General features: G+C 35.6%; 1 protein-coding gene across 1 annotated transcript; it reads left to right on the forward strand.

Moving 5' to 3' along the window:
• The first annotated feature begins 23,918 nt into the window (after positions 1 to 23,918).
• Positions 23,919 to 46,043, forward strand: LOC118631477 (solute carrier family 22 member 12-like). The gene is made up of 9 exons (XM_036263845.1): positions 23,919 to 24,317; positions 30,214 to 30,317; positions 31,816 to 31,970; positions 32,066 to 32,234; positions 33,446 to 33,569; positions 38,424 to 38,577; positions 40,075 to 40,183; positions 42,374 to 42,577; positions 45,971 to 46,043. Exons 1-9 carry the CDS (start codon positions 23,919 to 23,921, stop codon positions 46,041 to 46,043), a joined length of 1,491 nt encoding a protein of 496 aa, XP_036119738.1.
• Positions 46,044 to 72,089: the final 26,046 nt, after the last annotated feature.

Raw genomic sequence — 72,089 nt, forward strand, 5'->3', positions numbered from 1 at the left:
CATAAACAAAAAAAAATTAACTCCATAAGAATTAAACACCAAAGGCCAATATAAATAGAAATGAATGATTGCTAGTTTTTGTTTATTGAAAGAAATTAAACAGAATTCCATGAACATTAACCATAAGAAAATTTAATTAAATTTGATTTTATTAAAATCTAACACTTCCACTCATCAAAACATCACCTTAATATTGAAAAGACAAGTTATGTAGGAGAAAATATTTGCAACATGTAGAACTGAGAAAAGATTAATATTTATTACATATAATTTCCTATAAACCACATAGAAGCAATATAGTAGAAATATGAAAAACCATATATGAATTGCCATTTTCCAGTACATTGACATTATGACTAATGTTAATATCTGGCTAATGAAGAATTCTTCAACCCTATTAATGATCAGAAAAATACCTATCAGCACCATAGTAAGATATAAAGGCAAAATTTAATACATACCAATTGGTAAACATAGTAGCATGAATGAATCCCACTATTTTACATGACCACCAACAATGGTTGATAGTCCAAGTTGCTCTACTTTCTGCCTATGTTTGGTGTGGTCAATCTTTTTGATTTCAGCTTTCCTAGCGGTGTGTCACTGTGGCTGAAATTTCAATCCCCTAATACAGAATGATATTGGGTTCCCTTTCATGTACTTAATGACACTCAAATATCCTCTTTTGCAAATGATCTTTCACATCTTCCCCCCATTTTGTAGCTGAAATCTTTGTTTTTTATTATTGAGCTAAAGAAGAAGTTCACAAAATCTGGATACAAGTCCTTTGTCAGTCATATGATTCTAAAGTCTTTTCTCCAATCTAGGGTTTGCCTATTTATTTCACTGTGTCTTGCTGAGCAGAAATTTAAAATTTTGATGAATGTTCAATTTATCATTTTTTTATTCACTTACCTTTATTAACCTATCAATGTTACACTTTATATATACTATCTAGTTGTCTTTTCAAAGAGATCTACTTTTAGTACATCATGTTAATAGTAAAAAGTCAATTAAGATGGCTAAACTTCAATCTAGCATTTTAATAACCTCTGCACAAGGCAAGCTAGGAAGTCAAGCACTTGACACACACATAAGAGTCTAAGAGTCATGCTCCAGAAATCACTAGGTAGCTGCTACACTTTTAAGGGGGGGGGACCTTCATTTTGGTCTTTTCTTGTGTTCTAGCAAATTATACTTCCAATTAACAGCAATAATGATATCATAAAAATGCTCTGCTTTTGAAATTTCTGAACCTCAATTCAAATTAAAATAAAATAGTAGTAAAGTCTTTGGGGAGCAAAAAGCTAGCAGTTACACTCATCAGCAGAGCTGAGCCTCTTTGTCGATACCCACGTCCAGGGTGGGTATACCCGTTTTTAAAATTGACAGTATTTTTTATAGTCTGTCAGAAAGAGTGGCTTAATTAATGGAATCAATTTGGTCATGCCCTTTCGTTTTGAAAACTGCAGATCTGCTCACCAACAGGATGCTAGTAATCCGCGACAACAGAATTGACCAAGCTATAATATTTACGTTAGCATAGACAAGTAAATAAAGCATCTAAATCCAACTAGAGTTTGAGCTCACTGGAAAACTGATAATCTAGACCTTTCAAGACATTCACAGAATCAGCTCCGCCTTTATGTCTTAACCTCCAGGAGTCCCAAGGGAAATCCTAGGTGAAGACGAGGGGTTTCCTCGTAGTCATGTGCTGAAAATCAATTTCATTCTCCAGCCCCAGGAGGTGTTCAGAGCTTTCGCTCTGTAGCTTCTTGGCTGCTGCTTTCTACTTAACCCAATAGTTCTATTTTAGAATCTGCAAATTCCTTGGAGGGAAAGCCACATTAAATTTACAGCTTCCTCTCTGGGCTTTAGTTTTTGTACCATCACTGCTTTTGGATTACTCAATGCCTACCTCAATCTATCAGAAACAATACATTATAAAACCTAGGTCCTTTTTTCCTTGTTACAGGTATGCGCGCACACACACACACACACACACACACACACACACACTTATTACTGCCAGAAGAATAACTAAGAGGTACTATGTTTATCATAGAAAACAAAACAAAACAGTGGCTGTTATTGAGAAATGATCTTAATTTGAATGAAATATAATCTTCTAGGAACATGGTTTTTATGGTGGGCATATTATGAGATTTTTAACATATGAGCTATGAGCAAATGACAGCACTAAATTCTAAATTGTAAAAGAAGTTAGAGGAACAGCATCTTTGTTATTAAGAAATTTTTGTTGCCCTGGCAGGTTTGGCTCAGTAGTTGGAGCATTGGCCTGCGGACCAGAGAGTCCCAGGTTCAGCTCCCACTAGGGGCATGCACCAAAAAAAAAAAAAAAAAAAAAGAATTCTTTTGTTGTTAAAAAGGCAGAAATGGTGTTTCAGATCTGAAAATAAAACTGGAAAGGGAAATATCCATACATTAGGGATAAAGAGGAAAAAAATTCCTCTGAATTTATTCCCAAAGTATTCCTTCTGAATCTCTAGAAAAATACCTAACACTACTGAGAGGAATTGGAATCTCTTACATTCTAATCCTGGTGTGGGCCTGCCTTCCGACCTCACGTTAATACCCTGCCTCTATTCAGACAGGAGGCCTTCCGAGACTTCCCACTAGCTGATTGCATCTGGAAAACTGCAAAAAGCATTAGAAACACTGAAGAATACAGCCAAAGTCAGTGGGAGAAAAGATGCTGTAGAGAGTTTACACATTACATAAAAATAAATAAATAAATGGCTATGTCTTGATATTGATTTTCTACACATACAGTCAATAAACAGACTTTACCAGCACAAAATAAGTATATAAAAGTCACAATAACCCAAAGTATCAAACCAAAATATGGTCAATAACATTGAGGTTTTTGACCATGTAATTAATCCTATCAGTAAAGAATGAAAAGGTTATGCTATTAAGACACCGCTTGACACAATCTGCGTCGGAAGGAATTTAATGAGATAAGAAGCACTCACAGTAACTCAATTTAAGAATGATAATATTACAGATGATACTCATCAGTTTAAGAAAGTTCCCTCTGTCGTTAGATTTTGGTACTGGTATTATTTACCCTAAAATCTCTTTATTATTTTCTAGTCAAATCTAAACACAACTTAAACAATTCTGTGCTTTAAAAAGACAAAACAAAATCTAGCCGACATGGCTGCCCTGCAGTGTTACTTAGCCATCGGTGATAGAAAGAGACCTGCTGGTGGTTTTCAAGAAAGGATTAATGATGGAATAACCATGGTTCTAAGAGCTAAGGGCCTACATTCCCAGCTAAGCCATAGTGAGTACACGACATGTATAAGTCATAGGCAATCTCCATAGCAAAGGTCTGTTGTTACCTTTGTGTGACAGCGGGCTTGGGCCCATCATATCAAGTTTGTCAGGTGAAGAAGATGGCAGGAACCTGGAGAAGAGCAGCACTTTCTGCAGCCCCTACCAGTGTTCCTGAGGTACGGCAGTCGTGGGAAAAGAGTCAACTCAAAGAAATCAATGACCTCATATTTGGAAACATAAAGAAATACGCCTTCGACGTAAACCTCGTGCCAGGTACCAAGTGGAAGTGTGATGAGAGAGCAAGATATGACCAATGCTGGTCCAAGACTCGAATACCCGAGAAAATTAGTACAAGAGGCCTGATATGAAAGTAGCTATGTGAGTATATAAGATAGGATTTCTTTCAGAGGGTCAGTGACAGATTTATTGTATAATTGGGACTAACCTAATTTTCTGTGAGTATTTAAGCTTGCTGAAGGTTACAGTCCAAATTGTAAAGTGGGAATGATCTCAATAACTCCAGTGAATACATCACAGAATGTATACCCAACTAAAAGGAGATAAAAAGTGTGCAAACACTTTCTAAGTCTTTGTTGTCCAATAGAAATATATGAGAACCACGTATTTTCTACTTCTAGTGGTCATATTAAATCATGTAAAAATACACAGGTGATATAAACTGAAATATATTTTGTTTAGTCTAGTATATCTAAAATGTTATCAATTGACATATAATTAATATAAAACATTTACAATCTGTTTTTCATATGAAGTGCTTGAAATCCAGTATATATTTCATACTTATATCTCAATTCAAACAAGCCATAGTTCAAGCACTCCATGGGCACATGTTATTAGTGGCTACCCTGGTGGTCACTACAGCTCTAATGTGCAAAGAGTCACAAAAGGGCCCAAGAGTAATATCAATATGAATTTAGAGAGAAAATCATAGCAGAGCTGGTCCTCAAGTAGAGATGTGAAATGATGTGGAGAGATCAAAAAATGATCATAGTTAATAAACTCAGAACAGTTTTTTTTCCCTTTCCTTTCTTCCCCCCATTCTTGGCCCATACCTAAATGTAGCATCATAAGTGTGCTCCTATTTCTTTTTTCTTTGAAGATTATGCAATCCACAATGAAGAAGAATTTACTTATGTCAAACATAGTTCCAAGAAAACAGAGATCATTGCCAATCCTAACATGTGTGAGATAATCTGTTGCTTTTGTTTTCTGAGGTTTGTTATCTCTCTTAATTCTTTAACTTTTAGAGAACTCTACCAACACAATGAGTTTAGACTTTTATTCTAAGATGAAGCAGATGTGCAATTAAAAATAATAATAAAATCAAGAGCTAGTATTTGAGAGGAAATATGTTTTGTAGACCTTTGAGGAGGCTGGAGCTCAAAAATTATTAGGGGGGGGGGGAGGGTTCATGGAAGACTTTGGGGCAATGTTTTAATAAAAAGGGAGCTGATGGTAGCACATTTCAGACAGGAAGTTCAACTCTAATTACATTAAGAAGTAATATTTTATTGTGGCTAAGAGTGCCATGTTTCAAAGCACAAGACTATATTAGAATTTTAGCTAACTTACTAACACTGTGACATTGGGTGAGTTGCTTAGCCTCTTCAATTATAAAAATATAAAAATAATATATAACTCAAAAAAGTCGCTTCTAACTTTAATAAATATTTAACACTTCTGTCCATTACCCTTCTAGGCAGTATAAATGCAGAAGTGAATGACATAAAGTCCCTCTTCCCATGAGCATGCCTTCTAGAAAGAGAAGACAGAGAATACTTGCATGTTTCAGGGGCAAATGTCATGACAAAAAATAAAGACTGCTAAGGAAATAAAGAGGAAGGAGTTTGTTAGACAAGATGGTCATGAAATGCCTCTCTGTAAAGACAGAAGGACTGGAGACAGGCCATTATGTTATGAGTGGCACTGGTATGAACGCCTTGAGTTTCATGCCCTGAACAGAAATTCCCTGCAGGTGAACATTGGTTCTGCCAATTACTGGCTGTGCCAACTGAGGGAGATTCTAACTTCTCCATCTTTTCATTTCCTGTTTAAGAAACATAGATAATAATTTTATCTATCTCCTTATCTTGTTCTGAGGATTAAATGTTTGATTATGAGAAAATCACTTGCAAAATCTCTCTCCCAGAGGAATAGCTCTCAAAGGATGTTATATAAATGAAATCATACCATATGTAACCTTTTGAACTCCCCCTTTCTCTCTTCAGCAGAGTGCCCGTGAGATCAATTCAAATTGTCATATATATCAAGATTTTGTTTCTTTTAAGGCAGGGTAGTATTCCACTGTATGTATGTACATGTTTTTTGTAGCTTTATTGAGGTATATTTGACAAATAGATATTGTGCATATTTAAGATATATATATATATACACACACACATTTAAGTGATTAGCATAATCAAACTAATTAATGTATCCATTACCTCAGATAGTTTCTGTATGTAAACAATTAAGATATACTCTCTTAGCAAGTTTCAAGTGAAAAATACAGTGTGTTGCTCTAGGTACCATGCTCTACATTATTTTTCCAGAACGTACTCATCCTGCATAATTGAATCTTTGAAGCTTTTGATCAGCATTTCCCCACATCCTTCACCCTCCAGCCTCTGGTAACCCCCAGTCTACTCTCTGGTTCTGAGAATGACACTTTCAGATTTCACGTATAAATGAGATCATGCAGCATGTGTCTTTCTGTGTCTGGCTTATTTCACTTAGCATAATGTCCTCCAGGTTTATCCATGTTGCTGCAAATGACAGGATTTCCTTTCTTTTAAAGGCAGAACAACATTCCATTTTGTGTGTGTATGTATCTATTATATATGTGTACATTATATATATATTATATATAATATCTTCTTTATCCATTCATCTGCCAACAGGCACTTGGATTATCTTGATATTTTGACTATTGTGAATAATGTAGCAATGAATATGGGAGTGCAGATATCTCTGTGAAACACTGATTTAATTTCCTTTGGATATATATCCAGAAACAGAATTGCTGCATCATATAGAAGTTCTTTTTAATTTTATGGAACCCCCATACTGTGTTCCATCGTGGCCGCACCAATTTACAATCCCAACAACCGTGCACAAGGGTTCCCTTTTCCCACATCCTTACCAAATTAATCTTTTGTCTTTTTGATAACAGAGTAACAAGGACATGGTGGTATCTCATTGTGGTTGTAATTTGCATTTCCCTGATAATTAGTGTACAGAGTCTTTTCACTCAATCACCATCTGAAGGACATTTACATTGTTTCCAGGTTTCGACTATTGAAAACAACGATGCTATTAAATATTCTTGTATGGGTATTGGCATGAGGGAGTTTTCATTTCTCTAAGACTAATATCCAGGAAAATTTCTGAGCCAGTTGTTAAGTAAGTACTTAATTTTATAAAGAGTGCCAAACTGTTTCCAGATTGGTTGTAATTGCATTGCATTCCCACCAGTACTGTAGGAAAGATCTGGTTGCCCCACATCCTTTGCAGAACTTGGCATTGTCTATATATTCTTCATGTTTTCCATTAGGTTTGGAGTGGCATCTCCTAATGGCTTTATCTACATTTTCATAATGACTAATGATGTCCATCACTGTTACATGAGCTTTGAACCATTCATTTATCTCTTTGGTAAAGTGTCATTTTCTGTTTGAATTATTTGCCTTTTTTACTCTTGGGTTTAGAGTTTTCATCATAAACTCTGGATGCAAATCTTTTAAGAGATAAGCAATTGGAAAATATTTTCTTCTAGTCTAGGGCTTGCATTTTAATCTTCTTCATAGGGACATTTACAAAGCAAGAGTGTTTTCTTTTAATAAAATTTGGTTTATTGTGGGTTTGTTTTTTTTTTCTGGCTATGCCTTTGTTATCTTGTTAGAACTCATTTTTGCCTAACTCTAGATGAAAACTATGTTATAGTATGTTTTCTTCTAAAATTATAGCTTGGAGATTTACATTTATATGTGTAGTCCATTTTCAGTTAATTTTGCATAAAGTGTAAAGTTGAGTACAGTAGAGTCTTGAGCTGGCAAATCAATACTTTGGAAAAGTTTGGGCGATCAGAAAAGTACACCAGAAATCCATCTGTGGGGTCCAGAACTAAGCTATGGGCAGAGTGTGGTGTAAGAAATATTTAGTTCATCAGGTTGGCAAACTAGAACTGAGCACCCAGCACTTTGCAATATTCAGAGGAAGAACTATACTGAAATAATTAAAAACTTCTGTACTGAATAATCCTGAAACAAGTGGATATTGATGGAAATAAAATAAAATAAAGAAGAGACAGGAGAAATACAACTGTGAGTATCCGAAGAAATCATAATTCTCATTCAGGTTCAATTCTACCCTTTGCACATCTGCTGGAATCAAGCATGGTGATAAGACTTCAAACAATTTAGTGTCGGATGTCTTCTTATCTGGAATTTGAATGCATTCAAACCAGTGGCTCTGTTAGCAGAGTTCCTTTTCTGTCAACTAGATGAATGATCAAAGGAGTGCATTCTTTCAGTAGTATTCAGCTCTCCTGATCAGATGTGTTCCCGTGTTCCTCATGAAATAAAATTCACCCCCATCACAAATCAGAGGAAACTATATGGTCATTTGTTATTCATTTTTTCTCACCCAGAATCTAAACCTTTTCTATCGGAAGGGAAGAATTCCCACATGGTATATACATACACAAGAAGCAAAGAACCCTGCCTGTTCCATCTCTACTGGCAGAATAACAGCACAGGTACTTCTTTTCACGGAACTAGTTCCAAGGTTCAAGAACAAAACCTTCAGTCAAATCCTGAAAGAAGGCAGATTTGTGAGAATGGAATGAGAGTGTTCTTGATCGGTGGAGATGGAAAGTAACTTCACATGGACATGAAAATTTTGATATAGGAAGAGTTGATACTTGATTAAATGTAAGAGCTTTAATAGCTAGGACGGATTGTAATTATTTTCCTTGGTCAATTTGTTTTTATAATGTATGTAATTGTGGTGTTATAACAAAAACAATCCTCAGGATTACCAGAATTGACCCTTCAATCAAATTGCTGTGTGTCTGTGAACAACTCAATCCTTGATAGTTAAGACAATGAATTCTCCTCTCCATTGCAGTAACAAATCGAATCTTTATTTGGCAAATATGAAGATCCCCCAAATATACCACCCATTTACTGAAACCTGTAAGTGCATGCATTGAATAATTAGCAACCTTCAAAGATCCTGCAAGAAAATCTATTCTGCGATAATGCCAACTGCATCGCTTTTGACCATTTAGCATCTTCCACAATAGACTTCAGTCATTCCTATTGAGATCTAAGAGCCCAATTCATCTAAGCCCGATTCAATAAAACCATTATACCTTAATTAGAAAATTAATGAGTCTACTTTAGTGATTTTCAGAATTGCTTGCATTTTACTTACCTATGCAATTATTAATAATTGATAAAGGAATTGTCCTTTGAACATTTTCAGGGTACATGGTAAAAAAATGGGATTCAGGACACATACTATCAATCAACTCCAACATATCCCCTTACATATTAGATTATTTTGTATACAGCCTAAAAATAACTTTTGCTGTCTTAAATTTATGTGCGGTAGATTACTGTTGAGGCTGGTTTTCTAATGGTCACTGAATAAAACAACATTTTCAGCTCTACTGACTCTAGCACATTAATACTAAAATCTCTGGTTAGAGCAACTATATCCATACATTCACTATGATTACAATCTTTTCTTCTAGGATACATACCTCTTACTGCATTCTCACATGTATTCCCAAACATCGTTTAACAAACTTGTGCAATTTTTTGCAATGTATGACTTCCCTCCTGGGACAGACGTGTGTGCAACTCTAAGGTTTGCTGGGATCTGACTCTAGAAAATGGTCTGTAGCTCATGTGGGATGATATTAGATATAAAAAAAAATTATTGTTATTGTAATTTGAAATTTCAGTATTTTTATGATATTTCCCAACTTTAAAAAATATTTAATACTGTTTTAAGCAAAGTAACAGGTATTTCTGTAGAAATTGGTAAGCAGGTAATATTTACATAGAAATACAAATAACCTAAAATAGCCACAGCAATCTTAAGTATAGGGCAGGGGGATGAAAGATTTACATGACTTACATCCCTCAGGATTCACTCATAGAATAATCTAGAACAAGTAAGGTTAGATTTGGGACTCAGGGAAGTTTTTTCTCCTTGTCAGATGGAACTATCTCTTTCTTGCAGAAAAGTAATTTACTAGTTATACCTAAGGTAGCTCTTTTTTGTGAGTGTTGTAGACTGAATGTTTGGGCTTCCACAAAATTTATGTTACAATTCTAACCTCTAATGTGATGCTTAAAGGAGGTGGAACCTTTGGAAGCGAAGAAGTCATGAGGGTGGAATGCCCCTAAATTGGTTTAGTGTCCTTATAAAAGAGACCCTGAAAAGATATTGTGTTTCTTTCCACCATGTGAGGACACTTTGAGAAGATAACTTGAACCAGACACTGAATCAGCTGTGGTCTTGATCCTGGATTTAACAGCCTTCAGATTGTGAGAAATGTTTGTTAAATCACTCAGTCTATGGTATTTCTTGTACTAACAGTCCAAACAGAAGAAGACAATAAGGAATTACAAGTAATTTTCTGCCACCATGGTCATTTAAGCTAAGCTTCCCACTGAGAACTGGCATCAATTACCAGCAGTGTGAATGAACAGCAATAGATAAAATAATTCTATATTTTGTGTTTAATGTGCTAAGTGGTTAAATTCTTTTAAAAATGTTTTGCCGCATGGATATAAAAATAGAATTGATTTTGCTGTTCACTTTTTACTTTGACTTGACCAAATTCTTTTAATTGTTCTGGTGATTTTGTTGATTGATTTTGAGTGTGTTTTTGATTTCTTTGGATGTTCTATGTTAATAATCATGTTTTTTCCCCTTTCAACCTTGATGCCATTTTTTTGGTCAAAATTGCCAAGCACAATGTCGAATATTAGTGAGAAAGAGCATCCTTATTTATTTCTTATATTAGAGGAAAAGCATTCAATCCCTCAACATCAGATATAAAGTTAGGTATAACGTTTTCAAAGATGTTATTTATCAGGTTGAGGAATATACCTTATGTGCCTTGTTTGCTAAGATACTAGGATCTTATTTGAATAGATACTGAGGTTTCTACATCTGGGGAAATACATGTATTTTCTCTTTTATTCTGTTAGTATAATGAATTGATTTATTTCTGGAATGTGCAACTAACCTGTATTTCAGACATTAACATTGTCCTTTTGTGATATAGCACTACTTTATACAATGCTAAAATTAATTTGTTGATTTTTTTGAGAATTTTTTTAATGTTTTTATCTATCCTTTCTTGAAATATTTTTGTCCAGTTTTGGTATCAGGTATAAGAAAATCTTATAAATTAAGTCGTAAATTATTTCCTCTATTTTCTCAAACATTTTAAAAAATAAGGTTGGCAATAATTCTTAAAATGTTTAATAAAATGCCTCCTAAGAGCCTCATCTGGATTAGAATTTTTTTTTTTTAGTACAAAGGATTTTAATTATAAATTCAATTACTTTTCTGATATAGAATATTCTTAATATTTATCTCTGTCGCTTGTAAACTTTATCTATTTAGAAATGAGTCTATTTCATTTACATTATTGGAGTTACTAACACAAAGGTGTTCATAATATTATCGTATTGTGTTTTTAGGGACTAAAGAATAAGTAGTGATGTTTCGTTCATCTGAACTATTGGTTGTTTAGCATTGTGTTACTTAATTTCCATATATTTATGAACCTTGCAAATGTCCTTGTTATTGATTTCTAATTTAATTTTATTGTGTTCAGAAAACACACTTTGAACATTTCATTTCTTTTGAATTTATTAAAGTTGTTTTATGGCCAAAATATGGTTTAGATTGGAGAAAGTTCAATGTGCACTTCAGGAGAGTGTATTTGCTGTTGTGGGTAGACAGGTCTACAGATGTCTGATCATGCTTTTATTCATTTAACCCAGTTTTCCCATGTGTTTTGTTTGGTGTTTTAATCCATTTATATTTAATGTAATTACTTACAAGTTAGGATTTATGTGTACCTTATTCCTATTTGATTTCTATTATTTCCTATGTAATTTTTTTCACTAGTCCTCCATTACTGCCTTCTTTTTTGTGAAATAGATATATTCTTCCAAACCATTTTAATTCACTTGTTATTTATGGTATTTTTTGTTTTCTTCTTAACATTTTAACAGTTGCCCTAATTTATAAAAAGTCAATCTTTATAAATTAATTTCTTACTTTATAAAAATTTAGCTTTAATTAATACCATAGTATTAATGGCACATAAAAAGTTGTTACTACACATCTTTATCTATTGTCCCTTCTATGTATTATTGACAAATAAATTACACCTTTATTCATTATATATCCAGCAATACAAAATTACATTTATTATGTAGTCTTTTAAATCAGATAGAAAAAAGTAATAAGCAAAAACTTATATTTACCTATGTAGTTATCATTATTATTGCTCTTTTTCTCTTTATGTAAATTTGAGTTATTTGTAGTACTTTTAATTTCAACTTGAAGGATTTTCTGAGTATTTCTTATAGGGAAGCTTTGCTACTGATAATTTCTCTCAGTTTCTGTTTATCTAGGAAGTTCTAATGTTTCCCTAATTTTTGAAGGATAGTTTTGCTGAATATAGAATCACTGGTTGACAGTCTTTTATTTTAAATTCTATAGGCTTCCAACTTTTATGGTTTCTGAATAGAAATTAACTGTTAATATTACTTTTTCCCTTTCTATATAGTATATGTTTATTAGTTGGTACTAATACAGTCTCATTACAAAGGCAATTCAATACAAGAATCTTTTGATATTTAAATCATCTGAGTTAAAAAAGAACTAAGATAAGTTAAACAAAAAGTTTTTTCCTCTTACAGGTGGACATTGAAATGGACCTAATTCTGTTTCCTTTTTTTTTTTTAATTTAGCTTTATTGTTAAAAGTTTTACAGTCCTTCCTTTTTCCCGGTTGACATCCTCCTCCCTACTCCTGCTTCCTCCGGCCCTTACTACACTGTTGTCTGTGTCCTTTAGTTATGCATACATGCATATAAGTTCTTTGGTTTATCTCTTCTAACCTCCCTACCCCTTTCCCTCTGAGGTTTGTCAGCCTGTTCCCTGCTTTGATGTCTCTGGGTCTATTTTGTTCGTCAGCTTATTTTGTTCATTATATTCCACAAATAAGTGAGTTCATGTGATACTTGTCTTCCTCTGCCTGGCTTATTTCAGTTAGCATAATACTCTCCAGGTTCTTCCAAGTTGTCTCCAAGAGATCTTTCTTTCTTATGGCTGCATAGTATTCCATTGTGTAAATGTACCACAGCTCTTTTATCCACTCACTACTAATGGGCACTTGGGCTGTTTCCAGATCTTAGCTATTGTAAATAGTGCTGCTATGAACATAGGGGTGCGTATATTTATTCTGTTTTGGTTTCTTGGGCTACATTCCTAGAAGTGGGATCACTGGGTCAAATGGCAGATCAATTTTTAATTGTTTGAGGAAACACCATATTGTTTTCCACAGTAGCTGCATCAGTCTGCATTCCCACCAGCAGTGTACTACACAGTACCCTTTTCTCTACATCTTCACCAGCACTTGTTTAATGATTTGTTGGTGGTAACTATTCTGGCAAGTATGAGGTGATACCCCATCCATAGTCATTTTAATTTGCATCTTTCCAATGACTAATACATTGAGCATTTTTTTATATGTCTCTTAGCCATTTGTATGTCCTTTTTGGAGAAGTGTCTATTCAGGTCCTCTGCCTATTTTTTGATTGGATTGTTTGTCTTCCTTTTGTTGAGTTGTATGAGTACTTTATATATTTTGGAAATTAACCCCTTATTTGGTGTATCATTGGCAAATATGTTCTCCCATACAGTGGGTTCCCTTTTATGCTGGTTTCTTTTGCTGTGCAGAACCTTTATAGTTTGATGTAATCCCATTTATTATTTTTTTATTATTTATTATTTTCTTCTTTTATTTCTCTTGCCCTAGGTGATGTATTTGTGAAAATTCTGCTATGTGTGAGGTCTGAAATTTTGCTGCCTACATTTTCTTCTAGGATTTTTATGGTTTCATAACTTATGCTTAAGTCTTTTATCCATTTTGAGTTTATTCTTGTGTAAGGTGTAAGTTGGTGGTCTAGTTTAATTTTTTACATGTACCTGTCCAATTTTCCCAACACCATTTATTGAAGAGACTGTCTTTACTGCATTGTACGCTCTTACCTCCTATGTCAAATATTAATTGAACATAATGTCTTTGGTCAATATCTGGGTTCTCTGTTCTGTTCTATTGATCTATATGCCTATTCTTGTGCCGTGCCAGGCTGTTTTAATTACAATGGCTTTGTAGTATAACCTGATACCTGGAATTGTGATCTCTCCAACTTTGTTCTTTTTTCTGTTTCTTTTTTAAAAGCCTCCAAAGACAAAGGCAGTTGAGAACCTAATTAAAATAAATTTTAAAATTGCTTTCTAAACTACCAGTCTCTGGCACCATTTTCTGTTTTCTGCTGTTTTGATGCTGGTTCTTCTTTGTCAGTTTCTTCTTTTGCTCCTTTTACTGGTCCAGATGCACTATTTTTCCCCCAATCCATTGCTTTATATCAATTTTTTTCTTTATTGATTTTAGAGAGAGAGGAAGGGACAGGGAGCGAGAGATAGAAACATCGATGAGAGAGAATATTGATTGACCACCTCCTGCATGCCCCTCACTAGGGATTGGACCCACAATCTGCGTATGTGCCCTGACCAGGAATCGAACTGGTGACCTTTTTTATCTCATTCATCATCACTATCAAATATTATCTCCTTGCTCTGAAACTGCACTTTTCCTTTAGCAGACCCAGTCTGGGCAACCTTATTTTCCTTTCCTTTGCCTTTCAATCTGCGACCTTTTGACTCACATTTGTTTAGGGGTTCTTGTTGATCTTCCAATTTTTTTCAATGCTTCTTTGTCCAAATCTCCATCTAGTACCTCCCTGTCACTTCTTTGTTCCTTAATTGTAGGTTACCATTATTTGCATCTTTGGTTTTATTCAGTGTTTCCTTGGCTTTTCTTTAAATAAAATTATTTCCTCTTTTGCTCCTCTGACAAAGTCTATCCATTATGTTCCACCATGATTTGAGAAAAGTAGATGCAGATCTTCTCTAAAGGTCTGATTACATAGGTCCCCCAAAAATTTCAACAAGCAGCCAATCTTTCCTTCTAGAGATTTCTTTTCAGCATGTTCTGCTAACTTTTGTTTTTCTTCTTGTTCTTATTTAGCTTGTAATTTATCATTTGCTAAATTTGAAAATGAATTCAGCAACATACTCCATGAGTGAATTGCCAGTAAGTTCCATGATAAACACTGCCAGTTTCTAGAGGAATTCACTAGCACACTGCCATAGGCAATATTTTGATGAGTTCTGCATGTTTAATTATCTTCCTAGTAACTTGGGCAGCACAAACTGCAATTGACTTCCTGGTGAATCTGTAGGTGGCTCAACTGGCTTCCTGTAAATTGAAACATACCAGGCAAGAGTGGCTTTCAGTCAAATTGTGTCAATACACCAGCAAGCAGTCTCCTGCCAGGCAGTGAGAAATTTCTAGCCTGCCAGTTTGGTTTGAGATTCTCTATGAACCAGCTCTGATCCACCAGATTGGGACCAGCAGTAGCCTAGGAAACTTCCAGCGAACTTCTCTGCCATCCAGTAAGCTGAAAACACATCCTCTCCATTAAGGTCTGAAACCCAATTTAGGGGAATGTCCCTATTTTAACTTGTTCCTCTTTCTTTTACAACTCTCCAAGCCCTATAATATGCTTTAGAGTTTCATTTCACTTGCTCTTAATATATAAATCCCTCTAGACAGTTAATAATTCTTTAAATCATAGCTCCCCTGTTCAAATTACTGTGTAGTTTGTATATCTTGACTGGACCCTAAACTTATAGACAGTAGGTACAATAAATGGTCCTACAATAAATCCCTGAAAACACTGGGCTGGAGATGTCTCAGTCATGCTCTTTGGTTGAGCTTATTGACAAAGGAAAATGGAATGCTGGTGATTTATGGTACGCAGTGATATCAATTAATTAACCTATCATCTATTGTTGATTATAATAAAGTATCAACCAAAACAGATGTCCTAAGTGTCTTAGTGGCTGCTTAACTTAATTGTTAGGGCACTAATGATGAGTACAAAGACTCCAGTGTAAGTTGGATTCTGATGAGTACACTGTAGTACTTTAATAGAAAATGAAATCTCAAACCCACTAACTTTCAGTATGAGTCACAGCCTTTAAACCAGAAATCTTTCATGATAATCCTTAAAAAAATGTTGTAGCCTATAGCCACAGAATTGATATTGTGAAGGATAAAAACCCACAAAATGTAATTGTGTAGGTAGTTGACTATATCTCCATTGAACTGATGGTTTCACCAAAGATCCCTTGTGAAATAAGAGCACTGATAGGGACAGAATGGGATCCTGAAACTTGGAACGGGGACATCTAGTAGACCCATATGAAGCTGATAATATCAAACCTTCAGGTCACTCTTAGCCTGTTCTACCAGTGGAAGTTTGCACTTGGCATCTGTGGAGACTAGCCTTCAGCTGTTTGAAAGCCCTGTGAAAACATTATTAGGGTAAATGCTATAGAAGAGGAGTAACATTCTCCTAAAGAACCACTAGATCCACTCCTTTTCCTTCTAGACCCATAACCAGAATCAAAATTCAGGATGCTTCCAGAGTTTATGTACACAGTACAACCCAGTGAAAACTAACTTATTCAGCAAAAGAATTGTAATACTTGGTTAATAAATAACTTCAGAAAGCACAAAAATATGTGGGGAGTGGATTCTAAGACTGAAAGACCAATGAGGGGAAAAGATAACACACAACTGGATAAAATTTCATCTAATCTCTGCACTTAATAGAGATTTCAGATTTTATGAGTTCACTCATCAGCTGTAGGTGGCTCTAGATTTTAATTGTTGATTAACTAAAACTTAGATACAATTTAATTTATTGCAGTTGAGATGCCAGACCTTCTCTGGCATAATGTTTTAAAAAAAAGGAGGTGGATCAGAGGACTGGGAATAAAAATGTATGACTGGATTTATCACCTATAAACTGTACCACCCACAACATTACATTTCACAAGAAGGTATATAAGTTCATACATTCACTAAGGAATTGAAAACATATGTTTGTTAAGGTATGTAAATGTCTAATCACAATGCTGTACACCTGAAACTAATATAATATTGTATGTCAATTATAACTGATCTCTGTCCACTCTCCATTGCAGGGCATTTATGACTACAGGAGATGTTGCCATTGAGTTGGAGTCCCTGATCTCCTAGGTGACAGTATTCCACCCTAGCAGAGCCAAGTGGTAGCATTTAATCACCAAAAATTAGCCTGGCAAATTTACCCAAGGGAAGCAGGGACACATTAGAAATGTAATGTCTTGGCCCATGGAGAACTTTGGAGGGTTGAATGAATACTGTGTCCTTAAGAAAGTACAGTTGGTTTACTAGGTTATTTCTGTTATTTAAAATGTTTTTTAACTGAAGTATAATTGACATCCAGTATTATATTCGTTTCAAATGTACAACATAGTGATTCAATATTTATATTCAAACAAAATGATCACCAAAACAAGTCTACTTACCTTCTGTCACTATACCAAGTTATTACAATATTATTGACTATGTTCCCTATACTGTACATTAAATCCCCATGACTCATATAATTTATAATTCCTTAATTCTTTCACTTCTTTTGCCCATCTCCCAAAACCCTCCACTCTGGGAACCACCAGTTTGCTTTCTATATCTCTAAGTCTTTTCCTGTTTTGTTTTGTTAATTTGTTTTGTGTTTTAGATCCCACATATACATGAAATTGTATGGTATTAGTTTTTTCTGACATATTTCACTCAGCATAATTTTCACTTGGTCCATCCATGTTGTTGCAGATAGTAAGATATCCTTATGTTTTATAGATGAGTAACATTGCTTTGTGCATATATATACACTACATCTTTTTATATATTTATCTATCAGTGGACGTGTAGATTGTTTCCATATCTTAGCTATTATAAATAATGCTGCCATAAACATAGGGCTGCCAATGTCTTAGAATTAAGGTTTTCGAATCTAAATCTAGTGAAGTTGCAGGATTGTATGGTCATTGTATTATCAGTTTTTTGAGAAACCTCCATACTGTTTTCCACAGTGGCTGCACCAATTTACATTCTCAGAACAGTGCACAAGTCTTCCCTTTTCTCCATGTGCCGTGCTCTATGATTTGGAATGTATTCCTCCGTCTGATCATGTTACCGGTCTCTGTGTTATTCTATCTGTATTCAGCAAAACTTTGACCTCCCCCAGTCTTAAAGGGGTGGTTTGTGTGTGGGATGTTCCATGTGGCCCAAAAGTACAGTCCCATTTCACTTCCAGAGCCAGGAGTCTAAGGTTCTGAATATTCTGTTTCTATCTCTTTCTTCTCTCTTTCCAGTACCTCTATTACATTGGTGCATTTAATAATATCCCACATTTCTCTTAGGTTGTGTTCATTTTTCTTCAGTCTTTTTTCTGTTATTTGTATTACACAATGTATATTATAAAGTCTACATTTAAGATCTATCTCCAAGCTTGCTAATTCCTTATTCTGCAGTTTAAATGAATTTACTTAAAAAAAAAAAAAATCCTCACCCAAGGATATTTTTCCGTGGACTTTTAGAGGGTGGGAGGGAGGGAGGGAGGGAGGGAGAGAGGTAAGGAAGAGAGAGAGAGAGACAAACATTGATGTAAGAAAGATACGTCAATTGGTTGCCTCTCACATGACCCTGACCAGGACCGGGGATCAAACCTACAACCCTTGACTGGAAATCAAACCTGCAACCCTTCAGTGTGTAGGCCAACCCTCTAACCACTGAGCAAAACCACCCAGGGCTTAAATTTACATTTTGACCACCCTTGTGGCTATTTCATTTTTGCTACTGCACTTTTCATTTACAGATTTCAATTTAATTCTTTTAAAAATAATTTCTATCTCTTAATTATTTTCTTCACATGATGAGGTCATTCTCATACTTTACTGTAGTTCTTTAAACCCTTTGATATTATCTCTTTCTCTGTATATTCAGTGGGAATATTATTTTGCGTTATCCACACACTCTTAAAGCTTTGCCAAGTGAAGATATAATTAAGGTAAAAAAAAAAAAAAAAAGGTGTGTTTTTCTGGTCATATGCTTACTTTTTGCACTTAAATGTTGCAACTAGATTCTCATAAACTCCACCATTACAATGGATTAGCTTTTGTACCTGTAGAAAATGCAATGTCTTGTGTATTTACTGCATTGTGCTGCTTGGCCTTGGAACATAAATATTCTGTACACTGTTGAATTAATATTTACAGTGTCTGAGAAGTAAAATATACTTAAGAATATGTAAATCAGTCTGGCTGGTGTGGCTCAGCAGTTAAGCGTGGACCCATGCACCAAGAGGTCCAGTTCAATTCCCGGTCAGGACACATGCCCAGGTGTGGGCCCGATCCCCAGTGGGAGGCACGCAGGAGGCAGCCAGTCAATGTTCTCTCTCATCAATGTTTCTATCTTTCTCTCTTTCTCCCTCCCCCTCTCTCTAAAATTAATAAAGGGAAAAAAATTTTAAAAAAAAAGAATATGTAAATCATCCAAAGCCGAAAACAGAACCGGAAGCTCCAGAGAATGCTGCCTCGTGCTGGAACGTGAGAAAGTTTCTACTCTTTGCTGCATCTCGTGCTGTTCGGAGAAATAGACTCTGCATGTGAGCTGTGCTGACGAGCCAACAAAGGTATGAAACGTCTTTCCTTCTTGCTGTCAGCTGGAGCCATATGCTAAGTATATCTGGGCCTGAATTACCGTAACATGATGTGTTATTCTGATTGATCTCTCACAGCTAAAATGTTTCAAAGCTTTGATGATGGAATACTTGGGTTCAAATCTCTTCGTTCCTGACTAATTATGGGACCTTATAAAATTTCATCTTTTTAAACTGCTTTTTATCATTTTTAAAGAGTAGATGGATAGTAACATGAATACAGTTGTTATAAAGATTATGTTTAAGGCATTGAGAATTGCATTATTAGTCTACTACTTTAAGCATTCGGTATATTAGTCTATTGTTTGAAACCAATGTTGCAAATAGGGGGGCTGACAAGAACTCTCAGGGTCTGAGATTTTACCAAATTTGGAAGCAAACAAGGTAGCCTCACATCATTTTATAGCTGCTGGCAGAGTAAAGGAGTCTTGTGCCTCCTACCTTCCAAGAAGCCTGGGCTTCATGTTCAATTCTTGCCTTCCCATCTCCCAGGGGAATGAGGAGACGCACGGGCAGATGCTACACACACACTGCATTGTTATTAGAGGTGAAGAACTCCGAGTAAATCTCTCCTACAGTAGCTAATCCTGAAGGGAAGTACTGTCGTATCCTGGTCAGGAAACAAACCTTCCCTCTTCCTCAGTTAAAGACACAGTCTCTCTCTTCAAAGGCAATTTGCTGTTCAGTAATTCTTGCACTGATAGTTCAAGACAAAAGCACATAGACACAAGGCATGTAGAAACACGGTGGGGAATTCTCCCACGTGTCCTTCCTGTGAAAATTCTTCTTCTGCTTGCAGAAGACATCACAGTAACTCAAGTAACACTGATCTTACTACTCATAAGCACTTCCATGTGAAAATAGGAACTAGAAATGTTTAATCCTTTTGGTTTCCTTTATATGGCAGATGTAGAGACTTAGATTTGACGCACTCTATTTTACAGCAGCACTTTCTTTTATTAAATCTTGCATGTTTTTTCCTCTTCCCACCTAGATTCCATTATCCTTTTCTCCACCCCTCCACCTAGGCAGTAATGTCACTCTTTTACACAATTTCTTATAAAGTACACAGTGTTACTTTATGCTCTTCTGTGCTAATTTTACAAAAATATTCTACAAAAAAATTTTTGTTGTTTCTTATTAATTGGGCCCTTTGGTCCTGAGATCTCTGGCTGTTACTATATAAGACATAATTCATTGTAGCTAACTTGAGCATAAAATTAATACCATATTTGTGTTATCCATTCACATAATAATGGATACCTGAGCTAATACCTTAAATTAAACCTCCCTTTAAAACACATGGATTATGAATGAACTAACTTGATTGCACCAAAATAAAATTATGTGATAGATATCTTAGTTAATGCCAATCAGAATAATTTTGAAGTGGTGACCCATTGTTATTAATATTTTTTCTGATTACTAGTAGATATATTCCATAACATGAGTCTATCACCTGTATTATTATTTCTTGGGGAATTTTTCTTTTAGATCTCCTATATATTTCTTGTTTTTCTATAACTGCCTGATCAATATAGTTAGCATTGCCTAATAATGTAAGTAAATTTTCTGTTAATTTATTATATTCTGTTTTGTTCTTAGTTAAAACTAAACATTTAATTGTAATATTGAAATTCACAATTTGGTTTGTGGGTGTTATTATTTTTAGGGTTTTTTTCCTCAACTCAGATACATAGGAGAATCAACTATCTTTTCTTATATTAGGTTAGCTTTAGAGTTTATTTTTGCATAATAACAATTTAAATTCATCTTTATGGATTATATATATGTATATATATAATCATAAAAGGCTATTTACTTATATTTTCACCATATACTGAGCCATTTTCTCAGCTCTATCAAAAAAATATTTGGTTTCACCTTAACTGTAAATCAGATATCCCTGTATAGACATACATAGAAATTATTATTATTTTATTTATTTTATCCTCACCCGAGGACATTTTTCCAATTTTTGTTCAGACAGAGTGGGAGGGAGAAAGAGAGAGAGAAACATCGACGTGAAAGGGACACATCGAGTGGCTGCCAACAGCATGACCCAACCAGGGCCGGGGACAAACTGCAACCGAGGTACATGCCCTTAGCGGGAACTGAACCCAGGTCTCTCTGGACCACAGGCCGACGCTCTAACCGCTGAGCCAAACCAGCCAGGGCCATAGAAATTATTTTTGACCCTTATTTTCCACTGCTGTTCAGGTGACTCTCCATTAAGTTAAATGTAATGTACTTTTATGGAAGATTTCTCGCTTTTTCTTGTTTATATCCAAAAACAATATAGTTAATTTTTGTCTCTCTTTTGAATTATAGATTATAAATAATCATGATATTGTCATTCATTATTTACCCTAATTATTTTCCTCGATTTTGTTTGTAACGTTCATCCACATTGTTCTAGGTGAATATTTCTTTTATCATTAGAAATATAGTGGAGTATGATTTCATATGCTTAAATTTCATAACCTGTGAAGTAAATGTCTGATCAAATCTTTTCTTGATTTTTTTCTGTTACATTGTGTTCTCATGATTGAGTTGTGTGGTTTGTATTTTTCTAGATACTAGGCTTTTATTGGTGATATGTGTAATAAATAATTTTCTGTGCTCTGTGGCTTGTATTTTGTATCTCTTTAGACAAACAAACGTTCCAAATACAATATAGTAAATGTTATCAGTTTTTTATTCATAGCCGATGCTTCAGTATTCTTGAGGATACCTTTTCTTATCTAAAGAAATTAATTCTTTTGTATTATCATCTCATTTTCCCTCCCTATACATTTTATTTAATCTACTAAAAGTGCAGATTTATGTATGATGAAAGGCAATGATACAATTTATATTTTCCATGTGGATATTTATTTGTTACTTATAAGAATGACGATCATTTCCCTGCTGGTATATGATACTACCTACCTACAATAATGTGTTATAATAAATAGCTTCCTCGAAAAATAATCTTTTTTGTTTCTAATTATTATCTGCAGAAAAGTCCTTATTCTGAAACCACAATTCAAGATTTATACTTAAGATTCCATGACCTAGGTGTTTGAGACATGATAATTACAATACGAGACAAAAATCCACTTTGAGCCCTGGCCGGTTTGGCTCAGTGGTTAGAGCGTCGGCCTGCGGTCCAGAGAGACCCGGGTTCGGTTCCTGCTAAGGGCACATTCGGTTGCAGTTTGTCCCCGGCCCTGGTTGGGTCGTGCGGGTGGCAGCCACTCGATGTGTCCCTTTCACGTCGATGTTTCTCTCTCGCTCTGTCTTCCTCTCTCTCCCTCCTACTCTATCTAAACAAAAAATGAAAAAATGTCCTCGGGTGAGGACAAAAAACCCCACTTTGAGTTATCTCTTATCCCGAAGCTGGTTACTTTTACAGTTATAGTTACTGTGGAGAGGGCCTTGTGTTAGACCCTTCCCATGATTTCCATTCTGAGCTTTGTTTCTTTCCTTCCCTTGCTATGTAACTGTCTTTAAACAAATTTAATATTTTTCTTATATCACATGCCCACAAAACAAACGTAACTTTGAACCTCACTGACCTCATTAAATTTTCCTTCACTTTAACTTTTGCCCTAAGAATTCCTAAAAGCTTGTTTTTCTACTTAGCTTTTAGATCTGTACCTGAATCTATTTGTATATCTATAGCACTTTCTTTTTTTTAATTAATTAATTTATTTTTGTTACAGATGTTTCTCCTTTTCCCCCCACTGATTCCACCTCCCCCTCCCACCCCGCCCTGTCCCCAGCTTTGTTGTCCATGTCCATTGTTCATGCATACATGCATATAAGTTCTGTGGTTTATCTCCCCCCCCACCCCCTCTCCTGGGGATTGTCAGTCTGTACCCCACTTCAACATCTCTGGAACTACCCCATTCCTCACACTGTTATGTTCATTGTATTCCACAAATAAGTGAAATTATATGATACTTGTCTTTCTCTGTTTGGCTTGATTCACTTAGGATGATACTTTCCAGGTCCCTCTATGTCGTCTCAAAGGATAAGAGATCTTTCTTTCTTACAGCTGCATAGTACTCCACTGTGTATATGTACCACCGCTTTTTTATCCATTCGTCTACTGATGGACATTTGGGCTGTTTCCAGATCTTAGCTATTGTAAATAGTGCTGCTACAAACATGGGAGTACATACATTCTTTCTGATTGGTGTTTCAGGCTTCCTAGAAGTGGGATCACCGGGTCAAATGGAAGTTCAATTTTTAATTTTTTGAGGAAACACCATATTGTTTTCCATAGTGGCTGCACCAGTCTGCATTCCCACCAGCAGTGTACTAGAGTCCCCTTTTCTCCACACCCTCGCCAACACATGTTGTTTGATTTGTTGATGGGGCTATAGCACTTTCTTTATGTATAATACAAGTACTAGTTTTTCCAAATGATTGTTGATAAGTATAATCTGGCTCAGCACTACTGAAAACAGAGAGGCAACAGTATTTTATAGGGGAAGTAAGAAAAGCTAATGCCACGCTGCTCATTATAGCTAAATGTTTCTACTCACACTTTTATAAATGAATATTTAGAGGGTTTTTTTTTCCTGTTGATAAATTAGAACTATTTGGCAATATTAAAACATTTTCAGAAAAATGTTGTTCTCACTTTGCTGCTTCCATCCCAGCCATGGCCTTCTCAGAGCTTCTTCAACTTGCGGGAAATTGTGGAAGATACCAAATCACGCTTGTCTTTTCGAGTTTGTCATTAATTATACTTGTTGCCACTCACAACTTAGTGCAAAACTTTTCTGCGGCCATTCCCGCTCACCGTTGCTACGTTCATCTCCTTGACAACATCACATCCCAAAGCAAGCATCCCGAGAACCTAACGGCCAAAGCCCTCCTGAGGATGTCCATCCCGAGGGACAACCACCAGCAGGAGCAATGCCGTCGGTTCCGACAAACGCAGTGGCAACTTTTAAACTCCAGCGATTTGGCCATAAACACCACTGAGCTGGAGACAGAGCCATGCCTGGACGGTTGGACCTATGACCAAAGCTTATTTACTTCCACTATCGTAACCCAGGTATGAAATAAAGGGAAAAAGCAGCAATCGGTCATTTTCTACCTATAAGACTCTACATTAAATTTGTTTTAGATGCTTCAAGGCTTAGGATATGTCACGCAGATAACACAAAACCTAAATATATGACGGGAAAGGAAAGGGAAACATCAGCTGAAGTGTTACCACTCAGGGACTGTATTATTTTTTAGTCTATCATTGTAGTGAAGACTCATTTTGGAGGCAGGTAGACCAATGTTTGAATCCCCACTTTGGCGACTACTTGCATGTGATCTTAAGCATATAAATGAACATCTCCAAAGCAAAACTTTAAATTAAATAAAATAGTACCTGTTAGGGATGTGACAATTATTAAATTTAAAAACATGCAAAACACACAAGTTGGGAGCTCAATTTATTATTAAGGAGCTCAATATAAGGAAATGTTTAGTAATTTTTACATTAACCCTTGGTGTTAGAAATGCTTCACATTTTGTGAATAGGCAATTGACTCTCAGGCAGGCGGTATAAACTACCCCTTTGATCAACATGGTAAGTGGCAGACTTGTGGTTTTCACCAATTATATCTATCTTGGTGGACATGCATATCCAAATAAAAGTACACATCATTTTGTTAAGATAATGGAATACTGCACAGCTGGTGTGGCTCAGTGGATTGAGCATTGTCCCATGGACTGAGAGGTCCCAGTTTGATTCCAGATCAGGGCACGTGACTGGGTTGCAGGTTCCATCCCTGGTGGGGGACGTGCAGGAGGCAGCCTATCTATGTATCTTTCTCCTCAATGTTTCTATCTCTCTCTCCCTTCCTCTCTAAAAAAATCAATAAAAACATTAAAAAAAATAACAGAATACTGACAAGTATTGTTATAAAAATTAAGAAGAATTCATAAAGAAATTTTACTTCCCTAAACAGATTTTCAGAGGATATGAAAGATTGTTCATAATTCTGCTTTTCCCACTGTTCTAGTTTGTCAGTGCTGTGGTTAAAATATGTTGCCAAAATTAAATTTTATTCATGATGTTACTGAGCCTGCAATTTACCGCCATTACTTGGAAAATTTTGTTGATTTAGTACATCTATACTTGACAAAGTAGCTTTTATTACAATATTGCTTTTTATTATTTCCTTTTTGTTTGTTTTTTAATTTTATTTTTCAAGTACAATCTACATTAAATATGATTTTGTATTAGATTCAGGTGTACAAAATAGTGGTTAGACAATCACATACTTCTTCACAAAGCTCTCCTCTCAGTATCTCCAGCACACATCTGGCACCATACCTAGTTATTACAATATCATCGACTATTTTCCCTATGCTGTAATTTACATCCCCAGGAATGTTCTGTAACTACAGATTTGTTCTTCTTAATCCCTTCACTTTTTTCACCCAGTCCCTCTAACTGCCTTCTCTCTGGCAACCTTCAGTCTGCTCTCAGTATGTATGAGTCTGTGTCAGTTTTGCTTGTTCATTTATTTTGTTCCTTAGATTTCACATATAAGTAAATCATATGGTATTTGTCTTTCTGTGACTTATTTTGCTTAGTGTAATACCCTCCAATTCCATCCATACTGTCACAATTGGTAAGATTTCATTCTTTTTTATGGCTAAGTAATATTCCATTATATATATGTGTGTGTGTATATGTGTATATATGTGTGTGTGTGTGTGTATGATATATATCACCACTTTTTTATCCACTCGTCTATAGATGGGCATTTGGGTTACTTCTACATCTTGGCTATTGTAAATAATGCTGCAAGGAACATATGGGTGCATATATTCTTTTGTATCAGTGTTTTGGGTTTCTTTGGATATATTACCAGAAGTGAAATTGCTGGGTCATAAGGCAGGTCCATTTATACTTTTTGATGAACTTCCATACTGTTCTCCATATTAGCTGCACCAATCTGTGTTTCCACCAACAGTGCATGATGGTTTCCTTTTCTCCACATCCTCCCCGACACTTGTTCTTTGTTGATTTATTTATACTAGCGATTCTGACAGATGTGAAGTGATATCTAATTGTGGTTTTAATTTCCATTTATGTGATGGTTAGTGTCATTGAGCATCTCTTCATGTGCCTATTGGCCATCTGTGTGTTCTCTTCAAAAACAATCTATTCAGGCCTCTTGCCCATTTTTTAAATGTGAATTTTTGTTGTTGTTGGGTTTTTTTGGTGTTGAGTTGTATGTGTTCTTTATAAATTTTGGATATTAATCCATTTGAATTTATTATTGGAGAATACTTTCCTGCATTCAGTAGATTGCTTTTCTATTTTGTTTATGGTTTCCTATGCTGTGCAAAATCTTTTTAGTTTGATGTAGTCCCATTTGTTTATTTTGTTTGTTTGTTTTCCTTGCATAAAAAGATATATCAGGAAAATTATTTCTAAGAGAAATGTCAGATATTTTACTGCCTGTTTTCTTCTAGGAGTTTTATGGTTTCAAGTCTTACATTTAAGCCTTTAATCCATTTTGAGTTTATTATTGTGTATAGTATGAAAAGGTGACCTAGTTTCAATTTTTTGCACATGTCTAATTATCCCAAGACCATTTACTTAAAAAAATTTTTCTTTATTGATTTTAGAAAGAGGGGAAGGGAGAGGGAGAGGGGGGAGAGAGAGAGAGAGAGAGAGAGAGAGAGAGAGAGAGAGAGAGAGAAAGAGAGAAACATCGATGAGAGAGAATATCGATTGGCCGCATCCTGCATATCCACAGCTGGGGATTGGGCACACTTTGGGCTTTTTTGTTGTTGTTTTTCCTATTTCCTTTAGGTGTAAGATTAGATTGTTTATTCGAGATTTTTCTTGTTTCCTAAGGTAGGCCTGTGTTGTTATGAATTTTCCTCTTAGGACTGCTTTTGCTGTGTCCCATAAATTTAGGTGATTGTGTTTTCATTTTCATTTGTCTCAGGCATCTTTTGATTTCTCCCTTGATCTTATTGTTAACCCATTCATTGTTTACTAACATTATTTGGCCTCCATATGTGTGTTTTTCAGTTAGTTTTTCTTGTAATTCATTTCTAGTTTCCTACCATTTTTGGTCAGAGAAGATGCTTGATATGATCTTAGTCTTCTTAAAGAATGTTCTATGTGCACTTGAAAAGAATGCATATTCTGCTGCTTTGTGGTAAAATCCTCTGAAAATTTCAATGAAATCCATTGGATCTAGTGTGTTATTTAAGACCACCCTTTCCTTGTTGATTTTCTGTTTGGAAGATCTATCCATTGATGTTAATAGGGTGTTAAAAATTCCTACTACAACTGTATTACTGTCTATCTCTCTATATATGTCCATCAGTATTTGCTTTTTATATTCAGGTATTCCTATGTTGAGTGCATAAATGTTTATAAGGGTTACATTTCTTGTTGAATCGATCCTTTTATCATTATGTAATATTTTTGTCTCTTATTATAGTCTTTGTTTTAAAGTCTATTTTGGCTGGTATAATTATTGCATGCCAGCTTTTGGTTTGTTTTCATTTGTATAAAATATCTTTTTGCATCTTTTTACTTTTGTTTGCCTTTGTCTTTTGCTTTTATGTGGGTTCCTGTGGACAACATATATATGGGTCTTGTTTTCTTATCCTTTTAGCTACCCTTTGTCTTTTCTTTGAAGCATTTAACCCATTTAAACTTAGAGAGATTATTGATAGGTTCATATTTATTGCAATTTCATTCTTTATAATTACGTTCTCCTTTCTTTTTTCCTTCTTCTCTTAAAGAAGTCCCTTAAATGTTTTGTAATACTGGTTTGGTGGTAATAAACTCTTTTAACTTTTTCTTGTCTGTATTTCTCCTTCAATTTTAAATGCTAGCCTTTCTGTGTACAGCAGTCTTCATAGTAATAGGTCTTGCTTTGCATCACTTTGAATATTTTATGCATGGCTTTGAACGTTTTTGTTGAGAAATTGGTTGACTGTCTAGAGGAGCTCCTTGTTGGTAACTGTCTTTCTTTCCCCATTTTTAAGATTCTTTTTGTCTTTAACCTTTTTCATTTTAATTATGATGTGTCTTTGGTGTGGGCCTCTTTGGGTTCACCTTGCTTGGGACTCTCGGTACTTCCTGTACTTGTGTGTCTTTTTCCTTCACCAGAATAGGGAAGTTTTCAGTTATTATTCCCCAAATAGGGTCATAATCCCTTGCTTGCTCTCTTCTCCTTCTGATACCCCTATGATGCAGACATCGTTACACTTGATGTTATCCCAGAGGTCCCTTGAACTATTCTCATTTTATTCAAGTCTCTCAGTCTCTCAGTTTCTCTCTCTCTCTCTTGCTCTGATTGGGTATATTCTGCTACCTTGTTTTCCAAAATGGCTGATTTGATCCTCTGCTTCATATCATCTGCTGTTGATTTCTACTAGTTTTGTCTTCATTTCAGCTATTGTGTTATTCCTTTCTGACTGGTTCATTTTTATGGATTCTATGTTCTTTTTTTATGCTATCTCTTTATTTACATTCTCATTGAGTTTATCCATTCTTCTCCTAAGTTCCTTAAGCATCCTTATAACCATTGTTTTTGAACTCTGTAACTGGTAGATTGCTTGCCTCCATTTCATTTTCTGGGGATTTCTCCTTCATTTCTCTTTAATTTGGGACATGTTTCTTTTCTCCCCATTTTGGCAACCTTTTCACATCTTACCTTTCCTATGAGTCTTGATGTGGCTTCTTTTGTAAATCCTTGGTTTTAAGACTTCTATTAAGCTAGACTTCAGTTGATTATTCGGATAATTGTTCTAAAATTTAGTTGTAATTCTGGTTTGGTCCTAGGAGGGGGGTGAATATAGCTTCTACCTACTCCTCTGCCATTTTGGATCTACTCATTATTTCTTTCATATTTTTATTAAAAGTTTCAGATTTCTAGTATAAAAAACAAGTGAAAGTACTTAAAATATATAATTACCTGCTGTAAATACCCATTTGAATGCCTCAAAAACACTTTGATCTAATGTATTTCTCACTACAATTTTCTATTCAGTGTTGCACATATCAGAGATGTAGATTTTATGCAAATCAAATCTGGGAGCCATAATTAATTTTCTTTTTTCTCCATCTTTTTACTCAAATTTTTTATCATCTTATTATAAAACTTATTTTGGTGTCTATATTGATATTTCTACTTCCAATGTTATCAAATCAGTCAAATAACTTTATCCCCATCATTTTAATAGCCTTATTTTTCTCCCCTACATTTATATTTTCCTTTGTTTTAAATATTACAGCAAACTGTATTTTCCTAAACAGAAATCCATTAATTTATAGTCTTTAAAACATGTTAAATTATTTGTCTTAGTTCATTATTTGTATTCCAATTTAAAATTTCAATGATCTCTCCATTTTTATATCATGCCATACATCTTACAGTTATTTTCTCTCCAGACATTCTCCATGTAATTATTGGCAACTTTCACGAATGGAATAAAATTCAATGGAATAAAATAGACTTAAATCCCTTCAGCCTAAAGAACACTTACTATGCTCACCCTTTCCTCACAATCTCTCCATTCCTTTCATACAGGAATCACGTTTCAGATTACACTTTTTAACAAAAATAATTCCTGTCCTTTCGGATTATTTTAGTTCTCCATTAATATATCACCTTAACACTTCACATGTATTATCATCTCCACTAATCCCAGAAGTATTTGTTCTATATCCCTCTGACTTCCTTAATTTCTCAAATCCTTAACAAAGCATGTTTTGGCCTCTCACAGCACTTAGAACATAATAAGAGCTTATGAAATATAAAGTACTTAGCAAGTTTTAAATATTTTTAAACATATATCTCCCATTTTCAAGTATAGATCATCAAAGTAATTTTTCACAATAAATGATTTTACTACTTACATGTCCAGTTTCATTTGTGTGACCTTTGATTTACCCCATTCTCTCTTTTCAGTGGGATTTAGTATGTGAATCACAGTCACTCAAATTATTGTCACAATCCATTTATATGGCAGGATACATGCTTGGATCTTCTATGGGTGGCTATATTACTGACAAGTAAGTCTCATATTTGATTCATAAATGACCCAAAATATATAATACATATATTCTCTAAGAGTACAACTTTTAAGGCTGAAGACCTGGAAAGTGGTAAAAGCAGTCTTATTAAAAAATTAGATATTCTACTTAGTTGCAGCTGGAATACAGGGTAGATGCCAAACAGTGCTGACTGAGTAGACCTTCATCATTTGAAAGGCAAGTCTTCTGATTTAGTTTGAGTTGCTCTTGAATCAAATTTTAGGGCAATGATTTGTGTGCAAGATTTTATTTGGGATGTGATCCAAGGAGGCAGGAAGAGGGAAGTGGGGAGGGGGAGGAAACTAATATAAGGTATATTACTAAGCAGGTTACCATATGGGAACCTGAGGATCAATCCCTTTGTCCGGGAGACTGTATTAGCATGCCTCAGAGTAGTGCTACCTACAAAGTAAAGAAGATGGTAGACAGCATATCCTGGCACCTAGAATCTTCCCTGTGCCAAACAACTTTGCTACTATGGTCAGAGAAAGCCCTTGGGTGGTGGAAACAGGTGTTTGGCCTTAGAAGCCATTTGAAGGTATGAGAACATTGAATAATAAAGTGATTGGCAAGGCACCAATATCATGTGCTACCAAATCGCAAACGCTATGGTAGTTACCTTTAGTCTTATGTATTAGCTAATAACTCAAGAAGTAAAATTAATGGTGTAGTGGTAAAAATAAAGACGTCTTAGAGGTATATTTTCTAAAAGTAAAGCAGAAAAATAATTAGTTGGATAAAGTGCATAAAGCAAAATTTCATATAAAAGTCATAAGATTTTGAAAAGATTTTAACTCCAGGTTAAGGAATTTGGATAGCATTCTTTATACAGTAAAACATAATTGAGTTATTGATATTTTTGAGACATAATAACAATTCTTAGAAAACAATCTGTCAAGAGTAAGCAAAGGAAATTGGAGGTGGAATGTGCAATAATGCAAATAGATTAACTGGTTAGTCGGGCATTTTAAAAGTAAGAAGACTATGAAGTGTTACAAAATCCTGAAAGATTTCACTCAAAAGAATAAATGAACAGATATAGAAAACCTTATAACTGAAGAAAAAACAGAGGAAGGATTGATTTTTGGAGGATGGTGACAGAGAGATTACGGTGGCCTGATAAGTTATTCAGAAGGCAGGGAAAAAGTTGGGGCAATTTAATGAATTAGATTTATTTGATAAGAGTCAGTCCAATGAACCATCACTAAAAGCTATTATTTTTCAGACATAACTAAATACCGATATTTCTAGGATGTGTAAAAACTATTTTGATCACACAGAACTTACTCTTTTGGGAAAGGAGTATGTTTATCAGAATTTTTTCACACAATGGGATACCTGTCATAAGAAAGGAAAGAACACAGAAGAGCAGATACCTCCCAAGCTGGAAATTCTCAGAATAATTCATACATTGTACAATGGCATATAGACTTTTACTTTTTTAGATTGTTTGCTAACTCTACTGGTTCTCTCCTAGATTTGGCCGGAAACCTGCATTACTGGTTTCTCCCTTGTTAGTTGCAATACTGGGCACTGGTTCAATTTATGTCCCAACCTTCTCAATCTATTGTATAATTCGATTTCTTATGGCAATGGCATTGGGGAACATCTACAACAATACTCTTGTAATCCGTAAGTTTGACTTTGTTACTGTCTTCTCTCACCTAATTTTGTCAAGTTTTTAACACACTGTTTATATGATTTGTGTTGATACTTTTTTTCTTAAGTTATAGAATGGCTGCCAACTAATGCCATACCCATGGTCATAACAGCAATGTCTCTGGTTCTAAGCACTGGACAGGTGTTACTGGCTGGACTGGCTTATGTCTTCCGAGACTGGCGTATGCTACAATTGTCCATTTCTGTGCCTTACTTTGCGTTCTTCCTATTCCAATGGTAGGTAGACTTCTGTTTGTTTCCCTTGTGAATATTGGGCACTGAAATTTCTTTTTTTTTATCCTCATCCAAGGACACTTTTTTTGTGTGTGTATTTATCTTCAGATAGAACGGGAGAGAGGGAGGGGAAAGGAGAAAGAGAGAGAAACATTGATGTGAGAGAGACACATCAATTGGCTGCCACCCACAGGACTCCAACTGGGCCCGGGGACAAACTGCAATCAAGGTATGTGCCCTTAGTGGGAACTAAACCCGGGACTCTCTGGTCTGTGGGCCGACACTCTAGCCACTGAGACAAACCGGCCAGGGCAAAACTTTTTTTTTAATCCTCACCCGAGGATATGTTTCCATTTATCTTCAGATAGAGCAGGAGGGAGAGAAGAAAAGAGAAAGAGAGAAACAATGATGTGAGAGAGACACATCAATTGTTGTCACCCGCACCACCCCAACCGGGGCCAGGGATGAACTGCAACTGAGGTACATGCCCTTGTTTGGAATCGAACCAGGACTCTTTGGTCCACGGGCCAATGCTCTAACTGCTGAATCAAACCAGCCAGGGCTGGGCACTGAAACTTTTAATAAATATGGACTGCTGTCACTCTGCATCGCCTTATTGGAATGAGAAAAGAAGTGCAGAAAAGGACTCAAAAAATAAATCTTAAAAATTCAAGGAATACACTAAATTAAATATTAAATTAATTAATGTAAGCATTTAAAAATAGAATTTTACTTGGGTTCACACACACATTACTATCAATGTCAAAGAAATAATTAATAAGGAGCATGTTTGTTAGAGAAAAATGAAACTCTAATTTAATTAATGACTGTAACATGGAGAAACTGAAGCTTGCAGGAGACACGGTGGAACCTCATGGGGGCTGAGCTACGGGATCTTTACCGTCTGAGGCTGGCAGTAGTTACTGTAAAGGGGGGGTCAATGGGGCAATGGCTTATGGGACATCATTATAAAGTTCAAAGATCAGAAATGCTGTTTTTAAATCTAAACATAATATAAACATAAAATTTAAAAATAAATTAACAATGAGTTAAATGCTGAGACAGGAAAATAGCCTGAGTTCCTTCCGAATTGGAGAGGCCATGGTGTTCCAGGCGAGCCCACCACACTGAATGGGATCCAGGTCTCTGGATTCTTACCCTGTTTGGGACTGGCCTCCTACCCCATCTCAGTGTCTCTGCCTTACTTCATAAAGGTGGTCATTAGAGTCTGCCCGCTGGTTGATTGTATCTGGCAAGCTGGAAAAAGCACTCGAAGTATTGAAGAAAGTAGCCCATATAAATGGGAAAAAAGATGTTGAAGAGAATCTGCATATTGAGGTAAGGGGCAAAAAAAGGAATGTCTTGAAGTTTCTTCTTTATCAAGGTAAACTCAATATAAATAAACTGCATCACCACAATGAAAGCAAAAGCAAACAAACAAAAAAACACAGTAGCCAAAAATGAACAAAAATATAGACAAAGACACCGAGCTTCTTTGACCATCTAATTAATCCTATCAGAAGAGAATGAAAAAATACCACCGCTGGAGGTAGCCTGGCTGGTACAGTATGGTATGTGATGACAAGGTCACACTATATAGACTTATGAAGAATGAATGTATGGAAGTTATTCATGAGTTCAGGAAAGCTCCCTTAGAAATTAGATGATGGGTTTTGTATTAACCCCAATATCTCTCATTATTCCCTGTTAGATTATATAGGACCTTTTCTCTCAAATGTCTTTGTGTACCATGGTTTTGATTTAAGGAAACAAATTAGAAAAATCCAACCCATTTGGCAAAGGTACTAAAAGAAGATTCTTTATTGAAGGAAAAGCTTCAGTAATAATTTTTCACCATGGATTTATAACTGAATAACTGATTATTGATGATCAAATAATATGATTTCTAAAAGTAATAGCCTACATTTCAATAGAAATATATTAAATGCAGAGTATAACTCAAGTATGTAAGCCACAGGCAATCTTCATAATAAGGATTAGGTTTTCTTTCACAATTGGACTTGGTGCCATCACATAAAGCTATTGCAGCACAAAAAGCAAAAACTTGAAGTCCACTGTTTTCTTCCTTCTCTTTATAGTAGTACTGATGTATGACACTTCTGGACATTTATGGAAAAATAGATTATAACTGCATCAATAGGCTAAGACTTGGAAGTATTCCTAATTCATAAAGAAATAGCCCTGGAATAGAAACATTGTTCCAAGTACCAAGTGGAAAACTATGACTAGTTCTGCTCAAAGACTGACATGAAATAATATAACACACAGTGATAAAATGAAGATATAAACAGAAACCATTTAAGGTTTGTGTTGTATAAGGTTCCATGTGTTTTGTTATTTAATCTCATTTAGTCTTACTCTCCCTTTAAAGTGAGAGTAATATTAATACCAATTACTTAACTTGTACACAGGATTTGTACATTTTCAAGTGAGTTAAAAAGTTCAAAAGAGTTTATAATGTATAAAAGAGCAATGCACAATTTCATAAGTGTAAGAATACATTTCTTTACAAAGAAATTATATTTCTTTTGTGCTCTAGTAGGATTGCAAAATGATCTGGAGGAGAATATAAAATGATTATAGGGAAAATAATAAGTTTATGAATGGTCCCTATGATTCTTTTTTCCTTTTTCATTAATGCTTTTCAATGTGTTTGTTTCAAATGTCTTTCACTTTGAAGGTTTTACAATCTGCAATGAGAGAAGAACTCACTTTCCTCAAATGTAGTTCCAAGAAAATAAAGGTCATGGCAAATCCCCTCATGTGCAAGATAATCTTTTTCCTGTGTTTCCTGAGGTTTGTCTTTTCTCTTCCTTCGGTCACTTTGAGATAACATACACCAGAACCAGGCTCACTACAAATGGAACCATCAATTTAGTCCCATTTGGGAGGTAGAGCAGAAATATATGTAATTTAAAACACAAAAAGTAAAATCAGGGCTAGTGTTGGAAAGGATATGTGTTTTATAGAGTTTTGTGGAAAAATAAAGTAGCAGAAACCTTGGTGTTTCATAGAAGACTGGTAGCAAGATTCTAATAGAGTAAGAGTAGTTGACAGCTTAATTCAGGATAGAAGACCAACTCCGTTTACATTAGACACCACATCCCATTGCATGGTGGGTAACAGCATAGTGTTTTGAGTCACAGGACTATGTGCAGCTTCTTGCTAAAATATTCACTAGCGCCCAGCCGGTGTGGCTCAGTGGTGGAACACTGACCCATGCACCAGGAGGTCTCTGGTTCAATTCCCGATCAGGGCACAAGCCCAGGTTGTGGGCCCAATCCCCAGTGGGGGGCAGGCAGGAGGTGGCCTATCGAAGTTCTCTCTCATCATTGTTTCTATCTCTCTCTCCCTCTCCCTTCCTCTCTCTCTAAAATCAATAAAGAAAAAATATTTTAAAAATAAATAAATAAATAAAATACTCACTAGCTATGTGATAGTGGGTACTTTGCTTCCCCTCTTCAATTATAAAATTGTGATGATACTTATTTCAAAATGTAGCTGTGTCATTTTAATATACAATCTTCAACAGATATTTATGTAACCCTTGTCCATTCTTCCTCTAGACCCTGTAAACCCAGCAGTGTGCAACACAGATAAAGCCCTGTTGTCATTAAATATGCTTTCTAGAAAGGAATAAAAGATAATAAGCAAGCAAATATATAGCAGGGCAAGGTGTGGCAAGTATTGTAATGAAAAAGAAAGCCAGGCAGAGCTGTAGAATGAGAAACAGCGGCAGCTGTCAGGAGCTGGGAGAGGAGGGAGATTAACTAGGCAAAGCACTGGATCTTTCCAGGCCTGTGAAACCGCTCTGTATGGAGCTGTGGTATTAGGTACAGACCCCTATGCATTCTTTCAAACCTATATAACTTTACAGTACATACATAATTTTAATTAACATGTGAAAACTTTTAAGAAGTCTGTTAGGGGGTTGGGAGAATTTAGGATAGGTGCAGCCTGTGTTAAAGAATGTAAGTGCGCCATAGCCGTATGATATCACCTCCTGAAGGGGATGGGGAAAAAGGTTGACCTAAGTAATTTTAGACATGAGTTGAAAGCAAGAGCCTAAGGACAAAAGGAACTGCACACCAGCACCGAACTCCAGTTAGTAAAATTGTTTCACATAGGCGCACAGGTTAACACGTCTGAAACTTCTGAACATACTAGGATTGAGCAAAGAAGTAGATGGCTTGTGTAGGAGGCAGGCTCCTCATTGTTAGAGAAGGAGTTTACAGATAAGCAAGAGAGGGTGGCGAGAATGCACTACCTCGTACTAGATTAGAGTTGGAGACATCCGTGTGAGCTCACGTGTAGACTAATGCATATTTACAGACACAGAAGTAGATAAAGGGAGGTATACAGACTTGGGTTAGTATACACACGTACATGTCCTTGCTGTCAGACGAGAGGGCCTACCTGCAATGATATTCCAGTAACTATAAGTACCTAGTGCCCAGTTCTCAATTCATAACATCATTCTCTCATACACTGAAAAAGACAGAAAAAAAAAACTCAAACCAAAACAAAACAGGGCCACTTGGACAAATGGCTGATTCTAGAGCTGGAACACAGAACATACATGAGCCTAGACAAACTTGGAGTATCAGAGAAAGGAGGTACTGGGAAAGAAATGCACACACACAGTGACTGGCGTATAGCATATCAAGGGACCAACGGGCCAATTTAAGAATAATGTGAGCAACAAAATAAAAAATGAAGTATTGGATTTAAAAAATAAATATCTGTGTGTCCATATTGGTATAAATAAATGATTGGATAAATGCATACAGAGAGAAGAAAATAAAAACCTCCTATACAAAAAAATCCTAAACAAATTATGTCTAAACTCCTTCTTTTGAGAGAGGAGCTTAAGTTCTGTGGTCTTAATAGGATATCAACATGTTGAACATTTAATTATCATTATGGTTGTTATATTATGCAATCAAAATGAATATATTTTAACTGATATCATTTTAACATGTTAATTTAAAATTGTTACAAGTTCTCTAAACTAGAATTAGTTTTGTTTAAAGTAATTTCCTTAATCCTGAGAGAGAACTTTTATTAACCAAGGAAAGACCAAACTACACAAACATTATTCTATTTTGTTATAGTTCTGATTCAATTATTACTGCTCTTCATTGCATTTTTTTCCTTCTTCATTTGTTATTCCTTCTTCTTTCCTGTAAACAATAGTGAAAGCATTAGTTTGATGCCTATTTTCCTAAGAATTGAAAACTTCTGTCTAAATATTTCATTTTCTATATCAAACATGTTAGGTGGTGCTGTACTGTATTGTTTCATTCAAAATAATTGCTAAATTATATTAAGATTTTTTCACTGAAATATGGATTATTAAGACCTATGTTTTTAATTTCCAAAAATAGAAGTTTTCTTGTGATATTTTTATAATTGACCTCTGTTTGTCTGAATTGCCTTGCCATCAAAGAAGGTGAATAAGACATTTATTTGTATGGCCTCATTTTTAGATGCCCCTGTGATACTGTAAAAACAGTATGTTCTATTATTGTTTCCCATGTTTTATAATATAGCAATATGTGCACATCTACACTGTTAACATTTTTCCATCATATACTACTTTCCCAACTGAAAACATTTTTAAAAACAATCTTCACATAAAGAGATACGATTTTCTTTCCTCAGTTTAATCATTTTAATCACAAACTTGTTAATATTTATTTAACACTTATATTAGTTATGGATTTTGTGACATAAATCATTCATCCTGAAAAAAAATAGGAAGAAAGTTATTTGAAAAACGCAGAAGCCACTCATCTTCAAATAAGTAAATCGTGTACCTCTAACACAGAACCATGTTGCACGTCAGTCGTCAGTGGTCACCGAGTAAAAAAGGCTTAAGCCTCTATTTTCTCAGCCTTAGTAACAGTCCACCTGCTGGAGGTGAAAATCCCAGAGGTAAATTTTGTCCTCAATAAAAACTGGTGGTTGGGCACAAACACCTCTCTTGCTCACTTCATTTGATCTCCGTGCTTGTTGTGGAAGAGAGGTATAGTATCACGGCATCTTTGACTTGTATAGTAGCTATAATTTCCCTAAGTATGGTGTATCCATGATGAAAAAAATATATAATAAATATTCAAACAGTAGGTATTTATTTAACGTCTATTCATTCTCTATTCTCTTTTACAGATTTTCTGCAATTTTTTTCCATTACGGAGTGATGACCGATTTACAAAACTTAGGGAGCAATGTGTTCTTGTCTCAGGCTCTCCTTGGAGTCGTGGATTTTCCATCAAAATGTCTCTCTCTGCTGGTGATGAAGTTCCTGCCACGGCGACCTTCCGTAGCTTCTTCCCTCTTCTTAGGTGGACTATGTATCTTAGTCAATATATTTGTGCCCAAAGGTGAGAACGGCAGTGTTCAGAAAAAAAGTTCAAGGATATTGGTAGTGTGATCAAAGAAGTTTGTTGGTGTTTAATGTACGATCAAATTCACATGTGGACAATAATTTCATCGCGGCATGGTGTCATTATCTAGGTATTTTAACATCAAATTAATAACAATAAAACAGTAGAGTTTAACATGTATTTATGTTTAAGTAATTATCTATATATAAATATAATTTCATAAGATATCATCTATATTATGCAATATAGACTATAATATAGAGTAAATTAGATTATATAATAAAGTTGATATATTATAAAGTACAACTGATTTCTTTACATAAGTTGAGGTATTATAAAATGTAATTGAATTATATATCTGAATTGATACGGTGTAAGGAAGATTAGTGTGTCTTTCGAAGTTTAGAGTGTCTTGTAAGTATTTGAATTTTAACTGAGATAAATGGGAACTCCGGTCTCAGGCTATTGTGAAGAAATATTTAAACACTTTGGCTGTAACACAAGGATTTATTCAAAGAGATTTTTTTTTTTTTTTTGTATGTGCCCCTAGTGGAAACCAAACCCAGGACTCTCTGGTCTGCAGGCCGACGCTCCAACCACTGAGCCAATCTGGTCAGAGCTAAAGAGAATATCTTTGAGTTTACAGAAGTCCCCACTACATTTTTGTCATATTCAGAAAAACCTACAGTTAATGCACTTTTAAAAAATCTAAGCTCATTTTGTCAGTGGTTTGAGAACACAAACATATTATCAATAGGTATAGAAAGTGCTCACCTCTTCACCCATTCTCTCTGCAAACTGCAATGGCTCTAACGGGTAAAGGGTACTTTTAGAAGCATGGCCACTTAACTGAGGTTCTCTAGGAGAAATTCTTGTCTATTCATAGTTAAACAGAATCCTCATTCCTTAGAAGCCCTTCAATTACATTCATATCACATGCAAATTCATCAGCAATTCATGGTAGTAGTTTATCTGAAGTTCTAGAGAGAATTTTAAAGTAGCTTCAGTTTCTGACTCCAAGAATATTGGAAAATGAAGTCATCTAAACAATATCAGAATAGGGAAAAAACTATAACCTCATATCTGAGGAAAAGACTAAAAAATATCACATATTTCCTACCCCACATATGTTGTTTTTCTAATCATCATCATCATCATCAACTTTGTCATCATCGTTACCATCATCATTCTGGACTAAACAAAATAATTATGTGTATACTGGTTTAACATTGATGTTCAATATTAGACTCCTACTTAAAAATCAATTAAAATATTCTTATTAATGCTATATATACTCATTAAAAGAGGTGGGTGTCACTACAAATAATCAAAGGTAGACAAGGTTATACATGCTAGGTAATTTATGTGCTTCATCATACTGAACCAGGCACTCAAATGACCTGAACCTCACTTAATGTCGCTTAACCTCACAGACATACCTGTTGTACGCCTTGGACTTGCTGCGTTGGGAAAAGGATGTATGGCAATGTACTTCAACATGAGTATGACCTATAATCATGAACTCATACCCACAGGGATCAGGTAAGCCGCTGACCTCGCCCTACTAAGACTGCCATTGAGCATTACCCGGAACATGCTAGGTATTTAAACAAGTCTAAATGAAGTCTCTCCTCCAAGGAACGTTATCTAATTACCGTGGTCATTTAAAAACCACCCTTGACAAACATTTTGATTACCCACAGTTAGTCTAGAATATTTTCTCAAAATTCGGATATTTTTGAAAGTAATCACAACTACTCGCCCCAGAGATCTTCCTCTGAATCTCTCTCACCTTCACAAGTACATTCATCAACACCTACTAAGCTTTCTTGCCCAGCTATTCTTTTACTCATTAGATCTTTTCAATCCCACCCTGCCTTTGTCTTACACATCTAAGTTTTTCCATTAATGCACAATCCCATAAACACAATAAAATATTTTTGTATTTTTCTCAGAATTTAAACTACAACATGATTTGAACTGAATCATTACTAGAGAACTATATCTGATGATTGTAACAGTAATCATTAAAACAGTTTCGCAATATATCATAAACCAAAGCATGCAAGTTTTATGGGATTTCAGACTCAATATCACACTCAATCATCATGCAGAACCTCTACCCACTTTTGTTGTTGTTGTTAATCTTCACTTGAGGATAGTTTTTTTTTTCATTGGTTTTTAGAGAGAGTGGAAGTGAGGGAGGAAGTGGGGAAGAGAGAGAGAAAAACATTAATGTGAGAGAGACATATCCATTGGATGCCTCCCACACATGCCTTGACCATGGCTGGGAATCGAACCCATGACCCTTTTTCTGATGGCTGACACTCTAACCATTAAGCAACACTGGCCAGGGCTTTACCCATTTGTTTACTATTTGAGATCCACCTAATCTATTTTTTAAAAGTGAATGCGAGCCCTGACCGATTTGGCTCAGCAGTTGGAGTGTCGGCCCACGGAACAGAGAGTTCTGGGTTCAGTTCCCGCTAAGGGCATGTACCTCCATTGCAGTTTGTCCCCGGCTCCGGTTAGGGTCGTGTGGGTGGCAACCAGTCGATGTTCTCTCTCACACTGATGTTTTTCTCTCTCTTTTCCTCCCTACCTCCTGTTCTATCTGAAGATAAATGCAAAAATGTCCTCAGGTGAGGATAAAAAAAATAAAAGTGAATGTGAATACACTAAATATTCAATGGACTTTGTACAAAAATCATAATACTTTTTCAACAGAATTGAGTAAATGCATACATTAAAGAACAGTTTTTTGGTTTTTTTTTGAGATAATAAATATTCCAAGGCAGAAGCATTTCAAAATCATCAAAAAAGCCCCACAGGGTTCCAAAGTAATTTATCTGTATTTGTAAAGGGCACACAAACAGGATATACAATGTGATATAAATAACATTCTAGTGCACATACTTGCAAAGAGCATATAGTTCGTTAATTAAAACACATTTCTACATAAGAAGTAGAGAAGGAAGAAGAAAAAAAGGAAAAGAAGAAAGGGATAAGGATGGGAGAGCAAGAAAAGGAAGAAGAAAGAAAAAAATAATACGATTTCAGAAATTTCTATGAGCTACACATAAATATAGGCCCCTGACAATAAGTCTATGAACACAAAAAACAGGGCTTTCCTTCAAAAACTTATTTTATTAGTAGTCAGTGACAATAAGTGAGAAAACATAAATAACAAAGAAATTTCACATTTATATACATGGTGTAAAGGAAATTAACAGGATTTTCCGCTGGATCAAGAATGAGGGTGTGAACCAGCAAGGGGTGTTAGAGTAGGCCTCATTCTTTCTGGATAGACATTTAAATTGTAATCCGAAAGCCAGCATATGAGATTATCTAAAAAAAATAAATCAAATAAAAAAGTTCTACTACAGGATGTAGTAACTCGGCCAATGTGACTGAAATTTAACATACAAGGGGGAAAACACTATCATGCGCTAAGGTTGGCAACATAGTAATGAACTTAGTAAGGCATTTAGATCTCAGTTTCAGCCCAAGGAGAATCCCTGAAGCACTATAAAGTAGAGAATCAAATACAATCGCAAATTATAACTATTATATCTTGTCTTTATTTATAAGATACGATACACATATTTTAAACCAGTGGAATTCAATGAGAGAAAGATGACCTTGTGTTAAGGTTGTCAAGAAAGGCTTCACAGATGAAGGTCACCAAGAGAGGACACAGATTTATTTAAACAATGTTTTCTTATTCTCCAGGTCCAAAGCAGAGGGTGTGATTTTATTCATCACTGGTTTGGGCGCATCTCTAGGAAGTCTAGTATCGATCACCAGACAGTATTTTGAACCCTTGCCAATGATTCTGTGTGGCACGTTCCCCGTTGTGGCCTCCATCTGTGTCTACTTCCTACCAGAGACTTTAAACCTTCCTCTCCCAGACACCATACAGGATATAGAAAGAAGGTAAGAAAGAGAAAGAGGATGTTTTTGTTTGTTAGTTTTTCTTTGAGAAATCAGTTTTTGTAATCATGTGATGGACTGGAAAAGAAAATAACTCATTTTTCAACATGGTTGAAAAATCCCAATATAAATGATAAGATGGTGAATATTGATTTTAGTCATAAATATTTGATGTAATATGTATATTAGCATTAGAAATTTATATGTGGATAGTTTCTAAAAAATGTTAACATCACAATTTTGAAATTACCTTTATATGAAGAACTTATACAAATGTCAAGACATATCCAATGATAAAAAATTATATTACCATCATGTAAATAACTTAAACTTAACTACATATTTTATCCAATATAATAGCATTAGTTTGTTGGCATTGTCACAACAAAATAGCACATGTTGGGTAGCTTAAAACAATAAAAATATATTTTCTCATAGTTCTCGAGGCTAGAAGTCTAAAATAAAGTTGGCGGGTTTGGCTCCTCTGGGTGCCCCGCCCCTCTCCTTGGTTTGTAGATGGCTGTCTTCTCCTTGCGACTTTAAATGGTCTACCCTCTGTTTGTGTTTGTGTACGAATCACCTCCTCTTACTGGGACACCAGTCATATCAGACTAGAGCCCTTCCGTATCACTTCATTTTACCTTAATTACTTCTTTAAAGTCCTATCTCTAAATATAGTCACATTCTAAGGTACATATAAATTTTAAGTGGGCACATTCAGACCAAAACAAACTCACAATTCATAACATATTTTTTATTAAAATTTGCAAAAGCATTCTAAAATCATTATGAAAAACTTAAATGAAAAAAAAAAAGTTTTAAAAAATACAGAAAAAAAACAAAAAAAACCACCAAAAATGCCAGGTCTATATGGGGAGAAGGGTTTTTTTTTCTGAGACAAGTTTGTAAAGGCTTGGATCTTCCAGTTTTTTAGGCATTCTTGCTATCCTACCCCTGGTGACTGTAACAGGACATATCACCTGTCCTTCCCACAGAAGCATAATTATAATGATTTTATTATAAATGCAGAGTAGAGGGCCAACACAGGCAGGACCTCAAAACTGACTGTTATATTCTACTCAATACCCTTTCCTGGGGAGAGATACCATGTGTACTTGCTATGCCTACATTTGTCAAATCTAATTTATCTAAAAAAGTTACTCATGTACCTCCTGCAAATTGAGACTACAGTAGTGACTATATGGCATGAGGAAGGGATTCAGAAGGCCAATCTACTCCTTATCGGGCTTATTAAAATAATATAGAGATGAACCAAAGAGCTTATATGCATGTATGTATAACCAATGGAAGTAGACAACAATGCGGGGGGGAGGGGGGGCAGGATGGGGAGGAAGGTGTTTGGGGGGGGAGGATAAACATTTGTAACAAAAATAAATTAATAAAAATTGGAAAAAAAATAAAAAATAATAATATACATTTTTAATCCCAACCTTTAATCTCAAATTTCAAAATATTTCAAATGTCCCAAGGTACTGATGCTTTGTGATGGTATCCCATTCCAAAAGTTGCTAGGAAAAGGTTCCCCTTTCTCACTGACCTACTTTGCATCTTCAGAAACTTATTTGGCATATTTTAACTCAAATGAGGATTCATGGATTGTGTATAAAGTTAATGAGTAAAAAACAGATCACTATTTAGGTCCTTTATAACTGAAATACGCTTTGAATGAGCCTAGGATTTACCTGTTATTACTGCTTTTAAAATTATATTCCCTTTCTATTACTATAGCAAGTTAAAGGAGAGTTAAAGATAAAAAAATAATAATCAGACTTTATAGATTTTACCATGTACCAAATATTGTTCTAATTACATTACATGTTTTATTTACATAATAGCTCCTTTGAGATGTATGAGTAGTATACATACTTTTTGGAAAAGGAAGCTAGGATGCAGAGAGATTAAATAACTTGTGCAAATTATCTTTTTACGGGATTTTAAGTCAATTTTATTTACAATAATATAAAATATATTAAATATGAACTGATTTTAAGTGAACCGTTTGATAAACTCTGAAAACTATATGTACAGTAATTCATTCTTGTCAAGATTTGAAATATATAGAAAAAGATAACCAACGTTCCAAAAACTATATGTAATTCACTCAAGACTTGAAATATTTAGAAATAGACAACGAATGTTCCAATCACCCCAGAAAGTTTTCATGTGCCGGGTTGCTGTCAACCTGCCCACCTCCCAGTAAACCACTGAATTTGATCACCCTTGCTTTGTTCTCTTCTAGGACCTCATGTAATATACGTACGGTATGCATCCTACTGTATTCTATTGACTTTCTGCTCAACAAAAGTTTTGACATTCATCCACATTGTTATGCATACATTATATAGTTGGCTTTTTTAATTACTTGGTAGTTTTATATGTTGTACACAGCACAGTTTGTGTATCCATTCACCACTTGATAAACATTGAATTTTTCCAGATTTTAACTCTTATGAATAAAAGTGTTATAAATATTTTCCTAAGAGAAAATTTTTTCTTTCTCACGAGCAAATACCGAGGATCGGAATTGCTGGGCCATATGATAGGTGCATTTATAAAAATTTATTAAGTTCCAAATTACTTCCCAAAATGTTTGTACTATTTTAAATTCTCAGCAACTAAATGAATGTTACAGGTACTTCACGTCTGGGCCAATGATTGCAAATGTTTTAGTCATTTTAGTGGGTATAAATGATGTTTCAGTTGGTCTTACTTTGTATTACCCTGATAACTAATGATGTTCAACAACATTGTATTGCTGGCTGTATTAGTCATCCTTATTCTTATTTATTCTCTCAAGAAAAGTCTGCTCAAGTCTTTTCTCCATATTTAGTTGTGTGGCATATAGTTTCCAAAAGTGGTTCCTAATGAATGCTCCCCCCCGCCCCCCACCCAGTATTCTTGTCTTTGATCATCTCCTCTGACATTGAACCTGGTTGGCTCTGTGACTCATCTTAACCATTTGAACGTGCTACAAGTAACATTGTACTAGCTCTAGGTCTAAACCTAAAGAAAGCCGAGAGCTGGGTTTTTAGTCAAGAATTTCTGGAAATTTAACCACAGGAGTTTTGGCTCCAGTCTCTTCTAGTAATTGCACTTTTTCCCCCCTCCAAAAATAGGACCCAGAGAGAAGAAATTATGACACTATTCTTGGATGTAAATCTCTGCAATTTACTTAGTGGTTTTTTTCCCAGCTTCTAGGCCCTTCCTGTGATGAGAATAATTTAACAAGCCACGTCACAGATTGCTGTGAGAACACAATATTCCTAGATTGATTTGTAACTGCCTAATGAAGTACAGATAAGTTGTATTGTTCCTTTTTGACACCATATCCAACACTTACAATGAATTCTGCCATCCCTGTTTCTTTCATTTCAGATACAAAAACTGTAAGAACACAAGTACAAAAGAAGAAGAGATCAGTGGCCTCCAAGACAGCACAGAGTGTTAACACTGTCCTTGCACTGCTTGCATGAGATTATAGTGCTCGTTCCAATTCATCCTCTAGAGCAAACACTGAAACATGTCCTCATTATTCATGACCCACTTTTTATGGCGTGGAAGAGCATTTAGAATGCCCTCGGGTGCACATGAGGAAAACCTCTGGACTTAAAACCAGGAAACACACTGGTTCAAACTTAACGGTTAGCAAGCACCTTACTAATCATAACACTGAGCAAGTTGTGTGTCTCCCCACACAGCCTGGGGCTTCCCTTGAACTGGGATACTGGGATCTGCCTGTTACCTTACAGGGTTATTGTGAGGACATTGTAAATAAAGCATATAAAAATAATTTTGAAATATAAAAGTTAGAGAACACATTACTGTAAAGAATAAAATGTTTCAGTCATTTCAAACTGTTTGTTTTTGACATTTTATTTGAGAGCTTTTTAATAAACCATCTACTATTTCTTGTCATGCAGACCAAATTTCATATCTTAGCTACATTTCCCTGTCTGCAAATCAAAAATCACACCTAAAATCACTAAATGAGCACCAGTTATGTGCAAATTATGTCTGACACAAAGAAAAGTACCAAACACAACATCCCTGTCTTCAATTTACATCCAGTATTTCTTATATAAAATAAAGTCTGAATAATTTATTGAGAAAATACTTGAATAATTTTGCATTTATAGACTATGAAGTTCTTGACGAGCAACCAAAAATGGTAATAAAATACAGTCATTTTAAATTTGCTACATAACTATTTACTATTGCACAGTGAAGCTTATTTATATAGAAATAAAGTAGCACCATGGTCTGTGGGAGAAGAGTTAAAGAGAAAGTGAAAAAAGAGTAAAAGAACAACACAAGAAAGGCTAAAGTTTGAGTAAATATTTAAAAAATGTTTTCTTAATTTTAATAAAGTCATTGAAATATAATTGTTTGAAGCCAAAATAGTAACAATTCATTTTGGTATTTATAATAAATATATACAGAAGTAAATTATATGCAACAATAACAAATTGGACACACAGAAAGAAAAATAAATATAGTGATATAAGAGTCCTATATGTCATATAAGTGATATATTATTTGAAAGTAAACTGTGAAAAGTTTGGCATATTTTAACCACTAAGAAAACACTAAAATAACATAAATGTATATGGACAGTAACTATGGTAGAGATTAAAAAGGAATTATAATATAAATACCCAAATAATTTTTAAAAAGCATGAAAAATCCAGAGAAAAAGTAACAAAGAACAAATGAAACAGATGGAAAACAAACAGAAAGATGGTAGTCATACTGAGTACAATGCAATTAAATAAAAAAAATAACAAAAACATTTGTTCCTCTATACCTATACACTGATTTCAAATATTCCAAATAATCTGAGTAGAAGCAATACATTAAAAATGTTTAATGTATTAAACTGAATGGTAATAAAAATAGAACATAAATTGATGGGATTCAGCTGAAGTAAACTTAGAGTGAAATGTATAGCTTTAAAAGCGTTTAATGCATATAATAAAAATAATTATATATAATCAAAACTAAATTTTCATTTGATTGGACTTGGAGAAAGCAATGGTGAATAAAACCAAAGTGAGTAGGATCAAAGAAAAAAATAAAGAAAATCAATCAATTACATAGAAAATGAATAAACAATAGGTAATAGTTTAAAACCATTATCTAAACTTCAGCCCTAAGAAGCAAGAAAAAAAATGTATCCAAAGTAATATAAAGAAGACAATGATAATGAGTGCATAAAATAATAAAACAGAAAAACAGATAATCAATACAACTATAATCTTGCTTAAGATTAATAAAACCTATAAGTAGGTAGATAAGTAAAAAAGGAGGGGAGAGGAGGGGAAGGAGGGAAAGAGTGAAGGAGAGAAGAAGGGGGAGCACAATGCCAATCTTAGGGATAAGAGAATTGATTAGTACAAATCCTATAGGCACTCACATATTTAAAAGGCAATACTATCAAATATATTAGACAAAAAAAATTCAACAACTTTTATAAATTTGAAAAATTATTTTAAAAGACAAAAAATAACTAAAACTGGCACAACAGAAATCTGAATGGTCCATTTCTCTAAGAATTAATTTTTTAATTAAAATATTTCTGTTGAAGAAAACTAGTGCAAAACGCCAAAATATTATAAAGCATTTAAAGAATAAAATAATATCAATCCAACATAAACACTCTCAAAAAATAGACATTGGGGATCATCTTGCCTAAAAAATAATTATAAACAATAGAAAAAGATGACAAAAAAGCAAATTAAAATCACATAAAGGCAGTGAAGAGTACAGACAGTGTAGTTAGGAAAAGCTATGAAATGACATACACTTTATACCATATTTATCCAAAAGGATGGGCAGAGAAGTCACTGAGCAGGGTTGTGAATAGGCAAACACAGCCACTGGAATGTGGTGGAATTGCACAAAGGAAAGAGTTGCTGAGGAGGAGCCTAGTGTTTTTTATATATAAATTCTGCACAAGTTCTTAACTTTCCCCTGAAGAACACATATGGGCGTGGGGTGGGGGTGGGGGGGAATCTAGCAAAGTAAAAAATACCTGGTTTGAAAGGAGAACTCTTGCTCAAGAAACAAAGTTTGCTTATTAAATTTAAACAAGAATATGCTAATCCAGATTTTCCACATAATAATAATCACAATGTATAGGATACAATTCCAAATTACTGGGCATATTAAGAATGTTTCCATCTCCAATTATACAACCAATTTTCAAGAGAGACAAGCACAAGATGTCAAGGGTAGGGTAAATCAGATGTTGAAAATAGTGGACATTGCCTGGCCAGCGTGACTCAGTGAACTGAGTGTCATCCCATAGACTGAGAGGACCATGTTCGATTCCTGGTCAGGGCACATGCCCAGGATGTGGGCTTGATCCCCAGTAGGGGGCGTGCAGAAGGCAGCTGATGGATGGTTCTCTCTCACATGGATGTTTCTATCTCTCTCTCTAAAAAAATTAATAAAAACATATTTTTTTTAAAAAAGAAAGAAAATGGTGGACATGGGTTTTCTTAATTTTGTTCTCAACATATTTTTTATAGAATTTTCTTAGCTATTGCTAGTGAAGTAAAGCACATTTGAAACAACAGAAAAGAATATAAGGTTTTTTAAAGCAAATGGAAATACTGAAAATAAAAACATTTAAGTTAAAATTAACTAGTTTAGCCCAGCCAGTGTGACTGAGCATCAACCCATGCACCAAGAGGTTGCTGATTTGATTCCCAGTCAGGGCACATGCCCAGGTTTTGGGCCAAATCCCCAGTTGGGGGCATGCAGGAAGCGGCCAATCAATGTTCTCTCTCATCGATGTTTCTGTCTCTGTCTCTCTCTCTCTTCCTCTCTCTCTAAAATCAATAAAGGGGGGAAAATAAAAAAATTAACTAGTTTGGCTTAACCAAAGAATGAAAATGACAGCGGGGTAAAAAGAGTTAATTAGAAGAACACAGGGGGAAATGTGAAATATATAAACAGAGTCAAGGACTGTGGAATATTACTAAATAGCTGACATATCTGTTATTTGAATTACATAAGAAGGGAGTAAATGGGGTAGAAAAATTTTTTCAAGAAATAAAGAACATGATTTTTCGAAACTTAGAAACATTTAGGAATTCATGAACCTTGGTGGATCACAAACAGGTTAAATATGAAAAAAAGAGCATGCATAAGGACATTATAGGTAATCCTCTGAAAACTAAAGATAATGATAAAATACTAAAAACAATATTGAGAACAATCATATTAACATACATGGAAAAAAAGAATTTGAAAAACTACTAACTTCTTATCAGAAACTATGGAAGTCAAAGCTATACAATGTTAAAAGAGATATTTAACACTAAACTCCAAACTCTATGTTTATTGCAAATATCTTTTAAAAATAAAGGTAAAATAAAAATATTATCAGATAAACTCATTATCAAGTAAAGAGAGCTAAAATATGTTATCTTAGCAGATATGAACCACAAAAATAAGGGGAAAAATAAGTCTAAATAGAATTAATATAGAGAAGGTGCAAAACTTTTTCTATAAACTCAAGGTAGTAAATAGTTTAAGTTTTGTGGGATTCTTAATATGTCCAGTCTTCTCTTTTTCAACTAATGAATTATGCCATTGCAGAATGAGAGCAATCATAGACAATATATTAATGGGGTGAGGATATTTCAAGTAAACATGATTTATAAAAACTGGTGGCAAGCCATATCAGCCCAACTCTGATCTAGAAGACTCTGTGGAGTGATATAAACAGTCCAGAAACATATATAAGAAATGGAATGATAGACTGAATACTGTTGCAAGTTAAAATAAAAAACATATAAAATAAAGCTATGAAGAAGCCCAGAATATGAAAATGAGTACTATACCCATCACACAGTCCTCTGAAATATTTGCTGAATGGCCAAAATCTTTGAAGAAGAGAAACATCATCAGACCAAGAAACATAATTGGGACCAGAGTATTAATGGAATGTAATATTTATAATGTACCTATTATATGTATGCAAAAGAAAATAGTACATTGTAGCAATATTAAGAAACTTTGAAGTGTTGCTCTAACTTTCTCATTAATGGAGCTTCCTGTTTAAGAGAGGAATGATGTCATTAAGAGCATTTGAGGTATAGACATTGGCCTAAATGATGTGCAGAAATACATAAAAACTCAGCTAAACACCAATTTGAACAAATGGTAGGAACCTTAGTGGCCATCTATCATTAGGAATAGACAGAAAGCTAAGCTATAATAATATTAGTAATCTTAAAAAAAAAACTCCAAGACTTTAAAGCTGGAGAATAAGGCCATAATATAGAGATTTGGGGCCATGGACAAAACAAGTAGATCCTCCACAGATATGAAATAAAAAAAGAATTCTTACAGGTTGGACAGAAAAGAAAAATCACATATTTTCTCTAATGTCATGTCATTAATACCGGAATGTCTAAAACCTTTTTAAAGATGTTTAAGTAAAGTGAGAGTAAAGGCCCGGGTTTCAGTGGCAGGGCTACAATAGATAATAATAAAATTAGGTAAATAATGAGCTAAAATAGGTATCAGGATAATAAAGGTGTTAAAAATGACCTAAATTTTTTTTAAATAATGAAAGAAATATAGCATACAAAGTAATTAAATACTTCATAGAAGAACAATATTATGTGAAGATACAATATCTCCTAGATATAGATGGAATGAATTGGTTAAAGCTATGTCTAGACAAAATGATCCACGTATAGGAAAACTCAAATGGTCCACATAAATGACACCTTTATAAATAATGCCTATATTTAAAAAAATATTAATACAATTTTCTGCCAATAAATTTGATAACTTAGTCTAAATGAAAAAAAATTATGTCAAAGACAAAAACTATTAAAGTTAACATTAAAAGAAAGATAACTAAAATATAATCCTATACCTATTAAAGAAATTTTATCTTTAATTAACATAAGTCCTCACAAGAAATATTCAGGACAAGACAAAATGGCCTTGGTGAAGAAATCTGAAGAAATAAAAAACCCACCAAAATAATAGCAAAAATTTGATAAAATAATACAAAATCTTCCAGAAAAATTGGAGAGGAGAAAACAATTCCAAACTCATATTACGAGGCAATAATAACTACATGACATTAACAAAGAAAATACACACAAAGTTTTACACTTGTTTTGGTAAAACATACCTATCTCTTTCATTTATCAAATGCTACTATAAATGGAATTGTTTTCCAAAATTATTGGAATATTCATTGATAAAATATAGAAATACAATAGATTGTTATATGTTGATCTTGTTTAAAAAAATAGAAAAAATAGCCCCGGCTGGTTTGGCTCAGCGGTTAAGAGTGTCGGCCCACAGACCAGAGAGTCCTGGGTTTGGTTCCCGCTAGGGGCACATACCTTGGTTGCAGTTTGTCCCCAGCCCCAGCTGGGGTCATGTGGGTGGCAACCAGTCAATGTGTCTCTCTCACGTCTATGTCTATGTTTCCTCTCTTTCTTCTTCCCTTTCTCCCTCCCACTCTGTCTGATGATAAATGCAAAAATATCCTCAGGTGAGGATAGAAAAAATATACATGTATATCCCTTATGAGCACAGATGCAAAAATCACTTCATAGAGAAAGAAGCACATTGAAACCTCCTTCACTGTATTAGTTTGCTAGGGCTGCAAAAAAATGTTCCCTAAACTCAAAATGTAACTAATGCATGTGCTAGTTTACTTGATGGGGGGAATCTTTCATAATGTACTTGTATGTCACTAAACCATCACAGTGCATGCCTTACATATCTTACAATTTTATTTATCAAATTACTTTAATAAAACTGGAAAAAAGAATGTTTTTAAAGCAAGTCTTCCTCATTCATTAACACATGCACAAGTGGGCACATTGAATTACTACCTTTGTGTCTGAGGCAGCCTGGCTTTAAGTGGTTCTATCACTAATAAAGGAGCACTCCACCAAGCTGGCATTGAAGGAATCAGAATTTGCATCTGTAAAATTCTACCTGCAGCATTAGTAAAAGCACAGCTCCATGGCTGCCTGTCTGTCTGCTGCCTCTTTGGCTCTTACTTAATTCTCACAAACTAATATTTGCATTCTCCAGTCTTTTATCCACCTTTGTTGCCTCGATTTGGTCGTTTACATTGTTCTGATCTATAACTTCACCTTTCTGCTCAAGTTTACCACTTCCTTTATCATGCTACTCTCTTAGACACTCTCTACTCTAAACTCGTTTGACAATAAATCTCCTCCGACCCCACCCTCTCCTTCTCCACCAGTGTCACTCATAAACAATTCTGTTTAGCTTGGACTGGGCATTCTCAGCCTCTGATCTTGTATTAGCTGAGTACTGAGAGCATTAGGAATAGAACAAAATGTGCCAGTGTACACAGGGAAGTGGAGTGGAATGCAGGATCTTGTGTACCTGTTTGTACAGAAGGATGAAGCTGCCTTTTGTAAACAGAAGGCAACTTCAGGGATATGAGTTCTGTGAGAAGAAACATTCAAGACAAACAGAAAGATTCTAAAGAAGCAATATAAATAATTTCTCAACTTTGTTCCACAGTTCAGTAGTGAGATGTCGGTTCAAAAATAACCCCTAGACATCCAAGGTATGATCGTTATGTTTCCAAGGGAAGGGACCGACGAGCTCTAGGCAAATTCAGCCATGGCATCTTTCTCACCTGTTCCTCATCACCCTCCCCTCCAAGTTCTTTCCTTATTCTGTATTCTGAACTTATCTGGTAAACACGCTTGATACCCAACTTGATCATACCCACCTGGTCATATTCTACAAAGCTTCATTTGAAGAGCAGCAAACAAGCAATATTTGTTCACCAATTTTTATGTGCCAGGCAGTTGAAGTCATTTTCAGGCACGATCTCATTTAACATCTCAACAATCTTCTAAGACCGATCATTCTTGTGTTTACTTTATAATCAATGAAACAGATGCACAAAGGGAAAAGGCAGCGCTTCCCAGGTCACCCAAGCAACACGATCACAGACACCTTCCACCAGGTCCCTCCTGGTTTTAAGCTCTCTCCTGCTTTTCCCTCCTTCCCTCTCAGCTTCTCCCCTGCCATCCTTTCTTTCACTTTACAAATTTTCCCTTTGGAAAATTTTTCGTGACTGATTGCAATAGAGGAGTTTGTGCTCTAACAGTGTTCAAAAGATGTCTCAGTTGCTCAGGTGTTCTTCAAGAAGATTGATATTGAATAAAATTATGAATGCATTCTTTTCCTGAGTGAAAGGACAATCTGTCACATGACTTTTACCTATGGCCATGAGTGGCACTAAGGACTCTGGAGAGCTGTAGTTGGGATTTAATAAGTTAACACACATGTAAGAAATGGCTGCTGTTATCATTATACAGAAAAATATCTTTCCCCAGCATCCCATTGTTACATGCCATATGGCAGAATATCTCCATCACTCAAGAAGAGTTCCACTGGTACTTCGTTATTGAACATTCACTTGTGCACTTGTCTGGCCAGCTTATTTACCCATTCTTGATAGCGCCAGTGATCTTTCTTGTGTTTATGTAGAGAACACAGGCCAAGCTACAGAGTTTGTTGACAGAGGAGTCAAATAATCAGTAAATACAGTTTTTAAAAAAATGCAAACTATTATTTAACGGTAGTTGGCTGACTGCTTTTCCCAGTAATGTTTAAGCTCTAAAAAATAAGAGCTTCACTTGGAACCACTGATTTTATAAAATTGGGATGAAGTCTACAGATACCCTAGATTTTTAATTCACTCTACATGAGCCCCAAGGAGATCCACTGAGATACTCCAGGGATTGCTCCTGAGGTAGCAGCAGTGACAAGCAGGCAGGATTTTGAACCCCTCCCACCATGCAGAGCAAAGCAGCTGCACTTTAATCATTTGTACTGATGTTCTCTTAACGTTTCACTCTAAGAAAGTGTAGCATAGCCTTAACAAAGTTTGAAAATCAGTGATTGTCATTCTCCTTCAATTTATAAATGACGTAACAGAAAGAAATGTAGATCTGGTCTCATGGTATCTAGCTAATTACAATTAGTGGCAACGTTTTACTCTCATTCTCTGGAGTAGGATCTTCTTACAATTCTACACCAGCAGCTCCATCAACACAGCTGTAGATTTTCCCATGTAGGTAGCTGTTGAGTGGCACACAGCGACAATGGCAGGATCCCTAAACTGAGTCTCTGGACATATGTGACACCCAGGTTTTTAAACAGACAGAGTTGAATCTATGATCAGGAACCAAATACAAGAATAAGAACATTCCAGTGAACAACAGAGAAGATCAGAGACTGAGTCTAAGAATTTCTGTCTAGCCCTGAGCAGTGGTTAGGGCACATACCTGGTTGCAGGTTCAATCCCCAGCCCCAGATGTACGGGAGGCAATCAGTTGATGTGTCTCTCTCACATCGATGTTTCTATCTCTATCTCCCCACCCCCTGCCTTCACTCCATCTAAAAATCAATGGGATTTTTGGGCGAGAATTAACAACAACAAAAAAGAATTTCTGTCTAAACAAGAACTAAAGAAATATCAAACGATGGTAGAAGAACAAAAGAGAAAGTGAGTCCAGAGTCAGAGTCAAGATAAATTTCCAGAGAGTCATTTTATGATACAATGGAAGGACAGAATGCAAAACACAATGAAGAACCTGGAATTAGTACCCAAAATCCAACCACCAAAAACAAGGGGGAAGGCAGTCTGCAAAGGGAATCACAATAATGAACCGCTCAACATCAGCAGTTTTCACCTGTGAGCCCAGGATCAAAGCAGCTCTTCTCTATGCTGATTTTATTTGGAAGCCCAAAGGGATAGAGCTTACTCTTCCATTAGGTAGAAAGCCAGAGAGAGACAGGATTCACTCCCGGATTGCCAGGTGGTCTTAGGGTAAAGATCTGGCTTGTGATGGATACATTAATTAGTCATGATAGTAGGCAATGTCCTGATTCCAACAAGAGCAGAAAAAATCCCTGGAGAATAATAAGTGCCTTCATTAAATCAAAACATAATAGTTTTGATTTCCACATCTTGGTTCCAACGAATGATTTTCTACTCATGCTGAGACAGGTCAACTATCTCAATATCAATTCTGAAAGGCTGGGAAGCTGCTTAAATACTCATTGCTCAGGGCCACTTTAGGCAATAGCAGCTGTCTATCTTTGACAAAGGACAATGAATAGCAGAGAATGTATGCCCACTATGGACAAAAAATGTAATTTACCTGTAGCTAAATATTATTCTGCAAAAATTTGGCAAGGTCACTTTCTTAAGGTGGACTAATTTCCTCAATTTTGCTTGGCTTTTATTGCCTTCTCAAAATTTGGACACATAATATCAAACAGATGGCTTGAACCAATGAATAAATAGGTCATAAAAGAGTTTTGTGTACTTCATTGTTCTGGTTTATGGCTAAACACAGCAATCAGGCTCTGTTGAAACCTGGATAAAATTGCTAGTTTCACTTTGTTTGAGTTCCAGATGATCTGGAAGAAATAAAACTTCTCCAGGAGCAAGTGTTCTTGGAATCCCTTCTTTACATAATTTGCCCAAGAAATCAATTCAACCTCTCTGAGGTTTTCCAAGCTGTAGCTTTTTTTTTTTTTAAGACCTAAAAGAATCATGTCTTTATTATTATTCATCCATAGCAAACATGCTAACTAATTATTAGTTAGATACTATGAATGTTCAAGGGAGAGAATTCATATGATGGAGTGGGAGATAGAGATCTAAAAACTATAGAGAGGCTGTGTCAACAACACAAATGCAGAGCTCAAATCAATGAAAACACACACTGAGTACCTGCTAGTCCAAGTTCAGTCTTCCCAGATGGCAACAGACCACAGTCAAGTAACCTTCGGTAAGGGATTATATTTCCTTATCTCTCCACTCTGAGATTCTGCATTAAAATAGTCAACCATGGTCTTCTCGTATATCTAACTAACTGAAGAGGGTCTTCATTGGGATTTTATGAGGACCACAGAGGACTGAGACACAAACTCATAATATATATTAAGCTGTTTGAAACAGACCAGTTAGATAATAGAATGAATTATAAGATGTTGGGGAAATGTGATGACAGTGGTAACTAGGAAAGTTAATGTTCCATCTAAAGCAACAGATGCTGCTCACCTCCAGCCGATGATGTCATACATGTTTTGTCAGAACTTCTGGGTTTTTCAAGAGAAATCAAAAATATTGTTTTTCAGATTCAGTTAGGTTACAATAAGATAAAACCTGATTGACTACCCCTTAGATTTATGTTAAGCTGCCTAATATGCAAACAGCTTATCTGAAACCTAGGACAGGTGAGCCCCAAATCACTGAGTGAGCTCTGAGAAGAGCAACGAAACAAGGAGTATCCAAATCTGAAGGAACCTATGTTTTGTTTGGTTTGGTTTGGTTTGGTTTGGTTTTGGTGTATATTATTCTTATTGCCTACTTTAAATTGGTTTGCCCTTTTTGTATTGCTTGTACCACTAAAAGCTTCTTTAAATCATTTTTGAAAAAGAATAGAAGAATATCAGCTTATCTACTACGTTTGTTTCCTAAAATCCGATATAACAAAATACCAGAATCAATGTAGCTTAAAATTTATCTTCTCATAGTTCTGAAGTCTAGAAAGTCCAACATCAAGTATAGACAGGGCCATGCTCTCTCTGGAGGCTCTAGAGAGGATTCTTTCCCTACCTACCTAGTTCCTGGTGGTTGCTGACAATTCTTGGTGATCTTGGCTTGTAGCTACATCACATCAATTTCTGTCTCTCTGTCTCATGGCCACCTTACCCCCGTATGTGTCTCTGACTGCATCTCTATGCCCAAATCTCGTTGTCCTTTCCCTCCCACCCTAACCCTGTATGACTTTATTTTAATTTTATTACATCTGCAAAGATCCTATGTCTAAATAAGGTTACATTCACAGGTACTGGAAATTAGAGCTTGAACATACCTTTTTGGGGGACAAAATTTAACCCACAATATTCATCTACTCAGATTAGTACAAAAAACCATCATAGCCTTTCAGTTTTCATTGCTTTCTGTGTAAGCAGAACATTTTCATTTCTATGTCATTCGATGATCATTTATCCTCACTAAAAGGGAAGCACTTATTTAGAATGTTTTGATTTAATCTCGTGAAGTGAAAATTGTAGTGGATTTGGAAGCAGAAAAATTAAGGTTTTTATCTGAATTTCCTATTTGCCATTCATTCTAAGGACCATAAAACATAAACCATATGTCAATTGAGTTAAATTTGGCCTGAACCCCAATCCCACCCTCTGCAAAGTTCAAAGCCCTCTCCAAAGACATTGATTGATTTCCAGCTGCTCAGTTTCTCAGGTTTCTCTCCAACTTCACATCCATGCTTCAAGTCTGTTGCATTAGTGCTGCTCACTGTCAGGAAAAATGGGCAAAATGGTCACTGGGTGTCCTATCTAGTATACCCTTCTGGGTTATCTGTGCCATTCTTGTCTTTGAGCTATTTTACAATCTGTGAGTTGTAGGAACAATGATTGCAATACAGTTAGTTCCTGTCCATTCAAACACAAATGTATTTTCAACAGTAGAGGTATAATTGATCTCTTCCTCTCCACTGCAAGAAGCCAGTTTTGCATCTATTCATAAATTAATTTCATCATTCCTGGCTGCTTTTATGAGTATGTGTGTGTTCTTTTCTTAATTTTCCTTTGAACTGCTTCTAACATTTTATTTGTTCTCTCATTGATTAGTAAATTATAGAATTTTTGATACAAGTCCATTTTTCTATAAACCACTTTTTTACCTTTCAAAAAATTATCATTTAACAAAGCAAAGTCCAGTACCTCCACTTCAAAATAAAGTATATTTAGCTCAAGCATGTCAAGGATTTAGTAAGTTTTCTACAACCTGGGTAGCAGAAAGTAATCCCAGGGAAGGACCTGTGTCTTTATGCTCCCATATCTTTCTTACATTCTCTCCTCCTGGCTCCCTTAACTTGAAAATATTCTTCCACAGTCTATACAGGATTCCACCATGTTCATGTCCTAGAGGTTTAGTAACCACTCCGAAGGATCTTAACAAATTATATCCCCAACTAAAAGAGGTCTCTCCCTGCAAGAATTTGTACTGGTTAACGGAAACAAATTTTCTTCTTTCCATTACTAAAGGTTGTTCAAACTTTCTGAGCCATAGTCACCCCATAAGCCAAAAAGGGCTTCTAATAGCTATCTCACAGGAGTACAGAAGACTGAAATATGATAGTATATGTAAAAGCACCTAGCACAGAAGCAAAGAGAGGAGTGGTAAACAATTTTAATTGAACCTGAAATTCTTCCGATAAAGTACAATCAGAATATACATTACTTAAAGATTAAGGTTACAACGGTTTTAAAGATCTTGGTTGCTGACCATTCTTTACTTGTTGTTTTTCAGGTCAAGAGGAAGTCAAGTTCCATATTCGTCCTAAACCCCCAGTAAAAATCTTTCCCAAAAGTAACTCCTTTCCTCTGACTCTTACATACACAAATCACATCTGCCAACCAACACTGCACAATTTCTGTCTGGACTGAGAGGACCCTAGACTGATGATTCTCTGTTGGTTAAACTATTATGAATGAAACTAGTCCCTAATGAACACACAATACAGTGCACAGATGATGTGTTGTAGAATTGTGTAACTGAAACCTGTATAATTTTGTTAACTAATGTCACCCCAATACATTCAATTAAAAGGGAAGAAAAGAAAGAAAACTAATCCCTCCTTCCTTGTTTTGCTCTGAACCTGAGGCTTACTTTTCTCCCCGTTAAACCAGAGAGACTTCCTTAGAGAGTGGGGAGTGACAGGAGAGAGAGCCTCAAGGATTCAATGTGAATGACTTAGGACTTCCTCTGTAGTCAGCCAGGGGAATGAGCGATCAAACAGTTTGTATTAAGGTATGAATAATATATGTCAATTTATTAATATTACTTTCTTTTAATGCCAGGATCAGACACCAAGAACATGGTGGTATGAATTTAAGGTCACTAGCACAGATGCTGGAGAATATTTTTGTAACACAGATATCTTCCAAGCACCATTAACATCCCTCCGCAGTGTGGCTACTATTGTAGCCAATGCCCTACAGAAAATAAAACCCAACAAGGAACTCCCCATTTCTGTTCATATGTATGTTGATGAAGGAGGGAAAAGTATTTAGAGGGCAGGAAAGAAGATAAGGAGATTTTTCATAAAGGAGAGAATTCAGAAATCAGAGGACCTATCAGTGGAGGGGGACTATATGATACCCAATGACAGTGCCCCAGAAAAGGGATGGATCTTTACCTAGTATTTCCATAGAAGTTATGTTAGAGATATCATGGAACCAGCAGCCTTTTTAGAGATCATCTGGGTTTGAGCAGTGGAATTCTTAGCAGACTCCAATGTAGACTGGTGACTGACAAAGCCTCCCTCTCCCCCATCACCAAGTGCACTGAATGAGACTGTGGGATCTTCCCCAGTCCCAGATGGAAGACAGATACCTGAGTGTTCACTGGGGTTGACTTTCTCACCTGCCTAACAAGATAAATGTTTAGAATTGGGTTTAAACTGTAATGTACTATAACAGAGAGACACCAAAATGCAGTGGCTCACTTAAGATAGAAATTCATTCCTCTCTCATGTGGAAGTCCAGAGGACATTATCCCACAGTTGGCAAGTTGCCCTTTCTCCATGATCTCCAAAGTCCTGGATTACATGATCAATTCAGACTCCATGTCCATGTTCCAACAAGCCAAGTGAGAGTGAAAAGAAATTTAGAGTTTGGTCTTTAAGTGCCTGACCAGGTAGTTGCATGCATTACTTCTGCTCATATTCCAGTTGACCTGCATATATTCACTTGCATGGTCTGCCTCACTGTAAGGAAGACTTAAGATTATGTGGTCTCTAGCCAAAGACCATGTGTTGAGCAAATTCTGAAGAGTAATGGTTAGTTCTAAAAGGAGAAAGGAGTCAATGGAAAATAACAGTTTAGCCAACACAATAAATATATGTGATAGTTCTCACATATCTGAGTCATAGTATTAACCTGTCCAGATATACACAAGATGCTGTATTTTTAAAGCACAAACTCTTCCAGATATTATTATTCACGCTATTTTATAATTTCATGAAAAAGAGACCAGGGCTGGGTATCACAGAGATCACATATCAGAGAGATAACATAGAAGAAAAACAATGGCGAGAGTAGTGAAGGAAGCATAGAGCGTACTCTTGAGTAGAAAGCAGATTGTGCCTTGAAGCTAAGATGTGTGAAAAAATTTACAGGCTTTCTCACAAAACTACAGAGCACATCAGTATAGAGTCTTTCACCAAAATTCACACTTTTCAATATGCATATAACATCAATTTTTAAATGCATTTACATTTACATTAAGGAAATGTGTGGTGTGTTGTATACGCCATATATGCATATTTTCAAAAGGAGATGCATGTCCAAGTATCCAAGCTTCTGGCTCAAGGAACTATATATATGTTTTTATAAAACTGGAAAATCTGTGGGTTTTCAACGCTATGTTTGGGGGGGCCCTGGCCTCTTGTGTCTTTCCTTGGACCTATATTATTATCTCGTATTCTGCCTCTGTCTCTGTATCTACTTGTTTATTTCTGACCACTTCTCTCTGCATCTGTTGGTATATCTTGATCTATGTCTTTGTCTCTGTCCTCTAACCCCCTGCTCTCTCCCTTTGTTGAGTAAGTTTCCCTGCCTGGCATATATGCACAAACTGGCTCAAAACCTAATTCTGAAGATAATGACTTGATGTTGAGCTAAATACAGTCATCTTCTCTCTCTTCTACCAACTTAATGTGTGGTTCCCTTCTTTTCTACATAACAAAATAAATTCCCATATTAATCTTCATTTTTCAAATGCCAATATGATCATCATAAATCTTCTTTCTGCCAAACCATGATATATTGTAAACTACTTTTCAGTTCACAAGTTTCCCACAGAACTAAAATGAACTTCACAGTGAATTTCTCTATTCCCTAAGTGACATCATTATTTTTTCACTTCCCAAAAAGCAACAGCTATTGTGTAATGTGTGTCTATTTTATGAAACTGATAGATCAAAATAGATCTCAAAAAATTTGATTTGTTCTTTGATATTCAACCATTTTATATTATTGTACGTTATTCACAGACTTAAGTAATACATTATTATAGTAACATAAGTGCCTCAGAGGGAAGAAAAGTAGAATGAGCTGAGAAACAAAACTATATTTGTTCAGTAATGTCCTAAACAGGGTTAGAGTATGACTCAATAGGTCATTAATACCATTAGGGTCATAATAATCATTAAGGTCATTTTTGGGATAATCATCAGAAGAGTTTAGGTTTTCCAAAGAGCTGATCACATTCACACTACAAGCAAAAGAGTTTCAATCAATTTTACTGATTCTCCTCAAAATCAGATTTGGTTTTTCTTTTCAAACTAGCTTGCCTACTAATTATTAATGGTTCTGTTAACTCCCTGCTAGCTGGAAGTCATAAGACCCTCATTTCCTAGAAATATTAGACCAGAGATAAAAGGGCCTGTATAAATATATATTGGCTTCCTGAGATGCTCATCCTTGATGCATAATGGAAAACTAAGTTATACATTGAAAAATATAAATGGTCAAGCTCTGACTGGTTTGGCTTAGCAGATAGAGCAATGGCCCAGAGATCAAAGAGTCTGGGGTTCAATTCCGAGTCAAGGGCAAGTGCCTGGGCTGCTGGTTCAATCCCTGGCCCCAGTTGGGGTCATACGGGAGGCAACCAATCAACGTGTCTCTCTCACATCAATGTTTCCCCTTCTGTCTCTCCCTCCCTCCCTTCTACTCTATCTAGAAATCAATGGAAAAATATTCTTTGTGTCCAAACGATGAATTGACACCAAATAGACAATGCTGGCAGCTATGGTGGACAGAGGAAAAATGAGAGGAATATTATATGCATGTTCATCATCAAAACAGTAGAGATTTGAGTGTCTGCCACATGCCTAACATTGTGTTAAATGGCTTAGAAAACACCCAAAACACAATTTAATATTTTAAGCTATTTGTACAGGTAAGTCCTACATTCATCAAAGTACTAAGAAATAAGATATAGTACAGAAAGAGATGAACAAATATCTAGTGGTCACAGATGAGATAGTTGAGGAGAATTCAGATAACAAAAACTTAAGAAGTTATAACAATAATTTTAAAATCGCCAACAATTACTGAGCATTTACTATATGCCTGGTACTATTCTATAAAGTTTAAGCCCATTGTTTAATTTAATTTTTATAATAATCCATTTATATGGTTATTCCTATTCTCATTTTGCAAATAAGCATCCTCAAGTTCTCACCACTAATATGTGGTAGAGTCAAGATATATAATTGTTCTACTTGTCTCAAAAGATTATACCTTCAAGTATTATAATAATTTTTAGAACTAGATAGTATATTAAAAGAAGTTATGAAATAGAGGAATATGAGTAAAATAAAATTCTGACATTTTGTATGCTACATGTAAACATGTGCAGGTAGGGGCACACATGCAGGTGTCTTATTATCAAGTATTATGGTTACATGGCAAGATCAGTGATTGCCTAGAGTTCTCTCATCCTCAAAGCACCAAGAAGTTCTTTTATCAGGAGGAGAAGATGGAGGAGGGGAAGGAGGAAGAAGAAGAGCAGGAGAAATTTTAAAATGTATGTGTTAATTTTTTCCCAGCGTCGAGTGTCTCAATGCACAGATTCATGGTAACCCCTGTATCTCTGCCCCAAGCCCCAGAGACAACAAAACCTCAAAACATCTCTGGGTCATTCCTACTGTCAAGTTCGCATATTTCCACTCACAACTGATTCAATACTAAAGAATTTTTACTGGTATTTATTTGCTGTTTTAACCATCTTGTTCTAGAGGGGAAAAGGGCAAAAGAAGTCTCCTTGATCTAGACAGTATTCTACTGATCCATATAAAGTGTCTTTGTCTGGGAGAGTTATACATTATTTACATTTTCTTCTATCCAAGCCCTGAATTCCCATTGTTCTGCAGAGAAAATATCCATCTTGGTCTGGTGAATGATCCTCATCTAGCAACAACTATGAATGGTCTAACCTACCCTCACACCCACAACAAGTATGGAGACTAATATCAGCCCTAACCAAGTCAATAAATAAGCAAGAATCACCTGCCACCTTCACAAACTAGCTATTGTCTAATGGTTGAGCCATTGTTTAAAATCTTAAGAAACTAAAGAGACAGAATGAAGGAAACTGAAAAAGTCAGATCATAAACACCTGTCAAATGTATATTCATGACATTAAAAAAAAATCACTGGGAATTTATTTCCTAGGTTTAAAAAATTAAAACTTAATATGCAAGTGGCCAATCATTTTGTGACTCAGGCATCTGAATAGATTTATTACAGGATTTTAAAAAATTCAATATTAAGAACTACTTGGCCAAAAAGGATTCTGGCACCTAATGTGGGGAAGCTGAGCAAGATTCTTCTCCAATGTACATCTGACAAAACGAAAGAAAATCATTAGACTCCCAACCACGAAGGGGCCTTTGAGATCTATCAGAGAATCTAACTCTCTGTCTCTGGACAGGGCTGTACTATGGCCTATATGACATCAAACTACTTAGGGAAATATTAAAAGTGTAGAGAACCTTCAGAAACTTTGTCTATTTGATGCCAATCATCTGTGTGTTTTGAAAATTTGCTTCCCCATTTTTTCCCCATCTCAAATAGATTTCTTTTTTTCCCCCGTACAACACCTTTATCCAATCATTTCAATGGTTGAAAAGGCTAAAGTATTTAGATTCACTGCAACTCTAACGTAGGAACTCTGCTGAGGGGATATTCCTGTTCAAGTTATTAAGGTAAAATTCATCTCCACAGGTCTTCAAATGTCTAGATATTTGGCATCATGTAAGGGGGGAAACCATCAGAATAATTGCCAACATTTCCCCTTAAATAACATATCCCTTATTTAACCCATTCAACAGTCACTTGTCAAAATCTGATACCCAAACTTTTCAAGATATCTTAGAGTGTGATGTCAGAATGACTGTTTCCTTAAGGAAAAAATATATATCATTTGACAACAGGAACTTATCAAGTAATTTCTCCTCATTCAGAATCTTATGGAAGCCAAGTAGCTAAAATGGTTTACCAGCAGAGTGTAGAACTGAAGAGAAGAAATGGTCGACTTCCATGTTTTTACATTAAACAGCTTGCTATTGTCTCAAAATTATCAATATGTATGAATTATTTTCATAATATTAAAAGTAAAAACAACCACAAAAAAAAGAGCCTTCTTTAGGAATTTCCACTAGCTATGACAATCATCAAGGAAAACTTGACTTTTATGAGCTCTTCTTGTTGTAAAGTTTTATGAGTTACATGGATTGCATGATCTCTTCTAGGTCTAAAACACCATGATTATTAGTTGAGGAAAGATAGCTAGTAACTTAATACAATTTAATGACCATGTACTTAATTTTTACTTTTATTAGACAAGGTCGTGTACAGCCTGGGAGATACAGGAATCTTAAATAAAAACAGGAGAAGTAAATGTCACCATTGACACTGTGTAGCTGTTTCCCTTGGAAAATAATCACCATCATTGACAGAAAGAGCCTCCCCCTGTCAATTTCCATAGGATCTAGGAATAGAAAGAAAAAATACAAACACACAAAAAGGCAAAAAATTATTTATTTTATCCCCTAGTCAGACTACCTAAGTATTTCTTAAATGATGTAAAAGTATATTTATCACAAGTTTCTGAGCTTTACTGGGCTAACAACTGACCAGGAAGAGAGAAGTATTTGCTGGGGAAGAGGAACATCAGACAAGAAAGCTGTCTTCAGTTAACCGCTTTCTACCTGATGCCACAAAAGAACATGACTGTTCGGGGTGAAATATTAGGGAGCTAGTGCACAGATGGATTCCATGAGCGGGGGCAGTGGGAAAAAGAAAGAGGGCTCATTTCTAGGACTCTAAAAAAGACTCCAGTGCAATAAAAGGAGAAGGAAAAGGGAAATGGGCAAAGAGTCTGGAAAATGTTATTCCTCAAGGAAATCAGACCCAGAAATGCTTAACAGCTGTGAAGTCTCCAGCTAAAGCTTGACCTCATTAGAGTCCAACATCCGACATTGTCATCAGAAAAAAAGCACCATCCCCTTTTCCTCAAAACTTGAAGCCAGACCATGGCACTAGGTATAGTGGGTGAGAGCCACCGAGAGAAACCTCCCAAAGGCGAAAAAGACCCGACTTTGTAATAATTCCCATGAGAGATAAAGAAAACGCAGCTTAAACACACACACAACGCATAGACATACATGGTGATACGTGGTGATAGTCAGAGGGAAAGGTGGGTGGGAGTAGGTGCAGGTGGGCAAAGAGGTATTAAATGGGACCGAAAGAGACTTTACTTTGGGCAGTGAGCACACAATGCAGTATGCAGTATGCAGGTGATGTTGCATTGAATTGTACACTTGGAACCTGTATGGTTTTGTGAACTAATGCTACCCCAATTCATTCAATTTCAAAATAAATGCATGTAATTTTTTAAAAAAGATACAGCCTGGCGTTAGCTCAGATTTTTCAGAGAGCAATGAAGCAAAGGAAAAAGGCTTCACATATCTTGATCTGAGATTCTTGTGCCTAAACTTACATTTTCTACTAAATAACAAATTCTACTAAATAAGGAATTCGAGGCACCACTGGGGATGGGGGGAGGACTGGGCACAGAATGGTTCACTCCTCAGGAAATAGGAAAAAGTGTTAGTTAAGTGCTGTTATCTCATGAGACTGACATATCCATTCAAGTCCACTGAGCATCAGCTCAGGGGATGATTCCTCTGAACCTCCAGAGCCAGAGAGACCACACACACTCTGGAGAAGAAAGAAAAGAACCTAAAAGTTTGGTAGGGGAACTTTTTAGTCATCAAGGCTGACTCCTGGTGTAGGGTGTAGTCATCTTCTCAGATGATCCACAAGAATCTCACTTAACTTTTTTTTTCCAAATCGATTTTAATGTTATGTTAGACAAAATACATTTAATTCAATAAAAACAGCTTTTGACTTGGAATCAGAAAACTTAGGTATGAGTCTAATGTCACTATTCAATTATCGTTAGGCTATGAGATAAACTTTATGACATTGTATTTGTCACACGGTAACGGGTAAATTCATCATGACAATGTAGTCACAGCTAACATTTTTTGGCACTTTCTATGGACCACTGTGCTAAGGCATTGTATGGAGATCATCTTAATTAATTCTGCGGAGTAAGTATCATTGCCGTCCTCATTTGACACATAAGGAAGCAGGAGCAGTGGGTTAAGTAATCTGCCCAAAGCCACATAAACTAAGTGGATTTGCAAGAACACAAGTATGTCTGATCTCTCCAAGCCATTTCCCTGTCTCATTCGCTTATCTCAGATTTAAAAAGCCAAAAGATACAAAAGAGTGGCCAGTTGTCATTCAAATACTAAATATTATCATTAATATAAAGGATTGTAGCATATAAAAGTGAAAATAATATTCTATTCACAATAAATACAAAAGAACAAAAAGACTACGTCTATGAGTACACTGGACCAGGCTTTGGACTTGATGCATGGTTTGCATTATTTGCCATCCTCATAACCTGCTTGATTCTTCATCACAGTGTATTTAATACAAAATGCATGTGATATTCAGGAGTGGAAGGAAAGAGGAACATCATGGGACTTTCCCTTTTGACAATGGTAAAGAGAGATTATCCATCTGTCTTTCACAAGGCTAGTGTCAAATGATAAAGTCTATTTTTGAGTGGCAACAAAGTACCTCCGCCATCATACTTGAGAAATGATGCTATTACAGATGGCAAATGTGTTGTCACACCCTAGGAACAAAAACTTTTATTCATTTAAAGCCTTCTCCTCTCTAGTTTGATCAATGTCCATTATAGAGAATTTTCGTTTCTTCTCTGTTATTTTCAGGATGATTTGCCATATGGAGACAAAAGACCACAGAACCTTTTGAATTTCAAAAGAGGAGACCAAAGGTTATGTTCATCTTTTAATAAGCCAATGGAGAATTACTCTTACAGCTACAATTTCTGCATCAAAAGTATATATATAAATTGTCCCAAAAAAGTATATGTAGGGTATCTGTAGATTCTATTACATTTTGAAAATAAAATGTATTTTAATATACACTGGCTTTATAATTATTCAAAGTTGTGTATACATTTGGGGGGCACCCTATACTTATATAAATTATATTTATTGTGTTATGTTATGTTGTTATGTTATGTTATGTTATGTTATGTTATGTTATGTTATGTTATGTTATGTTCACACATACACACACAAAGAGAGCTGCTGGGGAAGGTGAGGTGAGCTGAATGGTCACAAAGCTGCACAATGCTAGAAAGTATTGGACTCCTACTGTCAGAGTGGAAGAGACTTTGCTGGAAGCACCAGGTATTCAGTTGAATTCTAGAAAGGCAACACTTGAATACGAGGGCCATTCTGGCCTTACAGAAAGGACTGCTATAGCCCATCCCCCATAAAGTCTAAAAACAGGTCTCAGCAGGACGAAACCAACTTGTCAGCAAATTCACTGCGTGCCAAGATAAAACTCAAGCTCACTAAAAAGAAGTCCAGACTACCAATAGTGAAATCATTACAGTGTTTCCCATAAAATAATTTTTAAAAATTACTAAGAGATTGCAAAAAGAAAAAGAAAAAAATTGTCAGCATTTGGGGGAGAAAAAAGTCCATTAATACAGACTTACCCCAGAAGCTGTAATTAACAAACCAAAAACTTAGAATGCTATTATAAATATACTCAAAAATTTCGAAAACAAAACAAAAGATGGACATAATGAGTGAAGAGATGAAGAATCTCGGCAAATAAATGAAAAGTATAAAAAAATCAAATAGACACTCAAGGTCTAAAAATAAAATATGTGGAATAAAAATTTTATTGCTGAGTCTTAACAGCAGATCAGATTAGCAGAGAAGCAGATTCTCGTATTTAAAGACAAGACAATGCAGAAACTATGCAATGTAAATTACAGAGAGAGAAAAGACTAAAATATATGTGTGTGTAAAATAAATCTAAACAACACAACACTGAGCAAAATATCCAGACACAAGTGTACATACTGCATGATTCAATTTATATGAATGTCACAAACAAGAAAATGAATTTCTGGTGATAGAGATCAAAGAAGTGCTTCTATCTGGTGGGGAGGAGACTGACCAGAGTGGGGCACGGGAAACTTTTTAGGGTGCTATAAATGCTCTGTACCTTCATAGTCACATTGGTTATATGCACATATTTATCAAAACTCATAGACCTGCGCTCTCAAGGTCTGTACGCAAATTGTATCTTACAAAAATTATAAGAGACTAACAGGGAATAAAGTGGTCATGTAAATTAAATTGGTATTGAAGAGGTAGGATGTTTTGATTATTTCTGAACAACACATACATTATTGAGGAATTCTTATGTTCCCCATGTGATAGAGGAAATGAGTCTAATAGCAAACTGAATGTATTGGTGGGTGGGGCTAGCCTTTGAAGTAACTGTGTAGTTTCCAGACAGATGAGGGGCAGGGTGCACAGGGAAGTGAAGTACTAGCTGTGGAATCCCCATCTGCTCCCCACTTGGTGTCCCCAGAAGCATAACGAGATTTGGCACCAGAGAGACACACAGATGGGAGGGAAGCTCTGTGAACACTCTGAGGGGAAGAGCCCGGGTGAGGCTTCTCAGCCCTCCATACAAGATTCCTGTGATAACCCACAATCCCTTCAGCCAAGTTTCCCCTTTAAAGGCTTCTCTTGTGCCGTCGATCCTACATGGTATGATTCATGATACCCTCAATCGCAGATACTTCCCTTCATAATGATGTCTCAACTCCACGACTGTGTTACTGCCTACTGGGCCAGATTCTTATGCTCCATAAAAACTCTGCGGGAATCCAGGATGGACTGGAGCCCATGTTAGCAGTGCTGATTGCTGCAAATCTTTGTCCAAATGCCTGTGTCAATTTTAGGACTCCCACATAAAGTGGGTGGCCAGAAATACATTTTTCTGTGGCTACTAAGCCAACTAACTGCATGATTTTCCATTTAAAAGTATTCCCTTAGCGACCCTGAATTGGACACATCTAGACTAAGCTACTGTAAATAAGCATAGCTGGTCTTGTCTACTGGTGACATGTGGCTGATATCTACAGAAATTTTATATTAGAAGGATAGGGGTTACTTGCCAGCTCTAATCAACTGGCTGCATGATTGCCTATACTTACGAAGCATGTCCAGGCCAACAGCAAAGTAGATCAATTCACAGTGATATCGCCAAGGCCAAGTGATGAAGAGAATGACGGTACACAACACTACCTATTTGCCACTTCCAGTACTATAAAGAGAGTACAGGACTTGGCCATGAAAACCCCTGCACTCTAGACCTATACCTAACACTAATTAGCTTTGTGACAGGAGGAGTACAGCATTACTGGGGTCTGACTTTATTCTCAGGAATAACAAAGGGATAAAATAATAGTTGATCTCCAAACACCACTTCACCTAAATTATCCTGTGACTTATCAGATCAGCACCACTGTCCTCGGAAGCTCATGTTTTCCTGACTTTTTCTCTCATCCCATAATACTGATTAGTGCATATAAGAACAAACTCAATTTAAAAAATTACACTGGCTCAATTGTCATATCATTGTAGTCACTCAATTTAAAAGCAACGCATTTGGGTGAAGTGTTTGGTTTCTTTCTCATCAGTTATTTATCGGACCCACATAGGGGTTAAAGGTTGTAAATTAATGTTATTATCAAGAATTTCTACCTGCCTATCATGTTTGTTTTCTGAATGAGCATATAATGGATGCTTTCTTTACCATAATATTGCCATGTGCTTTCTAGTTTGCAAACAATTTTGTCCTCAGTCTTACCTGAATCAAACAAGTCTATGGAGTTGTATGGTAGGTTATTACTGTATCTCATTCTATGGCTGAATAAACTCAGGTTTGGAGTAATGAAGCCACTTGCTTCCTTTGCTTCGGCTGATTCATTCAACTGCTAAGTGGCATTTCTGGAACCAGATTATAGATCTCCTACTGGTCAATCTAAATGTTCTTTGCTCCATGAGGATGGGATTTCAAGTCTTCTAACTTTAAGGCCAATGGTGGTCCTACCCCTACAATTGCACTGATTGGCTGAAAACCTAAAGCAATTGGCCTTCTGTCTGAGGTGATCAGAGGCTAAGGAGCCACTGGGTAGAGATCTGGCAAAGGGAATTCAAGCACTGAAAGAAAGGTAAAAATACATTATCTTTCAGGCATATTCAAAGCCTTAAATGCTACTGTCCCAGGTGTTTTGGACTTTCATTCTCTCTTCCTATAAGGCAGAGAAAGATAAGCTCAAGAACTCCCATGCAGAATCGCTTGGCTTACCATAGCAAAGTCACTGGTAGTGACCATTCCCAAAAAGATGGATCCACACAGAAATTAGGAAGCTTTGGGAACTTGTACCATCACCTATAATTCACGGCTACCATCTGCCTCAGGGCTGCTACCCTCCTGGGTACAGAAGCACAGACCTCATAGAAAGATTTGTGTCTACTTGATTGAAGGGTAGAGGAAGGGTCATTTAAAAGTGTTTATTGTTACAAGACAACACAGGAGGAACGAGGGAATGATATTAGAAGAGTAATAATTAACCTATTTAGTATTTAGCATTGTCTATATTACTGTGATCAGTTACATTTTGCTGAAATACTGACATTCTAAAATTGTCTAAATACTAAATAATGCCATTTTCCTGAAGAAAACTGGAAGATAGCAGAGACACTAGAAGACATTTGGGTGGCTATTGCAAATCTGTTTTTATGTGTATATGCTTGTCTGTGGGCATGGGGTATGTCCATGGCTGTATGGTTATTGTGCAGTTTTATCTTCAGAGAAATACACTACCAGATGAAAGCATTGATTAATCTAAAGAGATACAAACCAACTTCCTAAATGTTGCCATTCTTTAAATGTCTGCTAAAATAACAAAAATAACTATTAAGTTTAAGGATGTTAGGTCTGAAAAAGAAAATTTCTTAAGCCTTACAAAGGCACTTTTAAGAAGAGGAATCACTCCACTCAGGAAGAGAAAAAATAATCTCTTCCAGAAGAATATAAAAATGACAAATCAGGATGCCAACAAAGACCATTCGAGAACGACAATGGAAGTGTGCAGATGTGTTAAGGAGATCAGTTACCATTAAGCTATAAGGTGGGAAGAGGTAAAATGTTCAAGAATATTTATTTCTTTATTCACTTTTTCCAGGTACAAATAAAGTCCATGTCTAGACCACCTCTGCATTGAAAGCTGACTTCTATTTTAACATGATTATAGATACTGTCATCACCTACGCTGGTTTTCGAGGACAAAGCCAACTTTAATATGATGTCATGTTGAATGCATCATTACACAAATGTCATTATTTCAGCAAAATGTAATTGA

Source organism: Molossus molossus, unplaced genomic scaffold (assembly GCF_014108415.1).
Source record: "Molossus molossus isolate mMolMol1 unplaced genomic scaffold, mMolMol1.p scaffold_m16_p_16, whole genome shotgun sequence".
NCBI lineage: Eukaryota > Metazoa > Chordata > Mammalia > Chiroptera > Molossidae > Molossus > Molossus molossus.

Coding starts and splice junctions, on each gene's coding strand:
- LOC118631477 (XM_036263845.1), top strand. CDS start 23,919: ATGGCCTTCTCAGAGCTTCTTCAACTTGCGGGAAATTGTGGAAGATAC. Junction 33,570..38,423: donor AAGAGAATCTGCATATTGAG/GTAAGGGGCAAA, acceptor TCTCTTTTACAG/ATTTTCTGCAATTTTTTTCC. Junction 42,578..45,970: donor ATACAGGATATAGAAAGAAG/GTAAGAAAGAGA, acceptor CTTTCATTTCAG/ATACAAAAACTGTAAGAACA.